This window comes from Anopheles marshallii, chromosome X (assembly GCF_943734725.1).
Source record: "Anopheles marshallii chromosome X, idAnoMarsDA_429_01, whole genome shotgun sequence".
NCBI classification, from domain to species: Eukaryota; Metazoa; Arthropoda; class Insecta; order Diptera; family Culicidae; genus Anopheles; species Anopheles marshallii.
In genome coordinates, this window is record NC_071325.1 from 18,627,140 (window position 1) to 18,699,228 (window position 72,089).

The 72,089-nt window shown below is 37.0% G+C and overlaps 1 protein-coding gene across 1 annotated transcript; it reads left to right on the top strand.

Moving 5' to 3' along the window:
* The first annotated feature begins 6,278 nt into the window (after positions 1 to 6,278).
* Positions 6,279 to 34,843, top strand: LOC128713658 (dopamine receptor 2). The gene is made up of 4 exons (XM_053808524.1): positions 6,279 to 7,594; positions 9,996 to 10,080; positions 34,134 to 34,169; positions 34,346 to 34,843. Exons 1-4 carry the CDS (start codon positions 6,279 to 6,281, stop codon positions 34,841 to 34,843), a joined length of 1,935 nt encoding a protein of 644 aa, XP_053664499.1.
* The last annotated feature ends 37,246 nt before the right edge of the window (positions 34,844 to 72,089 follow it).

A 72,089-nucleotide genomic window follows, 5' to 3' on the forward strand; every position in this document is an offset into this window, starting at 1 on the left:
TCTTACAATACAACTAAACAAACTAAAATCTCTTTGAAATCGCTTTGTGGTACTTGTTAGCGGCATCGGTCCCACACCACAGGATCGGTGAAAATCCCATATGGATCATTCCCTCGTATTGTCTGTTCAGATATGTGGTAAAATAAGTCTGTGCAACCTGGCCCGATCTCACGATTAAAACATTTTTAAATAATTTTATTTTTTACTCGCTGGGCATCTATTTAATGTGGGCTCAACAATACGACATTCTAGGTTCGATTCCAGAACATTGAATTTTCCAATATTAATTTATATTTGATATTCGAATCCCCAAAAACAATGGAAATAGTATTTTATTGACTTTTTAGTCGATATCTGGAGAAATTCCATACGAAACTTTTTTCACTTCCGTCAACTTCACCAGCTATTGCCACTCGTCATCTGATATTGTTTTGTCTCGCCGATTCAAAACTGTCCTGTCTCCATATTTCAGAACAGTAATGTAGTGGAATTCTGTGTTTGATATTTCTGATTTTCGTAATTTTCTAATTTTGTATAGTAATTGCAAGTTACCATGCCAGTAATAATTTTTTAACCAACACAATCTTTTGGTGTACTACGACATATCTAGCATTACCATTCATCATGAAAAGAATAATATTATAATCATTAAAACTCCCTCTCACGTTAAACAACTGGACCTCAGTGGTATTGCAATGCCATTGCAGACATTCCTTGATTTTTTGTTAATCGCAGTTGGATCTGGTATGACCAGCTTTAGGAAGAATGGCCAGAATAAAATTTGGCATTGATCCTGTCGTGAGAAAACAAGGAATAGGGAAGATTAAATTAATAGAAAATTCTTTGAAATATATTCTACCGAAATATCGTTTACTGAACAGACCGCAAATACGTTAAAATCCAGGAGAAACCGTTGATAAACTATAGTCTAACCGAATCGGGGTAGAAAACTGTGATTAAACTGACATTGTTCAAAAATACATACGATTGGATGAAATCTTCACATTGAATAAGTTTTTTTCAATGTGTCACATTTCGAAAAAATCAAGTATGCATTAATAGAAAAACGATGTGTTCGATGAAAAAGCCATCATAATAGTCTTGCAAAACTAATATTGGCGATAACGTATGTGCTGAAAAAGATCTCGTTTTTACATTGGAAACTCAGTTCATTTCAAAACAAAACTGCAAATAGTGGATGATTTGTGTTGTTATTTCTTCTAATTTGCTATTTACTATCAAATTGTGCCAGAACATACTGGCTGAGAGTGTTTCATATCGATGTAAATGTACGAGTGTAAATGTGACAAAATGATCACAAGTTTCTTCACAATGATCGAAGAGGTTTGTAATGTGCAGAAACTCGGCCATTTTTGCATATATAGACACTCGCACCACCAACCTAAAATTGGTTCTTTGAACTTGCTACGTGAAAATCAAGCGGACGATAGAAATTGCGATATTGGATCGAAGAATGTTATAAAACATGGTATATTGTAAAAAAAGTTCCGTATATAATAGCTCATATAATAGCTCAGTTTTTTGTTCATCACCTAAAACATAAACTTGAATGAAACAGGCTTATACAAATTTCACCGATTGTTACCGGTTATTCACTACATTACGTAACTGGAAGAACATGTTATCAAAGTAGTGGCGTTAAGGTTTTCTTAGTGCATACACGCGTTTGTATGTAGACTAGCTTAACGGCACGCTTACAGGGCTACGCAACAGAACTCCGAGGTGTACGCAAGAGAGCTGTCTTTCTGAGACTTTCACCGTATTGTTAAACCATGGAGGCAGTCTTCCAAAATAGAAAATTGCTAAAAGCTATGCACACTCAGACTGTAGTATGACCAGCAGGCAGTCAGCACCACAGCGCATATTTAAACATCAATGTTATTGTCGGTGCTGACTTTTGAGCCAAGACAGGTGAAGTTTTGGACACTCAAATCTGCTATCTGGTCGTCAAACCGATGTTGTGTATAGCGATTTCAGTGCTGCCTTCGACAATGTACCCCTCGACTTTCTGATTCTCAAGCACGAAAGACTTGGTTTTGGAGGTCGGTCCATCATTCATCGTGCCTGTCCGATTGCTTTGTATGCTCTTCTGGTGAACCTCAAGGAACTTATCTTAGTCCTTTTCTGTTTCTCTTATTTGTCAAAGACTGCACCTCTATCCTCTATCCTCTATTCCTCCCTAGGGATTCCTGCCCTATGCAGATGACCTCACAATTTTCCTTCCTGTAACCTCATCGGTTGATTGTTATACTCTCCAATTCTTCCTTAACTCCCTCTCTGTATGGTGTTTCAAGAATGGCCTATTCTTCTGTCCCGATAAGTGTGGTGTGATTTCATTTACCTAATCTGTTATAATCCGGTACAGGTATACTGTTTGTGACTATGTTATACGTCGTGTATCGTCGTTAAAGGATCTTGGTGTGTGGCTTGACGAGACCCTCACATTCAACTCCTTCAAACTTCAAACTCCAACTTCAAATTCATTCACAGTTATTAGCAAAGCTAACAATGCAATGGGTTTTATTATACGGCTTTCGTCTAATATTCTTGATCCCCTCTATCTGTAGTCCCTCTACTGTTGTTAGGTTCGATCTACCCTGAAATATGCAGTGGTAGTCTGACCTCCCCCGGGTTCTACTGCGATGGCCAGACTGGAGAGTGTGGAGAGCGGATAGCCCTCTCTAGCATTAGGTTGGAAAGTAGACAAGCTAGCTCATCTCCTTGGCGCATACCCTTGGTAGTAGCTAAGGGCCCCTAAGCGTTTTCCATCCACCATCACCTGGCATGTGACGTTGGTCATTGTCATTCGTACTAGTCGGGTATATTTGGCCAGGATTCCAAAAGAGCTCATTCCATTGTAAAGTTTTACCTTGGCAATGCAGTCGCATGCAGCCTTGAAGTCGATGAAAAGATGGAATGTAGCTGCTGCTCCGCCATCTTTTCCAAGATCTGCCGCATGGTGAAGATCTGATCAATTGTTGATTTTTTGTTTCCCCTACATTCTCCAGTAAAAAGAAAATCAAAATTAAATCTGCGAAATAAATTACATCTTTACAATGCATTCTTCAGACCTCTATGAATGTACGATGCTTCTGTATGGAAGAGTTGCGTCAAAACTAACTTAAAAAAATTACAAATTTGTCAAAACAAATTACTAAAAATTATCTTAAATAATCCACCATGGTCTATACCATACTATACTATTACTATTGATTGTCAATCTTCTTATTTTAAGTTATATTGACCTGATATTTGTATTGTACGATGCTTCTGTATGGAAGAGTTGCGTCAAAACTAACTTAAAAAAATTACAAATTTGTCAAAACAAATTACTAAAAATTATCTTAAATATTCCACCATGGTCTATACTATACTATAATATTACTATTGATTGTCAATCTTCTTATTTTAAGTTATATTGACCTGATATTTGTATTTTTTAAATCGTAGTGAATGGCCAAGAGACGGCCTTGTCACTTATAGAACTAACTTAAGAGGCTAAAAGAAACAGAACGGAGACAAGTATAACGCAGCACCAATTACCTAATTTAGCACTAGTCCTAGTTGAAGCAGTCAAATTTTTTATTAACGCTAAAAGCATAGGATCATTAATACAATCTACAATAATTTTGCTTATAAAAGTAAAATGCACAGTTTCACGACGAGTTGCAAGAGTATCGAGTCCAAAAATCAAAAGTCCAAACCATCATTATGAATTTTAATACCAGGTTGCACTAAAACAAAAATTGTATCATTGCGGAAAGATTATCGAGCGAACCCATTACGCTAAATTTCCAATGTGATGTCACATCAAGAAATTGTACAATAAAAATAATAAAGAAAGACTTCACCAACTAACATAAGTTTATTTTATTATTTTTTTCCTAACAAGTGGCGCTAATAAAAAACCTTGTAGTAAAATGCCATCAAAAGAGTTAACTGATCTCTCCACTAAAAACATGTGATTCAACACACCGTCAAAGCATGGACCCGAAATCATATTACAAGCATTGCAACATGAAATGGGAGGTGTTATCCCGTAACATGTTTCGATATTGGTATTGGCTTTTCCATACGCCTTTTTCGTAAATGGCAAATGTTATAGAAATAAGAAAAATACTGTGCGCTGTAGTTAAAAATACTGTTTTTTGTCACTTTACTTAACTCCGTTTTTTTAATGATTCAGCCGAATTATAGTTCAGGCTCTATTAGCTACAAATAGCAGCAAAAGTGCTTCAACTAGCTTTATTGGGCTACTAGTCATCCACAAAGAGCATACCGTAGTTCAATTTGGCTGTAAACATCATTCATCATTCGCTGTCGCATAGCTTATGTAAACAATTATTGGTGCTATTGCGTAGATTTAACAAGGAATTGTATGTGGATTACAAGCGATCAAATTATGTATGTACTATGAGAAAATCAGTAATATCTATCGGACACAAACATTACATTGATACATAGGATGAATGAAGCAAGCAGGTTGATAAATAGGAATAGAGCCAAAAAGCTCTTTTTTGAAATACTACTGTAAAAGTTACAGATCACACGATTTTCGAGTTCTGATGACAGAGTTTTATTATTATTATTATTGGATAATTATATGATTATTCTGGATCTGAACTATGTACTAGTTGAATTAGAATGTGTCGAGATAGATCTAGGATAGTTCTGGATCTTACAAAAAAACATAGCTAAAGTACAAACAAATTTCGTCTGAAATTCGAAAATTTTCACATTCCTCAACACATTCAAGCTTAACTTGATCAGGATCCAGAAATAACTATAGCGCTACCAGTTGATGGTATTAGTGTTTCAACAGCAAGAGTTTTTGTTAAAGAATAAGATCGCTTGAAACAAAACTTGTTTCGAGTTTTTCAGGCAAAATTTAATAGCAAAAGTTTATAGATTAGTAACGATTATCATTTTGATAGTTGCGTGTTTGAAGTTTCCTTTTTAATTATATGTATGTAAAGTTTCGGCTCTTAGTGATGGAATAACGACAACCGGACAACAAACGTCTTGCTGCCGCTACTTCCCTTTTTTTCCAAATTCCATTCCATTCCATTATAACCCATCGTCACATCGTCGCTTCTCTTTCTCCTACTCTCTCTCATTTTTGTACAGCGGTGCTAATGCAGCGGTACACCTGAAAAAAATTCCTTTTTACATGTATAGTATAAATCTATATTTTAATTGTGTTGTTTGGTAGTTGCCCGATAGTAAATACGAATATTTATGTGTGTTCGTTTTTAAATTGTGTTTGTCTTTTTCCTTATATTAGTTATATGTATGTAAGTAAAAAAAAATACATTTGGTACTTCAAGCGGCATCTGAGCTTACGATCTATAGTTTTCAATTATATTCCATTTACACCGTTTATCAAATTAGTTTCATTGTAAAAATGCTTGATTTTTAATATAACTTAAATGTTTGGTTTTCCTTTTGCAGAATTTTTATCGGTGATTCGCTAGATTGAACAAACAAAGGAAGCTAATTTTATCTGCTTAATTGACTACCGACCCTTGGTAATGTTCCGGAAGTCATCAATAACCCTTCTCATTATGGTTTTTATTTTTTGCGTGTCTCATAGCATCACCACAATGTACCCCAACGTGATATCTGGTGTGTGCACAAAGAATAATGCACAGCTAAAAATATAAACTATGTCATCATAATTGTTGTCATGAATCGCATCCCAGCCATCGAAAGGAAACGATGTAGACCGATTATTATCTCAAACACCCAGCGTATCTGTTCATCTTGTTCAATGGTGCTACTTTTGTTTTATTTGTCTTTAAATATTAGCGACCACTTCTAAATGAGTTTTGGAATTTTCCGTAATTTCAATCAAATATACGTGCGTGTGTGAGAGTGTTTGTACGAATGTGTGTAATTATAAATGAAAAAAATTAAACGCCTAATCATGATAAACACGAACCATAATGTGATTTATTTATGCCTGGTGTATTACGATACATCTACATGGCTGAATCAATCAGTTGATTCAAATATTGGCAGCAGAACTCCGTGAGACTTTCTCTAATGTTTGAAGTGTAGTAAAAAGAGATAGGGGAAACGACCACTCTTTTGGTTAGTAAATACTAAGAATTTTGTACAGCCCTTCAAATATCTTGTAATCCTCCTTTTTCTACTTTCATGTCTTTTTTCATTCTAACATCTTCATTTCATGATTGCGAAGAAAGATCATAACAGATCAGTATCACCTACCAGACTGGATAGAGCAGTTCTAAATAATGAATAATGCAAGCGAGGTGCTCTGGGAGTTTTCGCAATTGATAGCACTAACGAATCAAACCTACTACAATGAATCTGATGGAGTTGGTTCGGTGACGTTCGATGTAAACTGTTGCTCAATTGCTCCAGACTTCACAAACTACCTGGAGTCACTACCGAATGACAAAGCCGGTCTGCTGGCATTCTTGTTTCTGTTCTCGTTTGCTACCGTATTTGGCAACTCACTTGTGATACTAGCCGTAATTCGCGAACGGTATCTCCATACAGCAACCAACTATTTTGTAACCAGTCTTGCCGTAGCCGACTGTTTAGTCGGATTAGTAGTGATGCCTTTTTCTGCGCTGTACGAGGTATTAGAAAATACATGGTTCTTTGGAACAGATTGGTGTGATATTTGGCGGTCGCTTGATGTTTTGTTCAGCACTGCCTCCATTCTTAACTTATGCGTCATTTCACTCGACCGATACTGGGCAATAACAGATCCATTTTCCTACCCGATGAAAATGACGCGTCGAAAAGCAGTTGCCCTAATAGCAGCAGTTTGGATCTGCTCAAGTGCTATCAGCTTCCCTGCTATTCTATGGTGGAGGGCAGTTCGTGAAGCTGATATGCCACCGTTCAAATGTACGTTCACAGAACACCTCGGGTACCTTGTATTTTCATCCACCATCTCATTTTACCTGCCGTTGCTGGTGATGGTATTCACTTATTGTCGAATATACCGAGCGGCCGCAATTCAAACGCGCTCACTCAAGCTCGGCACTAAACAAGTGCTAATGGCATCGGGGGAGCTGCAGCTTACCTTACGAATACATCGTGGCGGCACCACGCGTGAACGCCTTAATCATCCCCGACTGACTACCTCCGATCATCTGCAACAACAGCAACAGCAGGATCAATTACAGCCTCCTGCACACCAACCTTTATCTACTCAGCCACAATCTCCCCTCAACAGCCAGCATCAGCAACATACCGCAAACTCTACACCAGAAGATCCAGACGATGAGCCATTATCAGCATTACAGAATAACGGATTGGGAGGACGGCATCGAACGCATATGGGGAAAAACTTTTCTCTATCACGCAAACTGGCCAAATTTGCCAAAGAAAAAAAGGCAGCCAAAACACTAGGCATCGTTATGGGAGTATTTATTGTTTGCTGGTTGCCATTTTTCGTCGTCAATTTGCTATCCGGCTTATGTATGCATTGTATTGCGCACGAAGAAATTGTGTCAGCTGTGGTGACCTGGTTAGGGTGGATAAATTCCAGCATGAACCCAGTCATTTACGCTTGTTGGAGTCGGGATTTCCGAAGGTAAGTACCATTGCACTTATTTATATTATTATTTTCTTACGCTGGATATTGTATCGTTGCAATAGAATAAATAGAAATAGATGGCAAGTGTCATATTAATAATATTATCTAAATACTGATTTGATTTGATTTGAATTTAAACATGAATGAATAATAATAATTGTATCATTGCAATAGAATAAATAGAAATAGATGGCAAGTGTCATATTAATAATATTATCTAAATACTGATTTGATTTGATTTGAATTTAAACATGAATGAATAATAATAATTTTTCATAAAATAATATTTCACTCTGATTACACATTTTTGGGCCCGGTCGCATGATGGTAGCGACGCCGGTCTTCACACGAACGGACTGGAACAAAATCCCATCTGGATCAAACCCCCGTACGCAGGACTGATTATCCTGCGACGGGTAAATAATGTAAAAAAAAGGAAAAAAATGGCAGGCCTGGACCTCTTGAGGTTGTTGTGCCGATGAAGAAGAAGAAGATTTCACATTGTTGAAATTAAACCATTGTTTATCGTTGTTGTTGTTCAATCGTTGAATCGTTGGTTTTCTAATATAATATTAGTGAAGATTGGAAAGTAAAAAGAAATCATCACAAAAAAAGTTCAATTTAAGATTAATTTAGAAAATAAAGAGAACTTATACTAACGAGATGTAAAACATACAAAAGATAATAAAAAAAAAAACATTCAAAATGATATAACTAGAGCGTGGACACGTTCACAAGAACTGTAAATCAATAACAGAAAACACAGAAACTAATTTGCGAACCCCTTGCGTGAACAAAAGAAAGAATTAAAAAGACCTCAGCCCACATGATTAGTAAAAATTTAACGCCAAAAGCCAACATAAATGTAACGTATCAAAATCTGCCACTCACATATTGTCGCAATGTTTAAAGTACATTTAGCCATATCTACCCACACTTTATTGCATTTGTTGAAAAAATTGAGAAAATCACTAAATAAAGCAGCAGCTTATTAAGTATCATACCATAGGTATTGAATACCGATGTGCGAAGAGCTCTAAATTTGGACGCAGCTTGAAGTCTTTCCGAATTTTTCCGGTGTAATCGGCCACTTAAACTCATGTATGGTTTCATTTTTATTCAGTTAGTAATCGCATTTGATAGCTGCGATAATTTGATATTTTGATTTGATTACTTAAACTAGTTAAAGTTATTAAATTTGATCTCAGTGCCGCCTTTGCTATGATTCATTGCAAGCTAAAATTAAACCTCGTTAACATCACTGCTTATTCAAATTAGATTTATGTTGAAAATTTGGTTTCCAACTACGTACCATCGAACCAGACACATTTACGAACCGGTAATTCAAAATGGTCCTTTTAGCTTTAGAGGCAAAATAGAAAGAAAATTATTGCATCAGTTTGTGACAATATCCCATGAACCATGGAATACGCATTACACGCATGAATGACTCGACGCTGATTTATGTCTTGGATGCCCACCACCTGGAGCAATGCATTTTATTCGGGATAGCATCAGTCATCTAACGATGGCTTAAAAACTTCCGGGTATCTATCTGATCCGGACTAAAAAGTGTAAAAAAAACCTCCCAACACTCAGTACCGAAAAAATGAGATTCTATAAATAGAGACTGAAACCTTACAGAGGCCGGCAGTTTAAATTACTCATTAAATTGGTATAGAAGACAGTAAAAAAATCCAAAGTTGTAAATTATCTTAATTTACATCTATTCGCGAGCAATAGGAGTAGTTTTGAGCATTATGATTCCTGGAGTTAGTGCAGACCAAACGATACAAGAAATCGTATCATCTGAAACTGTTGTAGGTAGAGCAATAGCATTGTTAACAAAACACTTTTTAATAACGAATTGCGATCATTCTTTAAAATCAAATACAACCGTTCGGTACATAAAAAATGCTCATTTTTATTTAACTATTTTGTTTATTTACGCTGGTTACTGGCTGGTTACAATAACAAGGATTGTATGAATCTTAAACCTAATGAAATATTCGATGCATTTGAAACTACAACATTGCGATGTGTATTTCAGAATCATGCTAACAAAATCTATTATTGTTTATAAACTCGTGTTTGCTCAAAATATATCCTATACAATCTACTTAAGGGAAGCAATCCTTGATGTTTTGCATTCATAAAGGATCAAGGGCAATGAAAAATGTATTCAAAACTTTACTAACACGCTAATGGAACAATAGCAAGCAATAGCTAACACTTTGTACCCGGCGCACAACATAAATAACATTTCACAGATGAATCGAATCTCGTCTATTTCGATTCTAACTTTCACCATCCACAGTAGCTTCTGTCATATAACAACAACTGTGGGCTACGATTGATAAAAATATGGAGTATTTTTCCATCTGGCTTTTCTTTTCAGAGCTTTCGTGCGGATCCTATGCGTGTGCTGCCCAAGGAAGATAAGACGCAAGTACCAGCCTACGATGCGCTCTAAAGCATCACAGGTAAAAAATAACGAACATTTTTCACCGCTCACACATACAGTACATAAAGCATCTACTTGTGTGTATGTTAACGTCCATTTATCGATTAGTATACATATGTTGCTTAGGAAGTATTTTGTCAATTTGAATGTATTCTATCGACCTTCTTTTTACAACTTCTCTTTTCAATCATTCAATCATCTTACATGTCTACTTTTCATTCCACTAACCCTCGTACGATCCCGAAAATGATGTATATGCGTGTGTATGCGTCGAATAACAATAATCAATACTGAGAATTCTATTATACTAGTAGTGTGGAATACTTATTTGTTCCCATAATTGATTTTTTTTTTCATATTATCGCCGTATGTATGATACTTTTATTTCTTTTCTTTTATTTTCTTTTATTATAATTATGCGGAGATTCGCAATCCTGAATGAAACGTCAATGTCAGTTCATAGTTAAATCAGTTTTCTGCGTAGACAATAACGATATTTACTCTAATTTTTATTTTATTTGTCCTAAGATGTTTTGAATAACTTTGTTTTCATATGCTTATCTAATCAATGCTAACGTCAAAGTTTCGTCACATATCTGCCCAAGCCAGTCTACATTACAAATCAATTGAAAATTGTTTCAGTATACGGCAAACAAAACTAAAAATTTGGCGCCAATATTTGTAGTAAAAAAATAATTTCTATTTTTCCAATAATACAACATTCATAGTTAAACTACATAGATACTTCACGTACATTATGGCTTCGCGTTGTAAACAATGAAAAATGTACTGAATATTTTACAATCTTCCAAAAACATGCTCAGTCTATGTAAGTTCTATAAATCACAATAAACAACATAAATTTTTATCCTCCACGTGTATATATACTTTTATGTTTTCTTCGTAAGAACTTCAAGTTGACTTATTTTACCTAGCAGTCGGATAGGCAATCCTTGCTACGGGGGATTGGTCCGAATGAGATGTTGGTCCGATCCGGGCCGGGCCGCCCCGATATATACTTTTAATTTATCGGAGAATATTTTCACACACCCAGAATTCTATAGAGGAGATTTTCAACCAAATAAGATGCTGTTTGGCCACTGATAATGGCGCTAAATAGTTTGTACGGAATGTTTCCAACCAACTTATACTACGAAGTGAAGGTCCGAGGATATTGCTAAAATTTCTATATTTATTGATAAAACTTCGGACTTTTTTTTAAATTAAGTACAGTATCAAAAAATTGTTTCTTTTCACAAAAAAGCGGGTGGATGTTCCCGAAAAGGTAAAATTTAAATTTCATATCAAATTTGTTAGAAGTGTTTTGATGATCGGCTAACTGGCGTCCAACGCCAGCTTCTTAACTTCTAGCTTCTTAAACCGACAAAAACTATAAAACATTAAAATTTCTATAACATTCTGATTCGAAGTACGGTCAGCTTAAAATTCCGGACATTCTTCACGTTATAGCAGAATTTTTTCATGCTCAAGTTATATTCGCACCGCTTATTAATTTCACATGATTGCAGAGGCGGATGTAACGGTAGGCGAAGTAGGCGGCGGCCTAGGGACCCACCATGTGGGGGCCCCAAAAAACTGTGCAATAGGGAAAACTGTATGAATTGTGAAAATGGACCCGAAAAGTGTCGCTTTAACCCGCTATGCTAATGCTAGAGGGCCCCGAAGTGTATTACCAGAGGCACCCCGGAGAAAAGGAAAGGAAGAAAGTAGAACCCCCCCCCCCCCCCCCCCCCTCCCTGCACTGATTTGAGGGGCCTCGAAGTGGGAACGGAAAACTAAAACGGTGGGAAATTAAAAACTAAATAATTGTACTTTTGGTATAGATAATATTTGATTTTTTTTACCATATTGACGAAGCATAGATTATGTCCGAAATTTTAACCAGAACGTCTGTAATGTGAAATATAACGACAAAAGGACAAAGGTTTGCTCTATTAAACTGGGTTGGGCTGAGGTGTGATCAATTTAATTTGTACTTATTTCACAATAATATGTGTTAGTACGATACGGTGGTGTATTAGATGCGAAACCAGACTTCACTCGGCAGGATCGAAGTAAATCTCATCCGGACCCTTCCCCCCTAGATTGGGCTGTCTATCCGGTCGGAGTGACTATGCCGGATCCCGAGTACCTGGTAAAATAAGTCGATACGAACTGGACTTCTAATGAAAAAAGTAATAATAATAATAATATGTGCAAAAGATGCCTTAAATGACTGTAATTCGTTCGAAAACAGTACCTTGGTGCATTTCTTTACTTCGTACCTATGTGTAACAAAGATAATAAATATATCTTCCAGACATTTTAAGGTTTACAAAGAAAGCGCCGACATAATAGCTCTAAAATAAAAAAAGGTTAAATTATTAAGCTGCTAATAAACAGAAACGAGAAAAAAAATCATTTATCTGCTAACGGGCAGAGTAAAACAAAACGTTTAGTAACAACAAAATAATCGACGTGTTATGTAATAATAATCGATATATGCGTACGTTTAATTTAGAAGCTGTTGTATTTATCTTTCAAATGATTATTTTTTGGCATAATCGTTTTTAGGCATAAACAGAACCATAAACACATACAGCAAATTCACAAAGATTTTCGTTCGATTACTGGATGATAGAAAACAGTGATTGAAATATCTCTCATGTTTTATTAAAAAAAATGACTTGACCCATGGGTGTTTGGTGAAAAAACATTTCAAAAAGTTATCCCTACTGCGCTGTTTTGAAGATTCGTTCGCGGAACAATTGAAGTATAATTAATTTCGTACTAATATTACGCCTGTTGCTGGAAGCGATTGAATAGAAATGATTTTCAATGAATGTCCGATGAAAAATGAAAAAAATAAATCAAAAGCAATTTAAAGGCATCCGCTTCCATCATCCATTAACGAAATACGCCTGAGCTTCTGATGTGAAAAAAACGATCCGGAAATGAATCTAGCTGTGCTTCTTTTTCGGTTTGCATAAGTTAATGAACTTAACTTCTTCGCTTTTTACAATAAGAATGGCTTGACCGTATTATTTAACTACGTGGAAATTATACTATAAAAATGTGTACAGTTTTACAGTACAACAAGCATTTAAAATATACATTTAATATTTTGTTGGTGAAAATAAATGGGTAAAAGTTTCAGTAACTTTTACGAATTGTAAAAACAACCAAGCGAAAAAAATACAGGAACAACAGCCCGGGTTGGTAAAGAGAAAATTGTCTTACGCTTTAAAACATAGTCGCGTTTAAACCTACAAAGATGAGTTACACACTCCTGAAATATATGTTTATCAATTACGTTTAAATAAGAGTAGAATCCGTTGAAAAAAAAAGTAATTCTTTTTTTTAACATTATTGCTAACGATGAAATTGACTTAGAAATTATTAATGTTCTTTAGCCTTATTTCGGGTCATGTTTGTTTGTAGGTGAATGATTTTAGCTTCACAGTCAATACTTTAGCACAATTTTCAATCGCAAGCAGTGCACATTTAAGTATTAACGTTCATCAATTCCATCCTTGGACAGCATAATATTGAGACACAGACAAAATTAATGAAAGAACCACCAGTTTTTTGTTTCAACAAGACCGGTCAGGCCGTATTGCTTACCATTACAAATTTTTAACAACCCCTAAATTACATAAAAATGCTGTACTCTTCAAGTCGTTAAAACATCACTTTTACAGAGTCAAACGCAAACGTAGAAAATAACAAAAAGAAACAACAAAATAGAAAACTAACGATAAGTTGATCAATGAACAGCTTATTGGAAGATTTTGCACTGAGTAAACTTGATGGTAAATAATAATATTTTAGTTTTTTGAGCTCTGAGTTAGGATGTAATTCCACTGAACTGAGAGTTTTCATGGGAATTGGAAGATTTTTCTTATTGCTTATTGGAAGATTTTGCACTGAATAAACTTGATGGTAAATAATAGTATTTTAGTTTTTTGAGCTCTGAGTTAGGATATAATTCCACTAAACTGAGAGTTTTCATGGGAAATTAGTATCATAAATTTCAAAGGTTTTTTCGAAAACATTTATGATATGACTAGGATCAATTCAATGAACATGACCTACAGGTACCAAAAAGTTGGGACGTAGCTTTACATGACCTTAATGTGGCACTTCAGTCTGCAGACATCAGCTATAAACATAACGACAAAACCATGGTGGTTAATGAAGCGATGTATTTTTTCAATTCATTAGGAAATTCAAATTTTAATGCAAAAACATCAAACGGTATACCGTTTCCGGTAATGGAAACATAAAGATCCACAACAATCCTTAGTTGCAGTGGCGGATGTAACGGTGGACGGAGTAGGCGGCCGCCTTCTTCTGTGAGATTGTCTGCTGGTCAGGTGTGACTGATCTTGACAAACACTTTCACAGATCAAAGTCTATTTTGTACAGAAACTGCTTCACTGTTTGGCTGGTCAGATCATTTTGCTTTACCAACATCTCTATCGTTTCTGCTGCACTGTACGGTGATGTTTTCAATCGCATCGTTCTATGCTGTGGCGGCCAGGATAAGGCTACTACTTGGCACTCTGATCTTTCTTAAAATAGGAAAAGACATAAAATAATCCAGATCGACAAAATTGGGCGAATACGAAGAGATATTAGTTTGTAAAGCTTCTTCGGATTCGGATCGGATCGGATCGTTGTGACACATGCAGTTTGAACAAATTCTTGATAACAATTGCTTTACTGTTTTGGTTGTAGTAGTCATTATAAGTTAAGCAATAACGCTGTCAAATTTTCGCTGTGCATATAGCATAGTTACCCAAACGAAACAGTGCTGGGTTCTCCTCTAGGGAGTAAGGAACTCGCATGCAAAATCGGTGAAGCTTGTCCATTTTTTTAATGTTTAATGTTTAGTGTTTATTGAGTAATTCGATCACCGAGAACGGTTTAACAAGGATGGACTTGAAGTAAATGCAAAGAACTTTTAAATTGGGACATAGACATCGATTGAATCGCCTAATCATGGCTTTAACTGGGGCGTTAGTACCGTACATTGTGTTAGCGCGAGGTTCGTGCAACATTTGTCGGTGTCTAGATACCGATCGTGGGACAGCAAACGAAATGCTATTTACTAGCGACGGATCATCTATGGTTCCTAGTAGTAATCCTGCAATAAAGATAACCTGAGCTCTATTGCGCCTGACTTCTAAAGTTTCTATGCCCAGAAGAAGGCAACGTTGTTTGTAGGGTGGTAGCAAGGATCCGTCTGCCCAACCTAACTTTCTAATGGCGTTTCGTGTGAACCTTTTTTGTATTGTCTTAAGTCTTTTTATAGATATAATAGTATACGGACAAGTCACAATTGAACAATATTCTAACAACGGGCGAACCAACGAACAATACAGTGATTTTAGACAATGTAGGTCATTGAATGCAAACAATTCAATTTTTTAATGCATATATTAGTATATTTGGTTATGCAAAAACACTTATACTGATATTCAGTATCATGTCAAACAGACCATGACTCCTACACACATAACCGACAATTTAGCTGGGGATAATTCAATAGACATGCAGCAATCTGTTAGAAGCAAATAAAGAGTTGCCAGTAGTAGTTGCAAGTAGGTGTTGCCAAATAAAAATTATTGAGCAAAATAAGAAGAACCATGTTACAATACCATCACCATTGTTAAACCATATTGAAAATCTAATAATCTTTGGTCCAAACAGCAATCATTGATAATTTTCGTGATATTTATTTTATTACTGTAGATAGAAGCTCAGATAAACCAATGAAAGCTTGCAGTGTCTAATCTACGATGTACGCTAATCTCGTATGTTCTTCAGCGTTGTTTCTAATTAGTTTCAAAAATGTGTTACCCCTCCGAGTAGCAAACCCTTTACCGACCACATGAACAATGACATTCTCTTCAAAACAGCTAGTTCATGGAGCAGTAATATAGTAAGGGCAGTGCGCAGCTGCAACGTCTGACAAATCGTGGTTTACCATACTTACCATGTTGCCAGATTTAATTTTACTTCATTTACAGCTGCAAAAAAAAACACAAACACGTTCCATCAACGCTAGTATGAACTTCGCTACCTCTTTACAGATGGCGCTATAATTCTCGTATGCTGTCTCACTATATACAAAAATGAATTTCACACACACCGAACCCCAATAAAGCTATACAGTCGAGCTAGGCATTGAAGAAATATAGAAAAAGTGATACATCTCGAGAATCGCTTAAGAAATCATCTTGTTCTACCATTAAGTGCTATCTTTTCATTATTTCTAACAATGCCAACATGTTTAAGGCATGCTTTCAATTTTCCATTAGTTATTTACTTATTTTCACACACTGATGATGAATCATTTTTCAACAAATACTACCAAAACTAATGAACCCACTCTGTTTGTTTTTTACGCGAAACTCATATTTTACACAATCAACTTTCGTCTATGTTTGTGATGCGATGATGAATGGGTACGTGAAAGAGTGAGTAATATTTTGAACGAAAAGGTAGCAGGGAAAAAAATCTACGAAGAAACGTTTCGGAGTGTGATTGAAGTTTTCGAAATGGAAAAAGTTTTCATCCTACCCCATACCTTGGTAAATGCCAAAACAAAAGTGACTGACGACTCTGTGGTTTTACGAAACCTTATGTGGGTTGCAGGATGCCATCATTTCGAATAGCAACGTAACCACGATCAGCCATGGTAAATGGCAATGATGAATGACACGGTAAGACTAAACTTCTCGTGAAGTAACTAGGTTAGCTTTGACTCGATTAGAATACGATGGGAACAAGGGGTATTTAGTTTTGATTACACGTCTAACCATAGTCTAAATCCTGGGCTGTAAATCTGATGATAGATCTAAGATATATACAGAGCTTATATTTTGACAATGAGGTGTTGAATGTGATTAGCTTAAATCTTACATAGCAGATCTAACATATGAGATAGATTTTGTTACTCAAAGCTACACTTTTTTTAACGGGGAGGTATTCTTCAAAAGACGTAAGTGGAAGGTGCCAGATGGTTTACGGTTGCCTTCAGCGTTTGTAAACCACCGTCCGGGAACAGTGCAGGATTGACCAGTTCCGCTAGTTCCGGGGAAAGGAATTAGCGTCCTGACGCGGTTTTGCTAAACCATTCCTCGACCTTATATAACCCTGCCGATGCGCTGAGATGCGTAGTACTCCTTGCAGGGGCGTGTGTGCTGTGCACCCTTGTCGTCGATCCTCTGCTGCTGTCGTCACAGTTCCGATGTACCCTTTCGTTGCTTCTGCTGCTATTTCGCTACCCTCATGTCTGTAGTGCTTCATCTAAAAGAAATAATAACAGGAAGAAAATAGACATTAACATTATTTGGATGCTGCATCGCCAAACAGCATCTCCAATGTTTTGCGAGTTTTTCGGCATCGTTGTCGTCTTTGTCGTCGTCCTCGCCGTGCCGTCGTTGGGCACCTCAATCCACAACTGTTGCAGTGTCTTGAAGATGGCGGCCGTGTGACCTACGTCCAAGCTGTCCTTGTCGACTTACATCTCTGCCACAAGGTTCTACAAAGTGAACCGGGGTAGATAAACTTCAATACTGCCAGTTGATTAGTTACATCAGGTGCTACAGGAATACAAGGTATTTCCATCAGTGTATAGCATTTTTCTAGTAGACCTCCTGCGACTTCTCGGCATCTATTACTCGTAAGTTGTTAAAGAGCAATTGATTGTCAATCAAGAGTGAGTTCTTTAAATGCATTTTCTTTGCGTTTGAGCAATGTTGTAGGTGTTTCGGTTGAATTTGATTATTGTAGTTCGCCAATAAGCTGATTTTGCATTATTTGTAGTACACGATTTTGCCTATATATATGAGTTTATTTCATCCTTGGAAATAATAACCCTAAAATACCCAGAAAAAAATCCGATAATCAGTCAGTTCAACAGTTCGTAGACTTCTATTTAATGGCACAACGCCCTAAAAGGACATTGGATGGTCATTTCTGGCTTTCCTCGATTCTAGCTGCAGCAAGATAATTAACCATCCAGGGTTAACCTATGGTACCGGTCATCTAGTGCAGGGATCCCCAAACTACGAGAGCTTCCAGTGCGACCCACGACGCTATCGCTGTTGTTACCATTTTAAGAAATTGTCTAATAAAAAAATTGTGTAATATTTTTTAACTGTTAAAATATTATTTACTGTAATAATCAGTTACATCAAATACTAATTATGGCGTTAGTAATTATGAAAAAAATCAACTTGAGCGCAACATCTGTGCAAATTGTAAGATATTAACCCGTAAGATAATGCGTTAGTGGCCCCTAGTGGATATGTATGTTTTTGACAGATCTGCCACATTTCAAATCACAACATCAACCCGACTACGAGTGACAATTTGTTTTCGGAACTGCGCCAAGTGTTTTTGTCCATATTGACCATGTCCACGTTTGTGGAGCAGCGCGCATGTATCAAATTTTGTTTGCGCAATGAAATAAACGCTGTGGAAGCAATGCGGATGTTACAAAAAGCCTTCGGGGATGTCAAAATGTGTACGAATGGTACAGTGATTTCAAGAATGGCCGAGAGAAGGTCGAAGATGGGAGGGGAGACCAAGGATTTGGTGGTCAACAATCGTTCGTTGACGATACGAGACCATTCGGAAAGTGTTGTAATTTTCTCTTGGATAAAACGATAATCGACACCCGGGAATTGTAGCAATGAAGTTTTAACAGATCTTCATTCGATCAGAGTTTTGGCGCGACAAACTTGACGTTGTCATTGCTTATACAAAAGAGAAGTAAAAAAAAAAGAACTGGCAGTGATGCCAGAAACACAGAAATGGTGTTGGACGTTTTGGTTTTTCTAAATAGCAACAGAAAGTGTTGGGATTTTCAAAGCCTCGGTCAACACCATCCTGAAAGATGTTTTGGGGTTGAAGCGGGTAAAGTCTCGCCTGGTGCCGAAATGCCTGAACCGTCGAAGTCTGCAAAACGATGCTTGCAGACTACGCTGGAGAGCTGAAATCGATTATAACTGGCGACGAAACGTGGATTTACGCATACGATCCGGAAACAACGGACCAGTCCAGCGAGAACCGTTTCCCGAACGAGCCGAGACCCTAGAAGTCGCGCCAAAGCCGGCCGAAAATCAAGGTGATGCTGACGGTATTCTTTGATTACCGTGGGGTGGTTCACAAGGAATTTCTTTTGAAGGGAAAACGATGACCAAAAAGTACTATCTAAGCGTAATGCGGCGGTTGCGGACCTCCATCCGACGAAAGCGGCCGGATTGAAAACAACAGCTGGGTTTTGAACCACGGTAATGCGCCCTCCCATACGGCCATCATTTTGAGGAAGATTTTCACAACAGCAGTTTTTTTTTTGCACCAGTCGGCTTCTGGCTGTTGAACAAGCTAAAGCGGCCGCTTCGGGGACACCGTTTTGACACTATCAAGGAGATAGAAGCCGCAGCGACGACGGAATTAAAGGACATCGTTTCGTATAGCATCCGCGTTTTCCACCTGCTTCGGGGAGTGGGAAAAGAGGTGGAAGAGGTGCATTGCATCGGAAGAGGATTACTTCGAAGGTGATGACCTTCATTTGGCCAAATAAAAAAAACGTAAAGTCACTTAACGAGTAGCCTTAATAGCATTTAATATAATAGCCACTTTATTTAGAGCGACACTGTACGGGCCCACAATTCATACAGTTTTAGTTCCTAATACATAGTTTCTTTGGGCCCCCCACACGGCGGGGCCCTAGACCGCCGCCTACTCCGCCTACCGTTAGATCCGCCACTGGTTGGCACATATGAACGGCAATAGTATAATAACCCGATGCACTGTCAAGTGCATCCGTTCTACGTGCAACAGCAACAGCAGCGGATTTCTTTGTCATCCAATAGCAGAAGCAGCCATTTAGCTTAGTCTTATTCCACGTCAAAACGAGTTGTTTGTCGACCCAACGCATGATTACTTTCCACACATACAGTGTTCACATGTGCCACATAAATTGTTAAAATTGTTAAAAAAACATAAATTAAAAATAGTAACATTTTTTTTACAAAACAAATATTTGCAAGCACGATAAGCGATTACACATCGCTTCAATACGAAAAAATATCACGTGTTGACATCAACAATCGATTCGACATTTGTGCTGTCAAAAGTTTCCTTACTACGAGTTTTTGTCTGTTGCGAGAACCGAGTAGCTCAGTTTCCCTAGCGAGAGTTCGCTAGGTCGAAAACAGTAGCGCAAACACGTAATACACGGACGTAAACAGTAAGCTTTTAAACATAAAGTTCTTAAATGTTTGTCTCAAGTCACCGAAGCCAAAACATGTTTGTATAATCTCTGCAATCTGTTTTTTTTTTTTGTTTATCTTATAAAGCTTTTTATATCTTGTTTGTAATAGATAATTAGCCCTTAAGTCTGTGTATATAGAATTTTCTTTAGGAGTCGTATCTAATTGGGATGAATTACAAGTCGTGTAGCACATGAGATTAGGGATATTAAAATGCTTATTATAGAAACCATGTTGCTACGGTACCATATTGCTGCGGGAGTTGTTAAGGAGACATTAATGAACCAGGGATTCAAACACCTTTGTTAGTTGCGACCTATAGTGCGAAGGTACTTCGGTCGCGTATGTTTATCGCGAAAACGGATCCCTTTCTCGAGACTCAAAAGATTGTAACTTTCGAGGGTTACTTCAGAGAAAACCAAAACAGAGTGCGTCTCGGGCAAACATCCGTTCTCGAACCCTTGTTGGTTACAACCAATTTTCAACCAAGACTAAACACTTTAGACAGGCGGAGGTTTCTTTCAACGGATTATTTCGGAGAAGACCAAGTGCAACTTGCATCGGGCAAATATCCGTTCTCGAATCCTGTCAAGATCTCTACCAAATCAAAGATGAAGTCGATCGTTCTGTGCCTGGTGTGAAAAGGATGATTTATTCTAAAATTTCGTTTCTTATATACTAGTTTAATAACAATGTATTGGTGAATGTAGTATTGTAATTTTTAAACGTGTTGGTGAAGTCGATCGCGACCTTTCTTCCCTACGATATTCTCTTGATGATCCCAAACAAATAATTAGCCTGAAGTCAAGTGCTCTTTCGTTGATAAACGATCAAGGATTCAATGTTTTACTTAAACATGTGTTAGGCATACATATCCTGGCAGCTTAACAATTTGTTTTGACTGAACGAGCCTCTTTTTATGGCCGATCCTGAAAACGTTCGTTACCTAGCTATGGCTAGGCTTTGACCGTTATGGCTTGACCGATTGTAGCTATTGCATTCGTGTGGTTCGGTTTATTGCGTTGCTCTTGCCTTTGCGCTAGTTTTCCCATTACCTTATGCCCGTACGCTTATTTCCGTTCTCATGAATCGCGCCTTTTGATGTTCATATGTTTATTTAGGTAAACGATAACGATCCCTTCACAGATTACAAGTTAAACGCATCGTTTTCAAATCAAAATGAGTTTCGTAACATAAATTTCGTCTCGTTCTCAACAACCTTAGAGGGATCACATAAAATTGAAATTAATTCGACTCCAAAGAGGGGTCGCCCTTTTTGAGCATTGGGATAACCAAGACTTGTTTCCATGGCGTGGGGAAGGTTGAACATAAGAATAGACGGAATAGTAGGAGGGGGACAAACACAGAACTACATTTTTATATATTGTTGTACAGTACAAGGGAGAATATTTTGCTCTACCTAACTGTTATGTCTTTGCTTTATGATGTCTTTGCTTTGGGGTGTCCGAGTAGCACAATAATGAACGCTTGCAAATATTTTAAGACATAAACGTTACTTAATTGCTGTTTAGGATAGATAGAACGCCTAGAGGGTAGGCAAAAAAACCGAGACAGCTAGCGCCATCTAGGCATGAAAATAAGTACTACGCGTTAGGAGAAAAAGGAAATGGAGGTTTTGGAATCTAAGTAACACAGGAGATTCCACCATGTAAAATCTAACCATCGCTAATGCAGCAACACCATGGATGATGACTATCCATAGTGTTCAATAAACCAGTCAGTCAACAGCAAGATATCGGAGTTCATCCTTTAACCACTCAGCTGTCAGATCTATTGCGAGTCCTGGAAACGGGTAGCAAACAATAGACACCTGGCAGCGCTCTCCAGTGTGTTAAAATCAAGGCTGTTATTTTTGGCCCCTAGAGAATTCATCAGGAATTCTATAAACAAATCAGTGTCCTGCACAATTGCTAAAAACAATTACACATCTTCTAACCGAATCAACTGCTCGCTTGCGCGCTGACCCTATCCTGCGGTCAGCGCCCCAGGACACTCACGCACACATCGCACACAGGACAATCGCGAGCCATGGCTGAGTGGCTGTCAGTGCGTGGCTCTGATTAATCAGGTTGCATCATAACACTAACTATTTAGCTATCTATTTTGCTTCTCACTCTAGCTTATCCCATCTTGTACATGTGGTACATGATACCAAGATTCCAATCACATGGCATCGATTCACTCCCATACCTCAATAATGATTCGATTAATTTCATTTCTAGTGCTACACCTCTATTTTTCATCGGCAGTTTTTCGCCGGCACCTCCCACTATTTCGTCATTGCCTGGAGTCTTGTTATTCCTGATCCGACGACCTTGACGATGACTTTGCGGGTTTCAACAATGCTGCTATCATCAGCTAGTGAAGCCTCTAGCTTCTCGTTGAACTGGTCATTTAGTGAGTCATAACAAAACCCTGAGCCCATCGCGAGAGACCCTCTGGTAACTGACCAGATCTCAATCCTTATATCGCACTATGATTTCTTGAAGTTCTCGCACTAGTTGTTCATCCCAGATTTGTTTCTTGGTGCGTTGAATTTTTTATCCTCTCGTCTGAGCCATGTGTATTCCTCTGCGCTTGCCCGAGTTCTATACTGCTACTGCACTGATTAGTATGCGCTGTTTTTACGTTCGGTCGCTTGTCTGCACGCTTCGTCGAACCGATTGTTGTTTCTGATTTTCCCCAGCGATGCACCTTTCGCTCGTAGTTGTGTATGCATTTTCTCACCTATGGTGGTTGCGAAAGCCTGTTGGACATTGTTGTCCTTCGGGGATTCTGTGTTGAGTCGAACTTGCGTGTTTACTGCACCCCCATTGGGCGGGGACGAGTGATTCTGCAACGCATCACTAGGCCAACCAAATAGTGACGGAATACCAGTTGAGTATACGTATACCTATGCAACCTTCGAATACCTATGCAACCTTCGAGAGGCTTCGGATCCTACCTCATTACAGAGCAAATTCCATTGATTCCATTGGGGCAAATCATACAATAAGTTAGAAAGCTTAAGCTTTTAGTCTGTATCTGTTACATAACCTAGGTACCGGGTTGCATCATTATGTACATATTTGTAAATGACATAGTATTTTGACACAAAGAACGACACAAGGGATCATTTTCGCACAAATACAATTTGAATAAAACAGGTTAAAGTTTAGAAATTTAACTTCAAATTCAATTTTATTTGAAACATTATTTAAGTCTGATTACTAAAATAATCTTTTTTCAGTTGTTTTGACATTAGTCGAGCTTCGGTCAACTGTTTTCAATATGAAACCAATCTAATCCTTTTTTCCTAGGTTTAACTTGGCTTATCATTTAATGATTCCGAGCGAATTTAGGGATTCGAATATAAGCCATGCAATATTGGAATATTCAATGTTCTGGGATCGAACCTAGAATGTTGTATAGTTGAGCCAACATTAAATAGATGCCCAGCTAGTAAAAAATGAAATTACTCAAAACGTTTTAATCGTACGAACGGGCCAGGTTGCTTAGACTTATTTTATCACATATCTGGACTGTCAATCCTTACTACGAGGGAATGATCCATGTGGGATTTCCACCGATCCTGTGGTGTGGGACCGACGCCGCTAACAAGTACCCCAAAAAGATTTCCCTAGATGCCTTGCTTTTATTCCAGCGTCTAGCGGTAGGATGAATTTCGACATGATGAAAAAAGAATAAAAATCTTGAGGTCAAAAAGTCCGTTGGATGCTCCTAAAAGTCTGAGTACATTGCATAATACTCTTGCGTAGTCGTATAACCGATACAGCTAGTTATTTTTTCAATTGACGAAGGCGTTGTGATTAAAACTGTATTAATACAGCTCGTTTAACTTTATGTTCAATAATCCACTATTTGATCATTGTTCATCAACAACAAAATTGTTTCATGTATTCGTACAAAAAAAGTTTATACAATTTTCCGCCTTGTGGTCTATGCACACAGCAAAACCATACGTGCAGTTCTTTAGTAAATAAAAATGAGACAATGCTCAAACCCCCACGGCGTTTTGTTTTTTGAAATAGTAGCAAGAAGAAATACCAGGACTAAATATTATTAACAGAGGCAAGTAAAAGCAGAAATGGTTAGAAACAACCACATCGGCTCAGCGGTGGGTCGATGCATCCTCTCAAATCCTGTATATGTATATGAACAGATCCTTTAGTGTACATTCATCTTATCTACAAATATACTTTCTTCTGACCGCAGACCGCACTCGTTTCGTCTCTAAATTTTCATTCTCCTTCTACATCTTAGTTCATCTCCTCTTTTTTGTTGGATTCTGTTTGTGCCTCAAGGGCATAAAGTATTTGACTGCACCATAGCGGAAGTAAACGAACCAAGAGACGATGAGAGAAGCATAAAACTGGGGACGAGCTTCATTGATGCAAATGCTGAAAGGGTTCAGTTTGTTGTGGAGTTAATATTCCCTATGTACATTACCTTAAGCTCAAGAGCATTAGCATTGCCATGACAGGATGTGAATGAAGCTTCATAGTGGCAAAGGAAGCAATTTCACGATCTCATGATGCTTCCGTCGGTTAGGTACCACATTACTAAGCTTCTTTCGCCTGATGAGCGGGGTTTTGAAAGATTTAATGGGTGAGATTATTTTTCCGCGACCACTATCGCACCACTTCATGCTGTCACCTCATTTCGAATATTCACGAATGTGAATGCATTTATACTTGACCTGCACGTATCCCTTTCTATCGTTCAAATCCAGTTAAAGTTTACATTTATCATCCGACGAATAATGGAGCGGATTAGCTTGTTGGAAAAAAGAGAAGAGAGAAGACGTCAGAATGCTAGTTATATTTTTTTTATCTTCAGTAGAAATGCGTGGTTTAGCTTACAGGTCGCAATTTAAGAGGCTACTTTAAGGTTATTGAAACCTTTGATACATAGCATAAATAAAAATATGTTTAATACATTATTGACTTTGTCTTGTATTCTTATTCAAATTGAGCGTTTATTAATTTAAGCTTAGTCGCGAGTAGAGTTTTTATTGTTGCTTATAACTGTTGCTATTAATGCTATAATGCTAATGCTATTAATGCTGCTATTAACATGAAACAAAGCTTTGTGACTATGGAAACGTTTGAGATTGCTTTTGACAGTAATAAAGCGCCCAAATAATCTACTAATTTACAAAAATAAAAAGAATTTTAACGAGAATCACAATACTTTTCCAATACTTGAAACAATCTTCTCCTTCTTCCTTAGCGAAACAATATCCTCATGAGAGTAGGGCCTGTCATTTCTGGCTTTATTTACCCTCAGCTAAATAGCTAACCCTGTGTGCAAAGCACTAGTTCGAATGGGATTTTACACCGATCTTGTCGTAGGAAAACCCTGCGGCGAATCCCCCAAGCTTTGATTTTAAACATTTGAAAGCTTTGTGATTTATTTCTTATTTCGTATCTAATTATTCATCATGAACAAAAGTATGGTGAAATATCTGGAAAAAGAAGTGTTTATACCAAGAAGAATCCTACATATCATATTTTTAAAACCTCTTTTCAATTTTGTTTATCAATTTCAAAAAAACATTCATGAGCTTTTAGTAAGCTGTATTCTACAAACCAACACTAAAATCTCTTTGTACTTCTTGTAGGCATCAATAACCTTGTTCATGATTGCTTGCCGCGATGGCTCATTCAGGCATTTGCTGAAATTAAGCAAAAAATTCTAATCTATTTGTTGCAGTAATTTGAAACGGTCATCAAACACTTTTTGGCCTGGTTCGAATGTACCATTCAGGGAACTTTGATCAGCTGGTATTACGCGTAAAAACGCGCATATTTGATTAATGCTTAATGATTAGTTATTTAATCCTAATGATGACTGATTTAATTACTTCACGACTAATAACGATATCAAGTCAATTTTTACAACATTTGGTTAAATAGCAGATCAAATAGAAATAAGTTTCTAATTAAATAAAGCTTCATGAACATAAAGAACAACAAAAAACTTACTTTAGGATAAATTAAAATTATTTAATCTATGTATTCATGTAGTTGTAAAATTATATAAAATGATAATTAAAATCAATTAACGATTTATGTTTTGCATACTGGGTAGAGGCTAAAATATTATTTTTTCCCCTTTTACTCTTGATGTTCCATAACTGTTGATACTGTTTTAAGTTGTGTCAAGAGAGATTCTTATGTGTGAGTCGTTTTGCTATATTTATGTCGTTCTCAACTTCACACTATTCTACATGTTTACTTGTTGGTACCTGTGTGCGAGATTGTCCTACTCTTTCAGATCACCATTGCATCCTGCCTGAATCTTCCCTAATGAAAAGTTTGCCCTTTACCTGAATCTACCTCTTCCTAATCTAACTTGTTCCGAATACTATTGAACTGATAATACACATGGATGTTTAGCCAAACGATATCGACCGTCACTTTTTTTTTCAGAGATTTGCCTCGAGACGATGCTACTCAACCTGCTCGCTGCACGGGATACAGCAAGTGCGGCAAAACTCATGCGAACAGACGTACATTTAGTTTCCGTCAAATCGGTTGCGTGGCCGTATGGGCCCTCGCTTTATATAGTCTACCACCAGTTGCATAAATTTTTGTGTATCACTTAACGTCACCACCGGTGGAGTCGTAAGCGACGATAAATGGTTAAATTAAAGTCATCTGCAAAATGAAAACTTCCTTTCAAAACAAGAATTTTACCGTAGCCTAAGCAAACTGTTTGCCCCGGAATTAGTGAGCTGAATTTCTGGAAAACAACTACCCCACACTGAGTACAATTCAACCAATGACGGAAATTATTAGTAGTGAAACAAGATGTAGAGGTAGTCACTCCAGGAATGTCGTTTAACAAATGTGTTTCCAAAATTCACTTTAGAAATGAAAAAAAAAAAAACAGTCCTGCAGCATTCACCCACTGGAAAAAAGCTAATGGCTTTTGGTATCTTCTTCACCATAACGTATTGGTTGTGAAAAAAAGTTATCTCTATACTAAAACAGCATCAGTTTGCACCCAGTTACTTAGCACACAATGGTTAACCAACATGAAAAGAATTATTATTGCCGCACGATCTAACGAACTCTAGTCCATATGGCTATAAGGGTTGTTGTTATATGTATGTCTGATGATGGTGTAATTAGAATAATGAGGAGCTGCTTAAAGCAAGCGGACTGGATGCAGCCAATTGCCGGTAGCAATGTATTAGTTTTAAAACCTAGAAGGTACGTAAACATTAATTTCACTAGTATGAATGTTTTCTACATTTCATCGCAAGTGCTACAGATCTGCTCGCATAATGCTCTGTGTCACTACTTCCTCCCCGTATGCCTATTTCTTGTCCACTTGCCAATGTAACTTGTAACGTAGCCAATGTTTCGTCTTCCTCCATCCTAACCGATGAATAACTGAGCACAACTACAGCAACCGCAAAACGCAAAGTGTTTTCATTTCACTGAGCAAAACATCAAGCATCCTTCGCACCATACAGTACAGCAACATGCACCTTCATTCGTTAAAATTTTATGAGAAGCATCCCATTTCGAGCTGTTTACTGAACTATCGCATTGCTACCCAGCTGCTACTCGTGTGCACCATTTAAAAATAAAAAAGGTGTCATAGCAGATGCAATAACGGCAGCTGTACGTTTCCTTGTCAGACTCAAGCACTGTCAACTAAGGAGATTATTCACCACAACGCAGAATCTTGTGTGGTTAATATGAAAATTTCAAATATGTTCTATCGGTTTCAGTTTTCGTTGCGTTTTGGTTTATATTTAAATTTTAAACAATCATATGCTGGATTTATTTGCGTTGAAATTCGAACGTTAACGCTTTTTGCATACAGCTGTTAAACATAAATATATATTTTTTTAAATTATTTATTACGTCCGCAAATAAATAACGGCCGTTTTGAAATCGATGGGGCCACTGTGGACTGTGGCGCGATTTTGACGTTTACAAACCTCATAAATCAAGTTCGAGAATGACATAATCAAACTGTGTAAACAGATTAGTGATTATTTCGTGCAAGTAAAAGTTCCTAGTTCTTGAAAATGTCTGATTTTGAGCCGGATAAGCGCCATATACGGGAGGTGTTGGTGTTTTTGTTTCGAGCGAAGAAAACGGCAGCTGAAGCGCATCGAGAACTTTCGAGTGTTTACGGCGATGCTGCTCTAAGCGAAACAAGGTGTCGGGATTGGTTTCGACGCTTTCTAAGCGGTAATTTCATCGTGGAAGAAGCCGAGCCGTGGCTCAACGCGAAGGAAGGCCCCAAACGTTCGCCGACGAAGAATTGACGGCTTTACTGGAGGAAAATCACTACCAAACGCAAGAAGAGCTTGCAACCGTTCTTGGTGTAACTCGTCAGGCCATATCATCACGGCTGAACGCGTTAGGCATGATACAGGAAGAGGGCAAATGGATACCACACGAGTTGAAGCCGCGGGACATTGAACGCAGACTCTTCATGTGTGAATTGCTGGTCCAGCGGCACAACAGAAAAGAGTTCCTGCGCAGAATCGTGACGGGAGACGAGAAGTGGATATTGTTCAGCAATCCTAAGCGCAAAAAACCATGGGGATCCCCCGGTCATACCCCAACATCATCAGCTCGGCATCCATAGCTCGAAAGTTATGCTGAGTATTTGGTGGGACCAGCTCGGCGTCATCTACTACGAACTTCTGAAACCGGGAGAAACAATCACTGGTAAACGCTACCGGAAACGATTGATGAGTTTTAGCCGCACTGCGTGAAAAACGGCCACAATACTCATCACGCCACGACAAAGTTATTCTGCTGCATGACAATGCTGGGCCACATGCTAACCAGCAGTTCTCCTCCTATGAACAGATTCAGAATTGGTTGGATACCTGGATTGCGTCGAAAAACGTTTCATTTTTCCAAAAAGGAAACCGCGATTTACCCGAAAGGTGGAAGAAAGTAATAAATAATAATGGCCAATACTTTGATTGACCCAATTTCTACAAATGAAAATGCCACGAGTAAAAATAAACTTATGAAAAAATGGCCGTTATTTATTTGCGCACCTGATACAATTGCAATCATTAAGGAAATGTAACTCATCCACACTTTATTATTTTTTTTTTAACACACAACTCGCTGCATATAAACATTTGAAGATTTATTTTGAGGAAATGTAACACTGCATTTTTAAAAGAAAGTGTTAGTTACAATAAACTCTACTATCAATTCCTATTCTAGTGAACTATCACAACTACTACACTAGATCAAAACTAGAACTAAGAACTGAAGAACAATCCACATTCTCTCGTCGGTGCTATAATTAAGTATAGCACGTGTGGAAATAGCTTTGTCAAAAGTATTTTCTGAATGGACAATAAATCTACCTTTATTTTATTTCGCGTGGTGATGCCAGAATTTGGACGGCAGCATCATGTTCGAAGGTCGATTGATATCTAATGGGCATTTTAATGGAAAGAAATGAATGTACCATTGGATGTGGATTTCATTTACAACCTTGATGACGGTAAACTGATGGACACGCTTTACCGGTTTGCCTCTTGTGTTGGTTACCCATCAATTTGCTGCAAACCGGATCAGCGTAGCGATTGACGGATGTTGGACTTGGCAACTGACTAGAATTTTTCGTTTGCGGCTCCAGGAATTGCCGTGGTTAGCATGACTGCGCTTAAGGATGTTTCAACGCAATCAATGCGTTTGATTTCATTGCTCAGATCGAACCCTGATGTGGACGGAGTTCGAAAGGAAGCAATGAAGGACAAATCCAATCAAAGAACATTACAGCAAAATCATATTATGAAAAAAGTATTAAAGGAAGCATGGCTAAAAACCCCTTGCAAACAACGTCGGTTTCGTATCGTGGAACTGTTAATCTGGCTAGCGAACGGAACCTGAAATGACAAACAATATTAATGTGGTTGCAAGAGTGAGTGAGAAAAAATTTATTTATAAATCGAATTAACTGGTGCAGACATAAAACTTATGACCGGTCATTTCTTCTAGAACTGGCAGAGGAACGGACCCAATGTCTCGGACTTGAAGTTATCAAGCCTATGTTTGTTTGGTTTTCATGTATCTTAGCTATACTTTCCACTCACAATTAATTCTATTAGATTCAGCATTTCGTATTTTTCTTTCAGTCCTTCGCCTTATTCCCTTTAAGTAGTTTTTCACTACTACACTCTACCATCAGATAAAACCACAACTTTATTTTCGGTTATGCTTTAGGAAGGATTGTAATCTTTGTGTGCTTCGCTTTGTGCTTGTAGGAACTTTTTTCCCCTTCTGCAGCACAAAAGTACACTTCCGCATCGTCACAATTGTGTGCATAAATAGAGAGTGAAACATAAAGATCGGAGATAAAGCTGCAAAAATAAAAGTATGCTTCACAAGGCAGAAAACGCCAGAGATCTCGGCAGTGACTGACAAATTACAGCAAGACCAAAGATACCATACGGTTTTGCCGATGATTGTTTCCTAAAGATAAATTCCATAACAAACGAATTAACTACTTCATCATGTTCTTCAGCATGCCAAACAGAGTGGTGCTCATTTGCCGGACCATTGAGGACCATAATTCGGTCGATTTGTTTTTTTTTTTTTGGGTTAGGTGTATAAACCTTTTCGGTTGCACAGTTATTTACTACTGCTAGGCTACTCGATATATTTTCGCCAGTATCTACCCAATCAAATCGGCCAGCCCTGCTCTTTCAAAGAACCTTTCATTAAATTGCTCAATTGTGTGCGGTTTTTATAGTGCCTACATTCTACTACATAGCTGAGCCCGCGGAGCTATCAATGATACACAGTTTTTATTTTTGAAAATATTTTCATTCAATTGCTGTTATTCAATACTGCAAATGGTTTCACATCTGCATGATGCTTCTTCGTGCGAAATTATTGCTTTTTTACCGCTTTTTTTTTAGAATGCTTTTGTGTCTGCTTTTTCAAATTTTGTCTAATTCATGTTTTAGGGGGCTTCGCCCTAAAAATAAAATTACCTTTGGCTGATTGTTATTGGTGACTTTATGGGAAGATTTGCGGCCTCGTCATTTAGTACATTGTTAAAAAAGGAAGCCCATGTTAATGTTGTGTTAGACAGATTCTCGAACGTCATTTCGATGATTCATCATACTTTTACATGGACCACTGACGAAAGCCGTGAAATAGCACAACGTATTCATAAAAAAGAAAATAGAAAATAGGAAAATAGAAATGTTTTCAAGTAAAGGCTGTGTGTCCAAAGCGTGGTCCCTCTAAGTCATGCGACGTTGTGCAAATAATATCAGTGCTGTTTCTATACATATTTCTATATAATTATGTACACATGTTAATTGTCATTCGCCTGGCCTGGCACCTAGCAACCACAAGCGAACGAAGTGAGCATCGCAAATAGCAAAAACTTGTAAAGCGTTTGCCTTAGAGATTTTTTATTTATCAGGATGAGAATAAGAGTGATAAAATGTAGAAATGCAAATTCAATCCTTGTGACTAAGGTTACTTAAATGTAGAGAAATTGCAGACGATTTCTGGTTAGACCTCCACCAGTGGTTATAATCCACATTTTTTAAGATGAGTCTCTGCAAATGTTGTGCTTAAATCGGTGTTTTTTCATTGATTGCTGCAGTACCAGTCTTTTTTATTTTTTACCTCGGCTCCTTCGGCGTACTTTAACGTAAAATCGCATAGCATACTACACACATACAGTAACTACATACAGTAACTGGAGTTCCTACGTAGATATGTGCTTGGTACATAAGCCGGAAACTTCCATAAATATGCATACAGACAGTGAGGAATAGAAAAAAATGGATGAATCAAGGGAGTAGGCATAAATGTACACCCAATTTTGTTATGAAAATTTCGCCCCTACCAAATTTTATTTACTCTCCGCTGGCTCTGACTACATATCGAACGTAGTCACAAATCTGTCAGACGACAGTCTACAAATGTTTACGAATGTTTATATACTTCGACCAGAGAACTTTTTTCTACCCTCTTTTCTATGCATCCCTTTCCGAAGGACAATTGGTTTTCGTTAACTCTTCTATGTTGCTTAGCCAAAAAGCATACCTCAACAGCGTTCTCGTTACGTGTGCATTTATGATTGCAACACATTTCGTCATTAATTTAATTTATTCTTTAACTATCAAATTTTGCATTTGCTACAGTTTTTACTTGGTTCATTATGTTGGTTAGCTAGAATCAGCTAATATTAGATATTGTAGGTAGCCATGCCAGCTTATCGAACATTTTACATAAAACCCTATGTCGCTAACAGACTAGTCGTTATGCTTATTTTGAATAGGACGGATAGCATCAGTAGTAGTTATTTTAGAAAAGTCAAGCTTTTTGTACTAACATATTAAGACCTTATGTACGCCAATGTGTATGTTATGTACCTTATGACCTTGTTAGTACGAATAAGTATGTCGACCTTTTATGTTAACTGAAGAATTAGCGTCCTGATACATCGATACAATGATGATTGGGATAGCAAAAACACAAAAATCTTGACGGGTTTTGCTTTTTTTGCTTTTACATTGTAGGTGATAGGTGATTGTATCTTTACATTTTATATTGTCGCAATCTTGAAGCTTTAATAATATCCAAGACCTACTTGACACTGGATGGTTAGAACCGGTGCAAAGACCGATTGCTTTACATCTTCCACCGAGATGATGAGCGCTGATGAATACCCCATCACGTTCCCCAAGCAGGTCCTTCTGTGATAAATGAACAATGAAAAAAAAATATTCATTGCAATATGGCTAACCCTAGATAGGGGTTGAGGGATACGAAGTGTCCCCCGGAAGTTTTATTCCTTCACGGGTTTTAAACCCACGGAAGAAGTCTAACACGAATAAAAATGTGATTTTTTTATCTCGGTCTCAAACCACTGTCATAGGCGAGCATAGATTGTATTAAGATAAACGAAGATAGCCAACCCTTACAATGTCCACCATGAGATTAATAGAGAATGCTTGAACTAACCTTCAAAGTATCTACAACATTAATTTTAAGGCATTCAAGTAAGGTAACCATTTTTTTAATCTTCACATAGATTTTTGTAAAGGTTGCAACGCTCGATAGAGCGTCACTTTTAATTTTGAAGGCTAAAAAATGCAGAATCTGCGCATTATGCAAACTATTTGTTTTATTACAGCGGTTATCTGTTTTTTTTTTTCTATACTTCCATCACCAGCCGAAACTTGTTCATTTGTAATGCAAACATTACAGTAATCCTCTTTCTAACGAAAATATAGAAACATGTTGATAATAAAATTCATACAATGTATTAAAAACTCATCCTTTTAGATTCACATTTGCTCATGTTATCATGATTTCTGTATTAACATGATAAGGTAATCGAAATTGGGGTAACTTTTTAAAACGAATAGAAATATTATTTTGGAATAATGGCGGCCTGCTGATATGGTAGTGACAGAAAACCAGACATCTATGCAGCCGAACTGGTACCTAATCCCATCCTTACCGTACCGTGCAGTAATTACACTATAGGATTGGTAAAAAAAAAAACATTTCAAAAATAATTACATAATAAGGCCATTCTGACTCGCAAAGTAAATAATGCATAACTATCAGTTAGGCTTCATGTTCCATCTCACATATTTGTAAATTAAAATTAAAATAAAATCTTATATTTAAACCAGCACTTCGCGAGCAACGCTTTTTCACGGAACACTTTATTTATTTATTGCCAATCTCACGCTTCTATATTACTTGTTTTCCTTCCACAGTGCCAAAAGGCTGCAATCATAGCCTCGTCATCGTCTGTAAGTAGCAACATTTAATGCTTACATTTTGTGACCATCCTTTTCCTTTTACACGCCCCTAACAATTACCCTTGCGACACGCGCATTCTTATTAATTGTTTGTTTATGCTTCATAGCGTCCCATCAATTTGCATGCAGAACATTCATGCCCTTTTCTCTTTCATCCTTTTTTACAGAACTGTAGTATATATGATAATAGCTATCAGCGTCGTAACAATCGTCAGGTGCTTGGGCAGCAAAATCGATCCGGGCATCACCATCATCACCACTATCGTCAACATCGCCATTACTGCAACAATCACTACAACCGGCATCGGTCGCGTCGAAACTGCGATGGTTTAACGGACGCTGGAGGTACTCTGCATCAGCGAACCAATCAACAATGCGCTCCCACCACTGTCACATCTCCTATTGTTACTGTTACCAACTCGGCTCCCATGCCAATAAGTGGTAATATCAGTCCCTGCGTAATGTCTATGCCAAGGCCAGTGTCAATTACCTCGATCGGACAACATCTAGGTTGCGATACCTCCCAGCCACGCTGCAGCTTCTCCATCAACTCTGGACTACGAACAGCAAATCGCAGAGTACAACGGCAAGTGTCGTCCATGGAACGAGAACGGAACCGAATTTTCGATGACCCAAGGCCTGATATGAACCGGGTGCCTCCTTAAATATTAGACAAATTTTCACAAAATCAAATTACAATTCATCTATTTATGATTCTTAATATTCGCTAATTTATTTACATTTTATTTATGTATATGTTGTTTTTTTTTATTTGTTACATAAAAGGCAAACGTCATAATTCTGCCTCTAAATAACCATGTAACGCACAAATATGACCATCTAACGCCCTTAGTATATGTTACAAATATCAGCTGAGGATTTATTATAAATATTACTGTACAAATGTACAAAAATACACTGATACCTAAGCAACAAAATCGTACCTAAGCACTAAATGATTATGTTTGTTTATTTTACATACTCTTAACGGCGTGTGGATTAAATGCAGCCAGAAAACCATTCCAATTTATTTAAAATGTGAGTGATAAGACTCTTCATTAATTTGCGTGCATTTGAATCAATGATATATTAAATGTTTGGCCGAATGTTTACAAACATAAACCGATATACAACCCGGCAGGAATTGCGGCAATTCAAGTCATGAAAAGTCACAATTTTTTTAAGTTAAGTTAAGTGTAATTAGATGGCATATTTTGTTATTATCATATAGTAGAGGAAATCTACAACAAGCAATAAAACCATACAGGAAATGAACTATGGTCAATGTTTTTCGTGAAAATGATGAACCTACAATATAACATGCACAATGGGCATGAGAAATCTGTTTATGCAATTTGGAACATGAATTTTATATTTGTTCATAGAAAAGGTTAAAAGCGGAATTTTAAGGCAAAGTCAACAATAAATTGCATGCCATACCAAACACAATCATAATAGCCACCCAAGCAAGCATTACCATAGAAGCACGATACAGGAAACAATGTTCTTGAGTACTGCCGAAAGTCCTTACAGCTAAGGTGCAGAACAAATGTGAAGTACCTTTACATGGAGATTCTTTTATTCATGAGACAACGCTTGCTCTTTTGTCTGTGGAACAACTATACACTGGTGACAAGCTAATTGTACCCTACTACGGCACAGAATAAGAATAAAAGATCTTCTTGATGGCTCAATCCTAGGCTTTTCATGTATGAAGCAGGGCGGTCTAACAGAACAACAAGGTCATACAAGACAGTCCTCCTACGTAAATATTCAGCAGCAAGCTGTGTAAAGATTTAACACTCTTCAATAAATGTAGTTTAGACTTAAAGTTTTCAATTTGCTACATAAATAGCAAACAAATATTGCATGACATATTATTGTACAATACAGCAGATTGTATTATTACGGAAGGAAAATCAGTTTCGTCTGAAAGTACGTTCCTACCACAAATCGTATATCCTTTACAACAATGAATGAGGTGATAAAAATTTCGTATCGCTATTAAGTTCGTATCGCTCAAAGTTTACCCAACATTCAAATGTTATGTTCACAAATTTGAATAATCTGTTTCAATCAATCAACTCTACCTTTTTTTTCTCCAATTTTCAAATTTATTCGTGAATAGCGTGAATTTTTCTAATCCTTCTCTGAATAACTAAACCATACTTTTAGTCCTGATACGTGCTGCTGCTCTATAAAACAAATATTTTAACCAAGATTACGTATACAGGGTGAGATGAAAAAACTGCAACAAAAACTTCATATATTTTGTGTTTTTTTTTATTTGAATGAATGAAAGCAAAAAAATATCTGAAATAACATCAAATTTCATAATCAATTCAGATTTGTTCGAATTATCCACCTTTGGCACGAATAATGGCCTTTAGTCGGCCGATGAAGCTATCGCATGCAGCCCAAAAGTGGCTCTGCCGTAATTTGGCCCATTATCGGCGAAGCGCTTGCTTGAGGTGATCGACACTTTGGTAATTTTTAGTACAAACCTTATTTTCCCAGGCACAATAATCCAACGGATTGGTATCTGGTGATTTTAGTGGCCATTGTGCGGTGGAAATAAAGCGAGAAATCTCATTTCGTAACCATTCTTGGGCAGCGAGTGATGAGTCCTGTTGGAATGTCCATGATCTGCGGCCAAAATGTTTGCGTGCTCAGGAGCTCAGAGCTCCCTCCAAAATATTTTCGCGAAAGATTTGCGTACAGTCTTTTCTCGAGTTACGCGACACTCGAGTTACGTGTATTCCAGATACGCGAATCCCAAAAGTTTGACAGCTCGTGTAACTTTTTATGTGGAATTGAAGTTTGTATTTGTCAAATTTAAAATTTTCCCGAAAATTCCTTACATGTTGCTATTAAAAACTTTAATTTTGCAAATAATTTACTATAATTGTCGAAATTAACGTAAAAATATCAATTATGAATGTGCTTCGTTACGTGAAAAGAAGAAATCGATCGCTGAATACTAATTACAAACGATATTATAAAGGGAATCCGAGTTACGCGAATTTCTCTGGCACGCATTATTCGCGTAACTCGGGAAAAGATTGTATTTATTTTCAACCCACGGTCGATGAATAAGAGCGGTGGGCGACCATCGGCGGTTATGGCGGCCACCATCACCATGACCGGCTTTTGAGTTCTGGAGGCCAACCCAAGTTGCAAATTTTCTGCTGACCTCTCAGGCAAGTAAACACGATCATTTTGTTTATTCAGAAACTGCTAGATAACGAATGGTTTCTTGTCAGAGAAAACCAAATTCGGTAGTTCACCACTTTCGGCCAAGCGAAGCAACTCTTTGTCTCTTGTGAGTCTTTTTTTTTGTGCATCGGTCAGATCTTGCACTTTTTGGAACTTCAAAGGCTTTAGTCCATGTTCATTTTTATTACTTTCCAAATGGCATATTGCGATATGTTCAGCTCACGAGCCATTTGTGGGCCACTGCGACGCAGATTACGTTCAAGCCGCTTCTTCACTTTCCGATCTCCGATCCGATTCTGGTGATGTTGCTGTTTTTTTTTGTCCACTTCCTTGACGTCGGGCTTCGCTATTAGTATCACGGTAACAAGCGATGGTACGATACACAAAAGATTAGTTAACTTGGGGTTTTCCGCCAAAATATAAAGCAATTACGCAATCTCGCTTGAAGTCCATCACGTTTTTTTCTGATTGAATCTTCAATAAAATACTTTGATGCGCTTGTAAACAACATAATGAGGTATCACTGGAAGAGATTCGACAGCTTGCAGACGATAGGTTTAGAAATCAGCCTAAGCTGATAACTAACAGCAGTCTGAATTTAGTTGCAGTTCATCTCACCCTGTATATGTGTACATCTTCACATCTGTACAGGTAGTCCCCGAGATACACGCTTCCTCTTATACGCATTTTTTTGGAAATTTGACAGCTGAGTTAGTTTATAGCACAAAATCTAGGCAATAGGTGAAAAATTGGTCTAAAAGCTACCTTTGTCACATAAAATATTAGTATTAAGTTTATTTTTATATATTCTATGAAAATGTAGCCTGTTTTGTTGGATAAATTAAGTGCAGAGAAGGAAGTCAGCTATCTAACTTTGAAGTATGAACGATTTTACTCCCGGACTCCACTTACGCGGAAATTCGAGATGCGCTGATTTTTCCCAGGTTATAGCGGTCCGCTATAATGGCGTATCTTGGGAGCTCCCTGTATATACTATTCTTTGCAATAAATAAGTTGACATTCGATCTCAAACGACACGCGTTAAAGAAATGAATACTGAAGTTGACGGTTTATTATTTTTTTGCTTTCATCATTAGTGTGATTGCGCGTCAAAGCTCGACTGGTACCGAAAACATTGAATTTCTTCGAAAAAAGTCGTCGCGTGGAAGTATGCCAAACAATGTTAGTGGACTACAAAGAAAAGATTAAATGCATCATAACAGGTGATGCATCATGGATTTACGCATTCGCTTCGGTATTCGTAGTGCACCGATTCCGACCGAGGATATTCGAGATCGGGACCGGCTCTACAAAATGAGACATCACAAAAAACGATAACTGTACGGATATCAGCTCACTAAACAAATGATATCTCCTGCCCTTAAGGTAGCCGGACACGCTAGCTACAAGTAGCCAACTACATTTGACAGCCAGCGATTTTCCTTTGTTCTACAATGGACGTAGTTCATGGTTCATGGACGTAGGTGCAGCTACAAGTAGCTAACGTTTTCGGGCCTTCTGCGGTCGCTGCCGCTGTGGCTGTCAATCGTCGGTCAAGCGACATGTCGGTGTGTTTATGTTGATTGTTGATTTATGTTGAAAGTTGATGGATCCGATGACGTCTTCAATAATAATGAATTCTTCTTTTTAACAAACTATTAACACTTAGTTATACAAGTTGTAATTACTACTTACTCTCGAATCTATTAAATTTTGAAGAAAACATTCTTGTATAGACGAACACAGTTATGTGATGTGTATACAAGTTTCCGCAGTATGCGATTATTTTAATATGTTATTTTGTTTCATCTAGCGACTTTACCTGGTTAGAAATACAATTAACGGGGAATTCTTTACAAGTTCTTTCAATGTTCAAAGGTAAACAGTGCTCTGCGCTAACCAAGTGTATTATTTACGAAATTACTTCCACGCAATAATTTCCCATATAAAACATGCAAAAATTGGTTGGTAAACTGTAGTGTGGCCTTGAAATGCATCGGCAGCGTTTGTGTGTATACTGTGTTTAACAAATAACATACATTCAATAATACTCGCCGTAATGCTCCTGTTAAATCATAACAATTGGAAAAATCATAACAATGCTCGGTTTCAAAATGCCGGTTTCAACGGCGGAAATTCAAATCCGCGAATTATCTTCTCACCGAACATGCATCAAGTCGTTAACCCGACTAGCATAACCTCGTGGTCGCTGAGCTATCAGCTGCATCGCTGGCTCGTATCCCGCATATCTGGGATACAAGCCGGCGACGAGAGAACAATGGAAATCTGCAGACGTCAAATGTAGCTGGATACTTGTAGCTAGCGTGTCCGGCTATCTTTAGAAGAGAGCTTACATACAGGGTTTAACAGTCCAGAACACAACTGTCCACATGATCATAACAACCGACTCTTGGACTTGCCACCACTGTCTACCACTTGTACACACGGCAGACGGCGTAAGCTACTCTGTCCAAATGATTAACACAATAGTCAACTTCTTTTGAACAACTGTCATCACTCTTTTATCATAGCTGATATGCATATTTGATGAAGTATACATTTTATTTATTTATTTATTTATTTATTTATTAATTATATTATAACGGCCATTAGGCAATAATGATGAAATAAACATATTACTCGACAAATTTCGTGACATCACAATTACACGCTGTTAGATACACATTATCATCGTCAAGTAGGTATGCGCTATGTAGTTATTCTGTATTAAAATTGGTATCAATATTAACTGGTCATATACACTTAAGAAAATGAATCAATTTGACATTTTATCAGTTGTTCTTTTGGAGTTAAAGAGATTGGATCGAGCACAATACGATTTTCTCTTGGTACGCTGATAATAAAAACTAAGGAGTTCGTGTGGTAAAAATCACACGATATGTAAAATAATCGGGTGTAGCCTAAAATGTGAAACATCATTCCTAGAACCAATATGAATTGCTTTCGGTTGCAATCGGGATGGTTTTTTAGAGTAGTTTCTGTATTTGTTAAAATCGTTAATTTTTGTTGAAGAATACAACGTGCCGTGTACTATAAAACTAAGATTCTAGAGAAGATTGTTGGCTCCAGTCTCTGAATCGTCTTAGGAGGAGAAATAGAATTGGACAAAAAATGCCTTCTGGTCAAAAATTTCTTAGACTCCACAATAAAACACAAACTAAAAAAAAATTACCAGATTTTGTACCATGTTTAGAACGTGTATTTGAACTTTTCGATCGTCGTATACATCTCTTTTGTAAAGGCAAAATAATCCAACTGAGTAAGGCGTGAAAGTTATGCAATTTTCAAGCTTACGCTTTTTTCTCTTCAGTATGATATATTTATTACAAATCCTCTTATGCATATATGCCATATGTTTAACTACATATTCCGTAATAATCAACTTTAAAGCCAGCAACATGTACGTGTTATACATACACAATATACAACAAACAACATACAAATACAACATTATTTAAAAAAGGTAAGCGCAGGTCGAACAATAAACGAATGTATGTGATTTGTTATTCAAAAAATAACAAACAATAATAGGCTCATATTCAGGTCTGTAGCTAATAGCGAGGATAATCAAATGATTGGGATAAACACAAATACAATTTTCATTAATTGGTTGGTAACAGATGGTAGCTCAGAATGAACAAAAACAAATAAACAATAATCTGCAGAATCAATTTGATACTGTAAATACATCATTATTACTTGATGTAAACATCAACATGCGTTCAAATTAACAAACTTCTCATTAAATCATTAAATATGTCTAAGCGAAGAAGTTTTTAAGAACATTCCCTTGTATAACTGCGTAAATCTGCTTCAAATAGATTATGAATCGAATGTTTACTATGCTTACTGGCAAAAAAAACATGTCTAGGTATACCGTTTATATGTATAGATCATGTTTATTTGATAACCAGATAAGAAAGTTATCAGTTTAAGCATGATATGAACTAGATGTAAGCTAACTTGTACTAATAATAAACTATTGAAACGATGTAATTGTCTCAGTGTCTCAGTTATTTCGTTAGTTAAATGTTTTACACAGATATTTTATAATTGACATTATAAATATAAAGAAATTTATTTGCACAAACTGGGAACTCCCTCCAATGAAAGAAAAAAAACGCAAAAATAGCGTAGAGCGCAATGAAAAGGGTACATTTTTCAATCCGGTTAACATATAAAACAATTTTAAAACTACTACACAGTTTGATATAAGATTTTATAAATCATGTCTAAACTAATGAAATAGAGAGTTTTGCAATTACCACCATTGTGTTTTATATTGAATTAGTATATCTTATTGTAATAATATAATCAACCGATGTCTCCGATTTTTATTGCTTTTGAATAGAATGCCACGATTATGTACTATTCAAGATTCCTTTTAGGTAAATGAGGAGTTGGACAATCAATCACGAATTAAGGAGCAAACATAGGTTCTGTTAAGAGTGCAAAACATAAAGTTTGATAAAATTAAGTTAAGCAAAATTAAACAGTAGTGTGATAACTTACATGGAAATGGTTCTAAGATTTCATTAGTGTGTTTTCTGTTGTATCAATCTGTTTTTCCGTTTTAAATATATATAACTACAATAAATATTTGACTGCTTCACACTTAAGTAAACTAATGTAAACTTAAAGCACCCGTAGCCGGATAGTAAAGTCCTGCGAACGGGGGATTGGTCCGAATGTGATTTTGGACTTGTCCTGTTGTGTGAAGACCGGCGCTGCTACCAATACTCTACCGGGTCCATAAATACCATAAGTAATTAATACAACATGTTTTCTTTGCTTTTGTCGGTATTTTCGACTTTTTTACAAGCATACATTTATGCAAAAAACGTTTGTTTACGTCTTCATCGTACATGTTCTGTACATGTTCTGTAAAGTTGTGGCAAACAATCGTTAAGCAATCATCAAAGATATTAACGCCTTGCGATATTTATTTTTACTTTTTTTTTAGTTTTAACCTTTTCACGTCGAGCGTAACGTTTCACATAAAAAGGAAAGCGGAGCATGTTAGGAATTGCAGAATAGATGATAGAAAAGAGGAAGTTGGTGAAAACGGGAGAATTGCTTTAGATTGCTTATTTGTTGGCAGATGTAGGAGTAGGAATTCTGTTTCTTTGCTGCTGTAATATACAAAAGGGGTGAAAGCTGGAACTTTAAGTAACGGTTTAAATTTGATTTTACCATGCGTTGACATAGGCAGATTTCAAAATATTCAATTTTACAAAACATCACAAAAAAATTAAATAAAGTTGGGGTTTTAACGAAGGAGCTTTCCTTCCTTATTTTCTTTAATCTCATATTTTTGTTGCTGTTTGCTAGATTCAATATTAAAAAATTTAACTGTCAACCAGTCCAGCTGGGATTCAAATCTCACCTAATACACATCTAACACGGAATCCAGCAACGGCTAGATGAAGTTTTGAATATTCAATCAAAAAATGTAAACGTCGATTTAAACGTCGTAAAAATAAATGAATATTTAAAAAATACATTTAAGTCCAACTGCTTTCCAAACCGTGAACATAAATACCTCTGGACAAAGTATACAGTTTTTGGAAGAATTAATAGCGAAACTTTAGCATTTTTCAATTGAGGCATAGAGTTTCCGTATTACGACACGGCTGTGGCAACGCGTACTGTGTTCAGAATTGAAGTGCCTGATGTGAAGTGATTAAAATTGGTTCTATTTTAGAAGGTTTTGGAATAATTATTGCAGAAATACGACCGCAGTAACATTTCACTCAATATAACTACTGGCCCCGGGGTTATCGTTCTTCTTATCGGCTTTCGACTTCAAAAAATAAACAGATCTTTCAAGAAAAAATCCAAAGACAAAAGATCAATAAAGCAAGAAAAACATTCAATTTACAGATGATTTGCTGTCGTTACAATATCAAAGATCTTGTAAATCGACCAAGGGTTCTTAGCTTCCTTTTAAAACCGCACGTTGGATAGTTGCAAGCTCTAAGCACATAGAATAGTTGAGATATAGGTCAATATTAAAGCATGATTTTTGCACACCCTCTAAAAAACAGTTTAACACTTTCAGTTCTTCACCAGTTGTTAAGCCGTTATTAAACCACCCATTTCAGTTTAAAATACACCCATCACTTTGTTAAAGTAGTATTTCCAACATAATTGACTCATCAAATTTCATATGGTCATCATCTTTAACATGCTTCAGCTCGAGAATTTGAAGTAAAAGTTGCCTACACAAAATACATCTCAAATATCCGCGTATCTCTAGTTTCCTTTAAAACGTTAATCGTTTATATGTCATATTAAGGGATCGAATACATATTTCCACGTTACAAATTACATTCAAATTTACGTTTATTTCAACAATTGCAATAAAGTGTTATGGAAATTCATTTTTGTAACAATGAAATGTTACTTTTTTTTAATTTCGAATTTAAAATTGTATATACCATACAAAACTCCGCGAAATGTCTAATTGTTTAAATCCGCGTAAATCGAGAACCGCGTAACTCGGGTTTTGACTGTAATCATTCAACCACTACGAATATGCGTAAATCCATGTATAAAATATATTAGTCAAACAAAGCGATCGTTTTATTAGAATTGCTTTCGTAAAAAAACAACTCGAAAATAACACTTCGCTGTAATTCATTCTACAGAATTCATGTATTCTGAAGTATATTGGAATGAACGGTTTGGTGCTACCGTAATGCGCCTGCTCAGTTTCAACAAAACTTCGGCTACGAATGTCAAATACTGTTACACCAAAACATCGTCATTAGCACTATCCAACATTCGTTTCTATAACAATAAAGAACGCCAGGAAAAAATTGCATGAATTTTCACGTTTTCTTCCGAACAAATGTGTAATATACCAATAGTCGAGGAAATACGAAGTTTGATTCGTGTTTTCTGAATAGTTCATGATTATTCTTTTTCGTTATCTAGTTCTTGGCACAATGACCTACTCGGTCAGTGGACGTCAAAGTGCGGTTCGCGAATCACGCGCAGCTTTTTTGGCACTTTTATTGTGGCTCTTCGTGTAAAATGATCATCCCGTGCCATGCTTGTTAAACTTTAAGCACAAATTATAATTTAAATCAAACCTTATTACTGATTCATGAACATATTATGACAAATTCTAAGCATTGTCCAAATTTTCCATAAGAACAGTGAGAACTTGGGATCGTTGTATAGTCGTTGCGCTCATTTGTGTCGATTACTGTATTTTCTTGAGTTATGCGAATTCGAGTTATGCTAATTATTAAATATTGACAATTCGTGAAATTTTGTCTGGCTTAAAATTTTAAACACTTCCAATATCACGATACACTGTATTATGAAATAAATTAATTTAAGCAAACTTGTATTTTCATTGTTGAACACATTGAAATATCTATTTTTAATGTGCTTTGTTACGTTCAAATAAGTATTCAAACGTTTAATACAAAATATATACGAGAATATAAATGAAAATTACAAAAAAGTTGTACGCATTATTCTCGCAACTCGGGAAATGACTATAATTCAAACTTATTACACACAACTACATCTCGATCCAAAATGTTAGCTTCATACAAAATTTTTATCTGAATCATCGGATGGTTGACAATACTAAAACAGACACTTTTGTGCATTGAGTACATAGATTAATAATAAGCACGGAAAACTAACCGTGTCTTCACGCGACGAAACCACTTCCAATCGTTAATATACCGTAAGCAAAACTCACAATCCAGCTAAAGTGAAAATAAAGTCAAACAAAGCCAGCAATGGCAGACCTCTTGAAGTTTTTATGCCGATAAAGAAGAATAATATAGCAAAAATAACTGGTTAGTACGTTTAATGGTCCTGAATTATTTCGATTTTTGTACAGCAAAATTTCAGAAATCCTATGATAGAAAGCTTGTGACATAAAAATTGGATAGGGGAAACCCTTATAATAATTGGCAGTGTTATGTAATTCGATTTTGATTGACATTTGCATCGGTTTAAATTATAATGTCAATTTTTATGAACACATACAGACCATACTGCTATCATACTAATGCACTGTGCAGTTGAAGCAAAAACGCAGCGCTGCAGAAGCATGTCGTGTTGATTATCGGTTACACTCATACATAGTGATTTATATCATTGACCTCTCAGAAAACCACTTAACGGAATCAAATCTTTCACGTCCAGCAACAGCTTATTTTCTATCAATTCTTCCTTTATTTTTTCCTTTCCGACGATTCTTCCTTTATCGTCCTCTATCCTTCTCTTTAAAACTCATTCCATGTGTATTTGTATTTGACTCTTTGCTCTAAGAAGTTTTCCGACCACTGAATTAAGTCATACCGTTTCTGGTTTATGAATGACTTATATTTACCAAATAGGCGAATCATTATAGATTGTGAGTATTTTAGCATCTAACACAAAACACAAAAATTTTATTTATTTATTTCTGCTTTTTTATAGATACAATAACCTAAAGGGGTGTAGGCCCTCCATTTCTGGCTTTTTTTGGCTTTACAGGGTTTTGAATCATATAAGGGAAGATTTCAACCTTATTGCACTTCATTGAGGAATATTTTCAGTCGATGAAAAGAGATTTGCAATCATACAGGGTTTAACAAGCCACTTTGCCATGTGAATGGCATACTTCGCCGGTCTTGAAATGCATTTCGTATTTCATATCAATGCTTATGATATGCGTTTCATATAGTTGCAAGTTCATATCAAACGTTTATTTCATATCAATTGGTCACAGGAAAGCCACATTCACACAACTCCGACCCGTTACCCATCTAATATTTTATCACTTGTTGGACATGGACAATAACGAAATGTCATTTCTGCTGTCAATCTAACAACTACTTCCGCTTAAGACGAAAAGCGTCATTTAATACATGTGTGAGAGAAATAAAACCGAGTCGTGTGACAAGTCGAGTAGGAAAGTGCTGCGTACTTATTATAGCTTAATTCTAACTTCACTAACACTACCTAAATACATTCACCATGATAAACCTTCACTACGACAGAAAGGAGCTACTTTCCGCTAAGTTTTCACCGACATTAAGTAAACGCGCATTGTTTCGATACAACCTAAAAAAACTAATATGACACAATAATTCCCACACATTATACATTGCTTCTATAATAAAGATACTTACTCATGTATCACGATCCGAAACTATTTTCCTTGTTCTTTGAAATTTTATTTTTTAATTTTTAAGCAGGTAATTCTAGCAACTTTTTGGAGTTGTACCAATGAAGATAGTCGATAGCTTTTGATTTCAACAATAAAAAATGGGAGATGGGAAACATCGCGTATTTCGAGTTTGGCGTACTGCGGGGATCTGCTGTATATGTATAACATCTCCTACACAATATAATTGCTAAGCCAGTAGGCTAACGTAATCTTCGTGTGAGGATTGTTTCTGTCTCTCTGATAACTTATAGAGAACAAGAAAAAAAGAGTTCAAATAGGATCATGGTTATTTTATATCGATCTTATTTCAACCGTTTTTAACCAAGTCCTTGAAAATTGCTATTCTGTATGTGCTATGTTTTTCAAAGCAGTTCATCAACAATTTGCATGGTTGTAAAGTGATGTCGTTTAACTAATTAACAATTTTATCACAGATTGGTAGACAAAATGATGTAGTCCTATGAAATATTTCCTCCCGCTCAAAATGTAAATCCGCCGGCTCGATATGATTTTTGCGACGATTGCTTTAGTTTTTTCACTGGGGTTTCGAAAATAAGTTTTTATGCAACTTGTTCTTTGATTTTTGGTTTGGTTTTTTTACACGCTGGAAATATTATAATTATTAACGGTCATAGTGTATAGAAATGATCAGGCAATCAATAGTGGGGTGTGTACATTTATCATACATAGCAGGAATTGCCCCCCTCCCCCCTTCCTTTGATGGAACATTACCAATGGTAAAAAAAATATAAAAGGCCAGAAAGGAAACCAATCTAATCATTTTTTCCTAGGCGTAACTTGACTTGTCATTTGTATAGCGAGCTGTAAGCGGATAAGCATGTAAACGTCAAAACGTATATAAAAAAAGCTGGCTTGGAGTATGATTCCGGCCACTCATATGAAACTCCCAACGTACTTGCTAGCGTATCTAGTCCGAGGATAAATGAAAGATACGTTGGTAATCGTACCTGGGATTACGCTAGGTGTAGAAGTACGGTCAGAGATCTGATGGATATAATAACAATTCGGCACAGGGCATTAATATGACAACATGGTTGATATTTATTAACTGGGCCTAACATAACTGCAGCCTTGTTTAAAGACGATCAGTCTGCGTTTCGAAAAAAAGCTTGAGAAAACCCTTAACGCTTGTCTGTATGCACTGTTTTCAAATTTGCGTACAGTTTTGCTTTTGACATATTGATAGATCAAAACAACCAATATTCGAAACTATCATCGACGCTAGCGGGTGACATGTGACTTTCCGGTGACGCGGGGGATTTTCCGTTTGGTAAGAGTGTCTCCGTTGGGCTGTTTCCCGACGGATGAGCACGATCGCCTGATATTTGAATCATCAACAGCACAAGAGAGACTTGTGGCGAGCGCTCTGGTTAACTAAGACACGAAAACGCGCTACCTAGGAAGATTAGGGTGTACTAAGATTAGGGTGTATCAATCGAGAAAGCTAGAACAAAAGGACAGGGATTCACGAAACGATTATTTCGCGGAAAACTTGACACACATACCGAGAAATGCGAGGTGACGGATGGTAAAAAATCGATATAAAGACGGTGGGGACGGACCATGTCCGTATCAAGATAATTTATCGTTCAGCACTCCGATGGGGAGTTTCTATCCAATCGTTGATCATTAACACCGAAATGGTAAAGTAGTGGTTAAGTTGTGCACGGTATCCAGCAACCAGGTAGGGTAAATTAAAGTAGGATCCAACCCCGGTTGGACACCCTAAAGGCTATACATACCAGTAGAATCAAGACAGCAAGTTTTTAACTTCGTACATAACATATCTCTCAGAAACTAATCGCTACCCAATTCTTTTGGCCCTCGATGACCACAGACGTAGGAAAATGGGAACGTTCAAGCGTGACATGCTAAACTTCGAAAGTACATCGTCATACAAAATCTCCCTTTGAGGAATTTCCTATGCATTGCGGTAGATTTGACCATGTGCATTTGGATATTGTTGGCCCACTTCCACCATCAGAAGCATATTTGTTAACATATTTGTTAACAATTGTGGATCGGTTCACGAGGTGGCCAATATGCTACCCCCCAGAAACAGTAGCAAAGACGATAGTTGAAGAATACATATAGAGATTTGGTTGCCCAGGGAAAATAACAACGAATAGAGGCAGACAATTTGATTCACGGCTATTCGAAAATCTGAAGAAAGTGTTAGGAATCTATCATATCCACAACGAATAGAGGCAGACAATTTGATTCACGGCTATTCGAAAATCTGAAGAAAGTGTTAGGAATCTATCATATCCACACAACTGCATACCAATACCTCAATCGAACGGCCTTATAGAAAGATTCCACCGCCAACTCAAGAATTCCCTGAAAGCAAGAAGAACCTCATCCTCATGGACGAAAAGATTGCCGATGATCCTGCTATCGATACGCGTATAGTGCGAAAAAGACCTGAAAGCCACTCTCCCAGAAGAAAGTGCGTACGTAAGGACGTGCATAAGTGTGGAATAAAACAACGTCACTTATCAAATGAACCTCCGAGGAGTAAAGATCCCTGCCGATACCGAAATAGCACGGAAAGAAGAGAAAGGATTGCCTACAAGGTAATTTTGAATTTATTAGAATGCCTTTTAGTCTAAAAAACGCACTAGCAACTTCACAATGAGTAATGAACAATATTTTGCAAAACTCCATTGGTCGGATTTCTAACGTTTATCTAGATGACATAAACATGATTGGTGACAATTTAAAAAGCCATTTAAAAAATTTTTCCACAATGTTGAAAACACTGTCTGTTTACGCAAAATAACAGCGCTTGCAGGAAGTTGTAGTGTTGGGCGGATCGAATCGGATCGGATTCTGGGATTCGATCCTTCATCCGATCAATCCGGATCCAATCCTTAATCCAGTATCCCCTGGATTGGAATCTCAAACAATCATTTTAGATTCGGATCTATCATGACAAGAATTCGAGATCGAATAGTCCGGATTAGGAGGATTTGTTATGATGGGAATCCGAAGAATCCAAAACAATTTTTTATGCAAATCTTTCTGAATTTGTGACGATAAGGACGTGTTAATGGGATCCATATTATTCATTACAAAAATGGATTTATTTCGTATAACTTCGAGTGTATCAAAATTTTGTTATTTTAATATATTTCCTCTTTTGCTTTTGTTGGTTTATAGAGACATAGCGTCTTTCAACAGCATACGTCTGTAGTGCTTTAAATATCTACATGAAAAATATAAATTTCGCCATCATTTACAGTGCATTTTCAGCAAATGGTGAAATTATAAGCATGTTCAGCATACATCTTCTCTGACATGTACATTAATTATATTCCGTATAATCACAAAGAAAAAGACACTCCATTTTGTCCAAAGAAGGATTCGGATTGGATTCGGAGGATCGATCCCAAGGTGAATCCGGATCGGTCGGATCGAATCCCTGATGGGAGCGATTTTTCTCATCACTAGGAAGTTAACAGTTGACGATCGGTTTCGTTGAATTTTGTCAAATGCCCGAAGGTGAGTACCAGGGGCACTCAAAACTAATATTATAAATTCGGGTACAGAGAAATATAACATCTTCTTTTTTACGCTACATCAACTGCAAGTGTGATAAACATTCCGAAGAAACAATCAACATCCGAAATCCGCAAATTCATACTCTGTCAAATTTCAATCGAAACGTCCAGAAACTGAATTTCTTGGACACGTAATTACATCAAATGGAATTAAACCAGATCCAATCAAAATGGATAAAACATTAAACTGGCAACTTTAAAAAAAAAAACAATTTCTTGGATTAGGACAACGGTTTTATCCTATGAATCCCATCCTTATATCTCCCGTGTATCCTTTCGTGCCCCATCCTCTGTTGTCTGTTTTGTTGCAGTGAAATGACGATCAACAAGCTAAGTCCGATGCGCGTGCGACAAGAACGCAGTCGGAACCATACCATACCACCGGGAAGCAATAGGACGATCGATGAAAACACATCACAATAAACACAACAATAGAACCAAACATAAGAAGGCAGGAGGACGAAACAACACGGACGATCCAAAACAAACAATAGAACAACTACAACCTACACCTACCACACCTTCACCAATAAGAGCACCAACAATATCACAACCGGGGTAAGGCAATAGACAAGAAGGAAATGCCTTGAGGAATTTGTACTATACGCTGACTAATTGTTGGAGATGTTCTAGTGTGTGGCTACTACGCTTAAGCCACTCACAGGTGACAGGACATGGCCACCTGATGACGTGTGCAACAGCCACACACACACACTCGGGAGCTCTCTTTTCCACGTGCCTTGGTGAAGGACAGTCGGCTTCTCTGCGTGCAATATATTTTTATTAATTGTACTGTAACTTTTAATTGTAGAAATAAATGTTGTATTAGCAACACAACACTAATACAATTCATTCAGCAGAAATTTCAGATATCTACTTCATTCATTGTACTTAGCAGCCCAATTAGCTATTTTAAAAATCAAATAATAATTAAAACTGATGATGTATCAACTTATTTAATTGATAATACCTTTCAACATTTACAAGGAATAACAATTTATTAACTATTATTTAACAATAACAATTTATTAACAATTATTTCAATGAATTGGTCATTAAAGATTGCCCATTAAATTTTCTTAATGGAAAACAAACAGCTGTTATGGCTCCAGAACAAATGATTCCAGCTATTCAAAAAGTTTATCACTTTTTCAATCAAAGAGGACACTTCGTTCTAACTCAGAAAATAGTAGAAGATGTAATCGATGAGCACAAACAGGACGTAATGGTTTCTAAAGAGCACGAATGAGCTCAATTAGAAATAACTGAAGTCGAAAATCAGATCATCAATCAAAATCAGAACGATCTTATTTTTTCTGAAAAACTACTTTCAAAATTGAACAAGTTTGCTATATGTGTAAAATCTGTAATATGCAAAAACCATAAAATATCAAAATCTCTCCAATACCAGTAACCGAAAAACCATTACAACGCGTACTCATGGATATTTTTCAAATAGATAACAACATATTTTTGTCGTTATTTCATTCGTTTTCATAACACGCTCAATTAATTACAATAAAAACAAAAAAATAACAGATGCGAAAAACGCATTTGCTATACAATAGTTCAGTTCATTCTTCAACAACTCCAAATGAAATATTTTTAATCTAACCAATAATGAGGAAAATGATTGTCATGAACTGTTCAGAAAAGTTAAAGAAAATCTAGAAAAGGCTAAAATAATTCAAACAAAAAGAAATGCTAGCAAAAAAAATAACCAGAACTAAACGAAAATAGCGAAGTATTTGTCATGCCTAATATTCGTAAGAAATTAAACCCCAAAGCAAAACCAACTATTAAGGAATAATCAAACTAAACTGACTAAAAATAGAACAAAACATATAAAAAAGACTAAAATAACATTGAACGTCTTAAAAATAAATCGTTCCAGATAAGGACCACAAAAATTGGAGGAATAATTCTAACACTAGCATCATGTTCGAATGGAGGAACTCTACACATACGGAACTTAAATCAATATCCCATATTAATTTTCGAAAATCAATAATGTAGAATTCAAAACGGAATAACGAAAATTGTTCATGCTATTCTTCTTCTGCGCCGCTACCATCCTGCCACCGGGCCGCTCCTACTATTATGACAAATGTAAAAATGTAATCAAGTTCGAAACCACAACTATCAAAATCAGTAAAAAAAATCTCCCAATAACAAATCTTCTAATAGAACGTTAATAGGGAAATTAAAAACAGACTACGATTGCTATCTATAACTAAAGACAAGCGCTTTAAACGATGATATGCTCTTGGCACAGCATGATAATGGTTAGCAGGATTACCAGACGCCATAGATCTTCAAATCATCAACAAACGACAAGCAAAGACAACGAAAATAAACAAAGACGTTAAACGAGCTAATCAATTAATAAAACGCATAAATCAATATCAACAACGTTATTAAGTACAAAATTGGAGAACTAACTGCAACTAACAGGTCGGCTAATAATTGTAGGTCTGGCTTATAGATGGCGCTTCTAGATTTAAATCCATATCCTTTTTAGTTTGCAACGATTCCTGTCATTGAGGCAGATCATACTCTAAGTTAGAAAGCTTAAGCTTTAAGCCTGGATTATTTGGCAGATAAATAATCCAGGTACCGGGTTGTATCATTCTGTACAGACTCGTAAAGGACATAGCATTTTGACATAAAGAATGACACAAGGGATCATTTTTGTAAACTACAAATTGAGAAAAATCGATTAAAGTTTAGAAATTCAATTTTAATTTCAATTCATTTGACGTAATATACAAGTCTGATTATTAAAATAATCCTTTTCAGTTTTCTTCGTTAAAAAAAATTTGTTTACCTTTTTCGCACACGGGAAACATGGCCTAATCTGGCTCAGACCAGCTAGCAAAATTCTTTGTTATGACATTTGTCGAGCTTGGGTTTTGGGTACTTGGGTACTTTCATTGAGAAATCAATCTAATCCTTCTTCCTAGGCTTAGCTTGGCTTGCCATTTGTATGGCGAGCTGTAAGCGGATAAGCCTGGAAACGTCAAAAATCATACAAAAAACTGGCTTAGAGTATGATTCCGGCCAATATTTGACAGATAACATTGTGAGCTAGAGCATTTTGTGTGACGCAACTTTTGTGTTTTGAGTAATCACGGAAAAGAAGTAATTTCATGTGATGATAAAGTCTTTCTTTTTTTAAATAAAGATAAAGATGATAAAGTGATGATAAAGTGATCATAGTGAACGCCAAAAAGAAGTGGTTACAGACAAAAACATTTAAAAAATCCACAAAATTAGTAAAAGCAACCGTAACATGAAGTTGATCGAAATAGCTGACGCCTTAACAATATCTAAGAATCGTGTTGGACATATCGTTCACGAGTATTTTGATTTGAGAAAGCTCTGTGCAAAATGGGAGCCGCGCGAACTCATATTTGACCAAAAATAACTGTTGGAATCAAAGCGAACAATGCGCCTAAATGTATGTAACGTTGAGTTTTACATCTTGTAAAGTGTACACTACTTGAGTGGAAAATGCGATTACTGTTTGTATTCGAGGTATAGAAAATTATAGAATTTGCTATGTATCGCTAAATCAGCATTATACGTTTTAGTCATAAGAGAGTAGAAATAAATTGTTTGAATTACTACGGCAAACGTCAGTATGTTACCATGGATGAGACTTGGCCTCACCACTTCACTCCAAAGTCCAATAGACAGTCTTCCTAGTGGACTGGACGCGATGGACCTGCTCCAAATCGAGGGGAAAACGCAATAATCAGCTGGCAAGGTTATGGCGTCAGTTTTTTGGGATTCGCAAGGAATAATCTTCATCGATTATCTTGAGAAAGGAAAGACCATTAACAGCGACTATTAAATCAAGCCATATTTAAAGAAAAAAAAGTTTTGTTTCGAAAAATATCGCACCGTGCCACAAATCAGTGATAATAATGGAAAAATTTCATTAATTAGGCTATGAATTGCTTCCCGACCCAGCGTATATCCCAGATCTGGCTCCCAGCGACTATTTCCTTTTCTCAGATCTCTAAAGGATGCTCGCTAGGAAGAAATTTTAGTCGGATGAAGAGGCAAGCGTCGAAACTGTGGCATTTTTTGAGACAAGGACAAATGTTACTACAAAAATTGTATTCGAAAATTTAAAGACCGCTATAATCATTGTATCACCCTGGAAGGCATGTATGTTGAATATAAAAATAATAATTTTTCAAAAAAAATATGTTTTCTATCATAGACCAAACAATTATCAGCCCACTTGTTATCAACATGCTTCTTGACAAACATGCAGCAAAGGACTAATTATTATTGCAAGAAACAATGGGCGCAACTACATGCAAGATTTTCGTCAAAAGTTTACACTGTATCTTGCACAAATACGCTTGTTCTATTCAAACAATAAACCAAACAGCAGTGGTAAGTTTCTCCACGCTAGAAGCACAATTTTTCTTTTCATTACGTTATCGTTATACTTTTGACTGTCTTCCACGCATTAGAGCGCTGCATCGCTGAATAATGGTTTTCAGACATGAATAACGCGCTTGCAGGAAGTTGTAGTGTTGGGCGGATCGAATCGGATCGGATTCTGGGATTCGATCCTTCATCCGATCAATCCGGATCCAATCCTTAATCCAGTATCCCCTGGATTGGAATCTCAAACAATCATTTTAGATTCGGATCTATCATGACAAGAATTCGAGATCGAATAGTCCGGATTAGGAGGATTTGTTATGATGGGAATCCGAAGAATCCAAAACAATTTTTTATGCAAATCTTTCTGAATTTGTGACGATAAGGACGTGTTAATGGGATCCATATTATTCATTACAAAAATGGATTTATTTCGTATAACTTCGAGTGTATCAAAATTTTGTTATTTTAATATATTTCCTCTTTTGCTTTTGTTGGTTTATAGAGACATAGCGTCTTTCAACAGCATACGTCTGTAGTGCTTTAAATATCTACATGAAAAATATAAATTTCGCCATCATTTACAGTGCATTTTCAGCAAATGGTGAAATTATAAGCATGTTCAGCATACATCTTCTCTGACATGTACATTAATTATATTCCGTATAATCACAAAGAAAAAGACACTCCATTTTGTCCAAAGAAGGATTCGGATTGGATTCGGAGGATCGATCCCAAGGTGAATCCGGATCGGTCGGATCGAATCCCTGATGGGAGCGATTTTTCTCATCACTAGGAAGTTAACAGTTGACGATCGGTTTCGTTGAATTTTGTCAAATGCCCGAAGGTGAGTACCAGGGGCACTCAAAACTAATATTATAAATTCGGGTACAGAGAAATATAACATCTTCTTTTTTACGCTACATCAACTGCAAGTGTGATAAACATTCCGAAGAAACAATCAACATCCGAAATCCGCAAATTCATACTCTGTCAAATTTCAATCGAAACGTCCAGAAACTGAATTTCTTGGACACGTAATTACATCAAATGGAATTAAACCAGATCCAATCAAAATGGATAAAACATTAAACTGGCAACTTTAAAAAAAAAAACAATTTCTTGGATTAGGACAACGGTTTTATCCTATGAATCCCATCCTTATATCTCCCGTGTATCCTTTCGTGCCCCATCCTTTGTTGTCTGTTTTGTTGCAGTGAAATGACGATCAACAAGCTAAGTCCGATGCGCGTGCGACAAGAACGCAGTCGGAACCATACCATACCACCGGGAAGCAATAGGACGATCGATGAAAACACATCACAATAAACACAACAATAGAACCAAACATAAGAAGGCAGGAGGACGAAACAACACGGACGATCCAAAACAAACAATAGAACAACTACAACCTACACCTACCACACCTTCACCAATAAGAGCACCAACAATATCACAACCGGGGTAAGGCAATAGACAAGAAGGAAATGCCTTGAGGAATTTGTACTATACGCTGACTAATTGTTGGAGATGTTCTAGTGTGTGGCTACTACGCTTAAGCCACTCACAGGTGACAGGACATGGCCACCTGATGACGTGTGCAACAGCCACACACACACACTCGGGAGCTCTCTTTTCCACGTGCCTTGGTGAAGGACAGTCGGCTTCTCTGCGTGCAATATATTTTTATTAATTGTACTGTAACTTTTAATTGTAGAAATAAATGTTGTATTAGCAACACAACACTAATACAATTCATTCAGCAGAAATTTCAGATATCTACTTCATTCATTGTACTTAGCAGCCCAATTAGCTATTTTAAAAATCAAATAATAATTAAAACTGATGATGTATCAACTTATTTAATTGATAATACCTTTCAACATTTACAAGGAATAACAATTTATTAACTATTATTTAACAATAACAATTTATTAACAATTATTTCAATGAATTGGTCATTAAAGATTGCCCATTAAATTTTCTTAATGGAAAACAAACAGCTGTTATGGCTCCAGAACAAATGATTCCAGCTATTCAAAAAGTTTATCACTTTTTCAATCAAAGAGGACACTTCGTTCTAACTCAGAAAATAGTAGAAGATGTAATCGATGAGCACAAACAGGACGTAATGGTTTCTAAAGAGCACGAATGAGCTCAATTAGAAATAACTGAAGTCGAAAATCAGATCATCAATCAAAATCAGAACGATCTTATTTTTTCTGAAAAACTACTTTCAAAATTGAACAAGTTTGCTATATGTGTAAAATCTGTAATATGCAAAAACCATAAAATATCAAAATCTCTCCAATACCAGTAACCGAAAAACCATTACAACGCGTACTCATGGATATTTTTCAAATAGATAACAACATATTTTTGTCGTTATTTCATTCGTTTTCATAACACGCTCAATTAATTACAATAAAAACAAAAAAATAACAGATGCGAAAAACGCATTTGCTATACAATAGTTCAGTTCATTCTTCAACAACTCCAAATGAAATATTTTTAATCTAACCAATAATGAGGAAAATGATTGTCATGAACTGTTCAGAAAAGTTAAAGAAAATCTAGAAAAGGCTAAAATAATTCAAACAAAAAGAAATGCTAGCAAAAAAAATAACCAGAACTAAACGAAAATAGCGAAGTATTTGTCATGCCTAATATTCGTAAGAAATTAAACCCCAAAGCAAAACCAACTATTAAGGAATAATCAAACTAAACTGACTAAAAATAGAACAAAACATATAAAAAAGACTAAAATAACATTGAACGTCTTAAAAATAAATCGTTCCAGATAAGGACCACAAAAATTGGAGGAATAATTCTAACACTAGCATCATGTTCGAATGGAGGAACTCTACACATACGGAACTTAAATCAATATCCCATATTAATTTTCGAAAATCAATAATGTAGAATTCAAAACGGAATAACGAAAATTGTTCATGCTATTCTTCTTCTGCGCCGCTACCATCCTGCCACCGGGCCGCTCCTACTATTATGACAAATGTAAAAATGTAATCAAGTTCGAAACCACAACTATCAAAATCAGTAAAAAAAATCTCCCAATAACAAATCTTCTAATAGAACGTTAATAGGGAAATTAAAAACAGACTACGATTGCTATCGATAACTAAAGACAAGCGCTTTAAACGATGATATGCTCTTGGCACAGCATGATAATGGTTAGCAGGATTACCAGACGCCATAGATCTTCAAATCATCAACAAACGACAAGCAAAGACAACGAAAATAAACAAAGACGTTAAACGAGCTAATCAATTAATAAAACGCATAAATCAATATCAACAACGTTATTAAGTACAAAATTGGAGAACTAACTGCAACTAACAGGTCGGCTAATAATTGTAGGTCTGGCTTATAGATGGCGCTTCTAGATTTAAATCCATATCCTTTTTAGTTTGCAACGATTCCTGTCATTGAGGCAGATCATACTCTAAGTTAGAAAGCTTAAGCTTTAAGCCTGGATTATTTGGCAGATAAATAATCCAGGTACCGGGTTGTATCATTCTGTACAGACTCGTAAAGGACATAGCATTTTGACATAAAGAATGACACAAGGGATCATTTTTGTAAACTACAAATTGAGAAAAATCGATTAAAGTTTAGAAATTCAATTTTAATTTCAATTCATTTGACGTAATATACAAGTCTGATTATTAAAATAATCCTTTTCAGTTTTCTTCGTTAAAAAAAATTTGTTTACCTTTTTCGCACACGGGAAACATGGCCTAATCTGGCTCAGACCAGCTAGCAAAATTCTTTGTTATGACATTTGTCGAGCTTGGGTTTTGGGTACTTGGGTACTTTCATTGAGAAATCAATCTAATCCTTCTTCCTAGGCTTAGCTTGGCTTGCCATTTGTATGGCGAGCTGTAAGCGGATAAGCCTGGAAACGTCAAAAATCATACAAAAAACTGGCTTAGAGTATGATTCCGGCCAATATTTGACAGATAACATTGTGAGCTAGAGCATTTTGTGTGACGCAACTTTTGTGTTTTGAGTAATCACGGAAAAGAAGTAATTTCATGTGATGATAAAGTCTTTCTTTTTTTAAATAAAGATAAAGATGATAAAGTGATGATAAAGTGATCATAGTGAACGCCAAAAAGAAGTGGTTACAGACAAAAACATTTAAAAAATCCACAAAATTAGTAAAAGCAACCGTAACATGAAGTTGATCGAAATAGCTGACGCCTTAACAATATCTAAGAATCGTGTTGGACATATCGTTCACGAGTATTTTGATTTGAGAAAGCTCTGTGCAAAATGGGAGCCGCGCGAACTCATATTTGACCAAAAATAACTGTTGGAATCAAAGCGAACAATGCGCCTAAATGTATGTAACGTTGAGTTTTACATCTTGTAAAGTGTACACTACTTGAGTGGAAAATGCGATTACTGTTTGTATTCGAGGTATAGAAAATTATAGAATTTGCTATGTATCGCTAAATCAGCATTATACGTTTTAGTCATAAGAGAGTAGAAATAAATTGTTTGAATTACTACGGCAAACGTCAGTATGTTACCATGGATGAGACTTGGCCTCACCACTTCACTCCAAAGTCCAATAGACAGTCTTCCTAGTGGACTGGACGCGATGGACCTGCTCCAAATCGAGGGGAAAACGCAATAATCAGCTGGCAAGGTTATGGCGTCAGTTTTTTGGGATTCGCAAGGAATAATCTTCATCGATTATCTTGAGAAAGGAAAGACCATTAACAGCGACTATTAAATCAAGCCATATTTAAAGAAAAAAAAGTTTTGTTTCGAAAAATATCGCACCGTGCCACAAATCAGTGATAATAATGGAAAAATTTCATTAATTAGGCTATGAATTGCTTCCCGACCCAGCGTATATCCCAGATCTGGCTCCCAGCGACTATTTCCTTTTCTCAGATCTCTAAAGGATGCTCGCTAGGAAGAAATTTTAGTCGGATGAAGAGGCAAGCGTCGAAACTGTGGCATTTTTTGAGACAAGGACAAATGTTACTACAAAAATTGTATTCGAAAATTTAAAGACCGCTATAATCATTGTATCACCCTGGAAGGCATGTATGTTGAATATAAAAATAATAATTTTTCAAAAAAAATATGTTTTCTATCATAGACCAAACAATTATCAGCCCACTTGTTATCAACATGCTTCTTGACAAACATGCAGCAAAGGACTAATTATTATTGCAAGAAACAATGGGCGCAACTACATGCAAGATTTTCGTCAAAAGTTTACACTGTATCTTGCACAAATACGCTTGTTCTATTCAAACAATAAACCAAACAGCAGTGGTAAGTTTCTCCACGCTAGAAGCACAATTTTTCTTTTCATTACGTTATCGTTATACTTTTGACTGTCTTCCACGCATTAGAGCGCTGCATCGCTGAATAATGGTTTTCAGACATGAATAACGCGCTTGCAGGAAGTTGTAGTGTTGGGCGGATCGAATCGGATCGGATTCTGGGATTCGATCCTTCATCCGATCAATCCGGATCCAATCCTTAATCCAGTATCCCCTGGATTGGAATCTCAAACAATCATTTTAGATTCGGATCTATCATGACAAGAATTCGAGATCGAATAGTCCGGATTAGGAGGATTTGTTATGATGGGAATCCGAAGAATCCAAAACAATTTTTTATGCAAATTGGTGGTATAATTAAAGGTCCGTGATAAGAGAACACTATGCGCTGTAAGTGAGTGATCGTCACTCACGTTGAAGGTGAGAGGCGTCGTACAAAAAAAGATAGGAAACGATAAAAAGTGCGTCAGTCGCTCTTTAGATCCCACGGTACGAACATTGTAAAAATTGTAACGGCTTGTTAAAATAAAGTAAAACATTTTTTGGTGACCCCGACGTGATTCTGTTAAGTGCGATACGTTGTAATTCGAGTGAACAATGAAGAAAGCTGCTAAAACAGACTCCGTTTCTGTAGAAGAAGATCAAGTTGCCTCGTGGTGCCGTCAGCTGCAAGGTATAGAAAAGGCGATGGCGTACATCGTGAAATATGCAAATGGTGTTCAGGAAGAAGCACCACCGGCCATTGCGGAATTGGAGGCCAGACACGAGGCATTAGAAAACTTCTATAAGCAAGCAAACGATATTCTACTTCTAATCGAAGGAGCGTCCACTGGTGAAAGTCGACGCATGATTATAGTGGACAACTACGTTGTAACAAAAGGCCGGTTGAAGCTTCTAATCCAGATCGGCACGGAGCGGCGTCAAGAACGGGAACGTGACACTGGATCAATAGCTAACAGTTCAGTGCACCCGAATAATAGCAGCGCCGATATACTGCCTAAGCTCGAATTGCCTAAATTCAACGGCGCGCCAACACAATGGATTGCGTTCAAAACAAGGTTCGAGAAACGGATCGGGCATCTGAGCGAGGATGCAGACAAATACGCATACCTGTCGAACGCAATGGGAGCATTCGAACCCGGAAGAAATGCTTGTGAAGCATTCGAAAACGCAGGTATGTCATTTGAATCAGCGTGGGTTAAGCTAGAAGAGCGATTCTACAAAAAACGAACGGCCTTTGAAGGACATTTTGATAACCTGATCAAAATTAAACGCATGAAGGCACCTAGTACCAAGGCCATAATGGCGTTAATCGATGCTGTTGACACCACGATAGCGGCAGCTAAGCAAATTGTGGATGACACTAGTGAAAAAATTGATTGGATAGCCAACGGTTTGATAGTGTGCATTGTAAAGGATCGATTAGATGAGAGAACACTCGATGAAGTGGAAACTGATATGAGCTGCAAAAAGGTGTACACGTGGAGCGAGCTGAAGGAAATGCTAGAGAATATTAGCCAACAACGTGTGATGGGAAGTACATCGGAAGCCAGCAAACCAACCACCTCCTCAAGGTCAACAATGAGCGTCACGGCGAAGCACATCGTTCAGGGATATCCTAAATGCATCAAGTGCAAAAATGGTGATCATCGATTGTGGGGATGTGCGGAATTCATCGCGATGGACATTAAGGATCGGCGCGACTTCATCCGCAACAACGAAAGGTGTTTCAACTGTTTAGGAGGAAGACACGTGGCGACAAAATGCAAATCAGCGCATCGATGCAATTCGTGCAATGGTGTTCATCACTCTTTACTACACATGGCACAGGAGACAACAGGAGCATCGAGATCACATGGGCAGGTCCGGACGGATGGACCATCATCATGACTAGAGAAAGAATACGTGCTACTTGCAACGGCGCTCGTCAAGGTGCAAGGTTCATCATCCTGGCATGAATTAAGATGCCTTCTTGATTCAGGGAGCCAGGTGGAGGCAATCACTACAAAAGCAGCTGCGGTGCTGGGCATCAAGCCACGTACAATCGATGCAAAACTACACGGAATAGGGGGAGCAACGACGGTAAGCTTAGCATTGTCTACAACAATTTGCTCACGTGTGTCAAATTTTAGATTGGATGTTGACCTGATGGTGGTCCCACACATACTAAACGACCAACCATACCTGAATCTCGAAAAAGACGACATTGCAAGGCCCGACAATCTGATGCTAGCAGATCCTCACTTCTACAAGAAGGGTCCTATAGAGGTGCTACTTGGAGCAAGAATTATGGCGCAAATTATCGGACCGCGAATCGTAAGTCTAATGCCACACCTTCATATGCAAGAATCCAAAATGGGTTGGATTATACTAGGGGCATTTAAGATTCGCGAAACACCAGTAACCTCTCTTAACATAAGTACAGCACTAAACGAACAAAATGATCTATCGAATCTAATAGAACGTTTCTGGCTAGTAGAAGAAGGTACACACGGGTCAAGGGATACAAACACAAACACTGAGATAGAGCACCACTTTCGCGAAACAATTAAAATTGATTCAGCTGGGAGATTTATAGTGCGTATCCCCTTATTGAAGGATACCAACTCGTTAGGAGAATCCTATCACCAGGCAGTGAAAAGGTTTAAAACACTAGAAAATCGGCTAGCATACTCACCAGCGACTTACTTAGAGTACAAACGATTTATGGATGAGTACCTAAATTTGCGACATATGGTTTTGATTGAACCAGGGGAAATGCACAAGGCAAAGTATTTCATTCCACACTCATATGTAACTAAACTATCGTCCTCGTCCACAAAGCTGAGAGTGGTTTTTGATGCCAGTGCGAAAACTACAAACAACATCTCACTGAATGATATCCAACAAACTGGTCCTAACGTCCAACGAGAGCTGTTCGATCTTCTCATAGACTTTCGCACACACACAAAGGTGCTCACTGCTGATATTGTTAAAATGTATAGGCAAGTGTTAGTGGCCGAGGAAGATACCTGGCTGCAATGTATATTATGGAGAGCCAACCCAAGAGAACCATTAAGAGCGTACAGACTGCTAACGGTAACCTATGGAGAGGCTGCATCGTCCTACCTAGCATGTAGATCTCTCAATGAAGTAGGTGAACAGATACGAACCTCTAACCCGAAAATAGCTGATGCTATAACGCGCAATTTTTACGTCGACAACCTCATGGTCGGCGCGGCGAACAGCACAGAACTTATGGTCCTAAAGAAAGGAATTGAATCAGCATTATCAGACCACGGATTTCCCCTAAGGAAATGGGCAACAAATGATATGGAATTGTTGCAAACTATACCTGAACAAGATCTAGAATCCATCACTCGATTTGGCGATTTTGACACCATACAAACATTAGGTGTAATTTGGTCTCCCTCAGAAGACATCTTTAAACTCAAGGTTCATGAAATCAAACATGATAAAGGATATCTTACAAAAAGACAATTATTCGCTGAAGTCCTACAATTGTTTGATCCGATAGGCTTAATGCAGCCTATCATAGTAACAGGAAAGATCATCATGCAAGATCTATGGCGAGAAAAGATCGGTTGGGATGATAAGGTCCCTAACACAGCATATCAGAGGTGGATAACCCTCAGCGAGGAGTTGTCAATGCTACAAAAGATTAGCATCCCACGAATGGCTATATCTAGCAACCCAAGTAAATTGGCGATTCATGGATTCGCAGATGCTTCGAAGAAAGCATATGGATGCGCGATTTACGTACTGTTTCAAAATGATGATGGTGTAAAAACAACTAGACTTTTATGCTCGAAATCCAGAGTGGCCCCCGTAAAGGAAATAACCCTACCAAGGTTGGAACTTCTTGCAGCTGTCCTATTGGCAGAACTGATCGCAAGAGTAAGGATTCAGTTACGTAACGTGGCAAGTGAACATTATTATAGTGACTCACAAGTGGCGTTATCTTGGATCAAATCTAGTAACGATAGGTGGCAGGAATTTGTAGCGAGACGAATTGATCGTATTCACAGAGCTACTAACAAGGACGATTGGGGATACGTCTCGACCAAAGAAAACCCGGCAGATTTAGTTTCCCGAGGAATAGTTCCTAGCAAACTGGTTGGAAATACGTTGAAGTTTTGGTTATCGGGTCCGGAATTCCTGTTAATTGATCAAGGGAATGCTAACATGTCAAAATATCAATACGACTCTACTGCAGAAATCGAACAAAAAAGGTCGTCAGCATCTATCCTTGTAGCCACAATCGGGCCCACTTGCAACGATATAATTAGTAACTATCCGCACCATTCATCTTACACCAAGACCGTCAAACATTTTGCATTAGTGAATCGTGCGATTCACAATATGAAGGTAAATAGTGAGACTATGAAGAAACTTGATCCTGACTCTGCAAGAACTACAGGCCCGCTTTCAGTAGCTGAACGTCAGAAAGGTTTAACATCCATCATCAAAATCATGCAATCCAGCGTCTACCCTAATGAAATGCAAGATTTCAAGGATGATGGGCACATCAATGCAAAGGGAGAGTTTCAGCATCTAAATGCAACAATCATCAATGGATTGATACATGTAACAGGCAGACTCGAAAATGTAATTGATTCTGCATTCAGAAACCCAATCTTAATACCGAAAGCCCACCCATTTGCGAGAGTGATCATTCGACATTTACACGAACATCATTACCACGCAGGTCTTAACATAGTCATGAACGCATTTCGGGAAAGGTACTGGATGAGAGATCTAAGAAGGACTGTACAAGGGGTATTAAGAAAATGCATCATATGCGTAAGAGCCAGGCCAAGTCTATTAGCTCAAAAAATGGGACAACTTCCGGCAGAAAGAGTCAATGAATCCTACACGTTCTACAATACTGGCATAGATTTATGTGGCCCATTCGAAGTACAACCCAGTATAAGATCAAAAGCAAAGCTATCAGTTTATGCATGCATATATGTTTGTATGTCAACAAAAGCGGTTCATATTGAGGTTGTTGAAAACCAATCGACAGATGCATTCATAGCAGCACTGCTGAGGTTCGTGTCGCTACGCGGAAAACCGAACACAATACATGCAGATAATGGTAGAAACTTTGTAGGAGCTAATACCGAGCTGAAAAGATTGCTACAAATGTACAAGAGCGAGAACATTCAAGGTGAAATGATTGACAGAGCAGCTGAAAATGGAATAACGTTCAAGTTTATTCCACCAAGAAGCCCAAACTTTGGAGGACTATGGGAGTCCAATATAAAGGTGGCCAAGCGATTATTTACCGCAGCAGTCAGAGGCGTCCAATTTAAAATACTGGAACTGCAAACAGTCTTCTATCAAATAGCAGCGATAATGAATTCTCGGCCACTAACCATTATACATTCAGACCCAGACAACCCAGAAGCACTAACACCGGCTCACTTCCTGATTGGGAGATCTTTCTCGGCCATCCCAATGGACAAGAACGATATGACGGGGACTGCACAGATTCGGTGGAAACGAGTGCAATCGCAAACGGAACAGTTTTGGACCAGGTGGCGAAATGAATATCTCCACCTGTTAAGAAGAATGGCAAAATGGACTAAACTCCACAATAATCTCCAACCGGGCCAAATAGTATTGATTGGGGATGATAATACGCCTACTTCTAAATGGCCCATGGGAATCGTTAAGGAAACTTTCCCAAGCGCTGATGGGTTAGTAAGAGTCGCATTGGTGAAGGTGAACAATAACCTCTATAAAAGAAACATAAGAGTACTAGCACCCCTACCCATTGAAGCCTAAAAAATATTATATTAAATATTATCTGCAAATAACATTAGTTATATTTGGAAACATTGTTCCAAAAGGGGGAGAAAATGGTGGTATAATTAAAGGTCCGTGATAAGAGAACACTATGCGCTGTAAGTGAGTGATCGTCACTCACGTTGAAGGTGAGAGGCGTCGTACAAAAAAAGATAGGAAACGATAAAAAGTGCGTCAGTCGCTCTTTAGATCCCACGGTACGAACATTGTAAAAATTGTAACGGCTTGTTAAAATAAAGTAAAACACAAATCTTTCTGAATTTGTGACGATAAGGACGTGTTAATGGGATCCATATTATTCATTACAAAAATGGATTTATTTCGTATAACTTCGAGTGTATCAAAATTTTGTTATTTTAATATATTTCCTCTTTTGCTTTTGTTGGTTTATAGAGACATAGCGTCTTTCAACAGCATACGTCTGTAGTGCTTTAAATATCTACATGAAAAATATAAATTTCGCCATCATTTACAGTGCATTTTCAGCAAATGGTGAAATTATAAGCATGTTCAGCATACATCTTCTCTGACATGTACATTAATTATATTCCGTATAATCACAAAGAAAAAGACACTCCATTTTGTCCAAAGAAGGATTCGGATTGGATTCGGAGGATCGATCCCAAGGTGAATCCGGATCGGTCGGATCGAATCCCTGATGGGAGCGATTTTTCTCATCACTAGGAAGTTAACAGTTGACGATCGGTTTCGTTGAATTTTGTCAAATGCCCGAAGGTGAGTACCAGGGGCACTCAAAACTAATATTATAAATTCGGGTACAGAGAAATATAACATCTTCTTTTTTACGCTACATCAACTGCAAGTGTGATAAACATTCCGAAGAAACAATCAACATCCGAAATCCGCAAATTCATACTCTGTCAAATTTCAATCGAAACGTCCAGAAACTGAATTTCTTGGACACGTAATTACATCAAATGGAATTAAACCAGATCCAATCAAAATGGATAAAACATTAAACTGGCAACTTTAAAAAAAAAAAACAATTTCTTGGATTAGGACAACGGTTTTATCCTATGAATCCCATCCTTATATCTCCCGTGTATCCTTTCGTGCCCCATCCTTTGTTGTCTGTTTTGTTGCAGTGAAATGACGATCAACAAGCTAAGTCCGATGCGCGTGCGACAAGAACGCAGTCGGAACCATACCATACCACCGGGAAGCAATAGGACGATCGATGAAAACACATCACAATAAACACAACAATAGAACCAAACATAAGAAGGCAGGAGGACGAAACAACACGGACGATCCAAAACAAACAATAGAACAACTACAACCTACACCTACCACACCTTCACCAATAAGAGCACCAACAATATCACAACCGGGGTAAGGCAATAGACAAGAAGGAAATGCCTTGAGGAATTTGTACTATACGCTGACTAATTGTTGGAGATGTTCTAGTGTGTGGCTACTACGCTTAAGCCACTCACAGGTGACAGGACATGGCCACCTGATGACGTGTGCAACAGCCACACACACACACTCGGGAGCTCTCTTTTCCACGTGCCTTGGTGAAGGACAGTCGGCTTCTCTGCGTGCAATATATTTTTATTAATTGTACTGTAACTTTTAATTGTAGAAATAAATGTTGTATTAGCAACACAACACTAATACAATTCATTCAGCAGAAATTTCAGATATCTACTTCATTCATTGTACTTAGCAGCCCAATTAGCTATTTTAAAAATCAAATAATAATTAAAACTGATGATGTATCAACTTATTTAATTGATAATACCTTTCAACATTTACAAGGAATAACAATTTATTAACTATTATTTAACAATAACAATTTATTAACAATTATTTCAATGAATTGGTCATTAAAGATTGCCCATTAAATTTTCTTAATGGAAAACAAACAGCTGTTATGGCTCCAGAACAAATGATTCCAGCTATTCAAAAAGTTTATCACTTTTTCAATCAAAGAGGACACTTCGTTCTAACTCAGAAAATAGTAGAAGATGTAATCGATGAGCACAAACAGGACGTAATGGTTTCTAAAGAGCACGAATGAGCTCAATTAGAAATAACTGAAGTCGAAAATCAGATCATCAATCAAAATCAGAACGATCTTATTTTTTCTGAAAAACTACTTTCAAAATTGAACAAGTTTGCTATATGTGTAAAATCTGTAATATGCAAAAACCATAAAATATCAAAATCTCTCCAATACCAGTAACCGAAAAACCATTACAACGCGTACTCATGGATATTTTTCAAATAGATAACAACATATTTTTGTCGTTATTTCATTCGTTTTCATAACACGCTCAATTAATTACAATAAAAACAAAAAAATAACAGATGCGAAAAACGCATTTGCTATACAATAGTTCAGTTCATTCTTCAACAACTCCAAATGAAATATTTTTAATCTAACCAATAATGAGGAAAATGATTGTCATGAACTGTTCAGAAAAGTTAAAGAAAATCTAGAAAAGGCTAAAATAATTCAAACAAAAAGAAATGCTAGCAAAAAAAATAACCAGAACTAAACGAAAATAGCGAAGTATTTGTCATGCCTAATATTCGTAAGAAATTAAACCCCAAAGCAAAACCAACTATTAAGGAATAATCAAACTAAACTGACTAAAAATAGAACAAAACATATAAAAAAGACTAAAATAACATTGAACGTCTTAAAAATAAATCGTTCCAGATAAGGACCACAAAAATTGGAGGAATAATTCTAACACTAGCATCATGTTCGAATGGAGGAACTCTACACATACGGAACTTAAATCAATATCCCATATTAATTTTCGAAAATCAATAATGTAGAATTCAAAACGGAATAACGAAAATTGTTCATGCTATTCTTCTTCTGCGCCGCTACCATCCTGCCACCGGGCCGCTCCTACTATTATGACAAATGTAAAAATGTAATCAAGTTCGAAACCACAACTATCAAAATCAGTAAAAAAAATCTCCCAATAACAAATCTTCTAATAGAACGTTAATAGGGAAATTAAAAACAGACTACGATTGCTATCGATAACTAAAGACAAGCGCTTTAAACGATGATATGCTCTTGGCACAGCATGATAATGGTTAGCAGGATTACCAGACGCCATAGATCTTCAAATCATCAACAAACGACAAGCAAAGACAACGAAAATAAACAAAGACGTTAAACGAGCTAATCAATTAATAAAACGCATAAATCAATATCAACAACGTTATTAAGTACAAAATTGGAGAACTAACTGCAACTAACAGGTCGGCTAATAATTGTAGGTCTGGCTTATAGATGGCGCTTCTAGATTTAAATCCATATCCTTTTTAGTTTGCAACGATTCCTGTCATTGAGGCAGATCATACTCTAAGTTAGAAAGCTTAAGCTTTAAGCCTGGATTATTTGGCAGATAAATAATCCAGGTACCGGGTTGTATCATTCTGTACAGACTCGTAAAGGACATAGCATTTTGACATAAAGAATGACACAAGGGATCATTTTTGTAAACTACAAATTGAGAAAAATCGATTAAAGTTTAGAAATTCAATTTTAATTTCAATTCATTTGACGTAATATACAAGTCTGATTATTAAAATAATCCTTTTCAGTTTTCTTCGTTAAAAAAAATTTGTTTACCTTTTTCGCACACGGGAAACATGGCCTAATCTGGCTCAGACCAGCTAGCAAAATTCTTTGTTATGACATTTGTCGAGCTTGGGTTTTGGGTACTTGGGTACTTTCATTGAGAAATCAATCTAATCCTTCTTCCTAGGCTTAGCTTGGCTTGCCATTTGTATGGCGAGCTGTAAGCGGATAAGCCTGGAAACGTCAAAAATCATACAAAAAACTGGCTTAGAGTATGATTCCGGCCAATATTTGACAGATAACATTGTGAGCTAGAGCATTTTGTGTGACGCAACTTTTGTGTTTTGAGTAATCACGGAAAAGAAGTAATTTCATGTGATGATAAAGTCTTTCTTTTTTTAAATAAAGATAAAGATGATAAAGTGATGATAAAGTGATCATAGTGAACGCCAAAAAGAAGTGGTTACAGACAAAAACATTTAAAAAATCCACAAAATTAGTAAAAGCAACCGTAACATGAAGTTGATCGAAATAGCTGACGCCTTAACAATATCTAAGAATCGTGTTGGACATATCGTTCACGAGTATTTTGATTTGAGAAAGCTCTGTGCAAAATGGGAGCCGCGCGAACTCATATTTGACCAAAAATAACTGTTGGAATCAAAGCGAACAATGCGCCTAAATGTATGTAACGTTGAGTTTTACATCTTGTAAAGTGTACACTACTTGAGTGGAAAATGCGATTACTGTTTGTATTCGAGGTATAGAAAATTATAGAATTTGCTATGTATCGCTAAATCAGCATTATACGTTTTAGTCATAAGAGAGTAGAAATAAATTGTTTGAATTACTACGGCAAACGTCAGTATGTTACCATGGATGAGACTTGGCCTCACCACTTCACTCCAAAGTCCAATAGACAGTCTTCCTAGTGGACTGGACGCGATGGACCTGCTCCAAATCGAGGGGAAAACGCAATAATCAGCTGGCAAGGTTATGGCGTCAGTTTTTTGGGATTCGCAAGGAATAATCTTCATCGATTATCTTGAGAAAGGAAAGACCATTAACAGCGACTATTAAATCAAGCCATATTTAAAGAAAAAAAAGTTTTGTTTCGAAAAATATCGCACCGTGCCACAAATCAGTGATAATAATGGAAAAATTTCATTAATTAGGCTATGAATTGCTTCCCGACCCAGCGTATATCCCAGATCTGGCTCCCAGCGACTATTTCCTTTTCTCAGATCTCTAAAGGATGCTCGCTAGGAAGAAATTTTAGTCGGATGAAGAGGCAAGCGTCGAAACTGTGGCATTTTTTGAGACAAGGACAAATGTTACTACAAAAATTGTATTCGAAAATTTAAAGACCGCTATAATCATTGTATCACCCTGGAAGGCATGTATGTTGAATATAAAAATAATAATTTTTCAAAAAAAATATGTTTTCTATCATAGACCAAACAATTATCAGCCCACTTGTTATCAACATGCTTCTTGACAAACATGCAGCAAAGGACTAATTATTATTGCAAGAAACAATGGGCGCAACTACATGCAAGATTTTCGTCAAAAGTTTACACTGTATCTTGCACAAATACGCTTGTTCTATTCAAACAATAAACCAAACAGCAGTGGTAAGTTTCTCCACGCTAGAAGCACAATTTTTCTTTTCATTACGTTATCGTTATACTTTTGACTGTCTTCCACGCATTAGAGCGCTGCATCGCTGAATAATGGTTTTCAGACATGAATAACGTTCCTTTTGTACCTATGTAAAGAACCCGCTGGCAGGGCAAAAGGCGCCAGCAACAAATACGAGAAAAAAAACCTGTTGGAAGGTTTGATCTGCAATTACACCAGTACAATGACATCAACAGAACGAATACAATAAAACACTAGACACAATAAAACCATGAAACTACGAGACCATACCAGTTGAATGCATTGAAGTTGACGGTTGGGCTAGTCCCATGTTTCACTTGTGCGAAACAATACTCCAGTCTGATGCTTCCTTAAGCTCTTCCTGTTTTGTTTACTCTCCTATTCATACGTCTACGTCTAAATGTTGAACTATTACTGTTAAAAGGTTATTGTTTTAAAGGTTTTTTCTATGTCATAGTGTATTGAATCGATGTGTCTCTTTGTATCATTCGATCAGTATTATCGACTTGTTTCTATGCATATACAACAATTGATGCTAAATTTGATCATGTCAGTGTTAATGTTGTATGTTATTATGTTACTACGATAAATTGTACTGATGCCCATCCGGGACACACCCCCGTATTATTATTATAATTATTATTTGTTAACACAGTGCCTTAACAAAAACACAAAAAGTGCTCATAAATAAGTACACAGCTATGGGAAGGTATAGGGTATAGATGAGCGCTCCGGGCCGGAATCATGATTCCGATCCGTTCCATTAATATGATTCCGATTGAGTCCGAGTGCTAGGTATACATATGCGTGTACATGATAAACATGTAGCCGAAATGGCGAAGATGACAGTTGTTCAAAAGAAGTTGACTATTGTGTTAATCATTTGGACAGAGTAGCTTACGCCGTCTGCCGTGAGTACAAGTGGTAGACAGTGGTGTCAAGTCCAAGAGTCGGTTGTTATGATCATGTGGACAGTTGTTTTCTGGACTGTTACCGTACGTTTAGACACGATTAATTTTGAGATTAATATTATTCTTGCGATTAATGCGAGATTGCGATTAATCTTTTTGACAGCTGTGCAGACGATTCTAACCCGAGTTTATAAACGCAATTTGTGTCAATTTTTTTTTA

Excerpts from the sequence above, each read along its gene's own strand:
- LOC128713658 (XM_053808524.1), top strand. The coding sequence starts at position 6,279 with ATGAATAATGCAAGCGAGGTGCTCTGGGAGTTTTCGCAATTGATAGCA. Across the intron at positions 10,081-34,133 it reads TGCGCTCTAAAGCATCACAG|TGCCAAAAGGCTGCAATCAT; the intron begins GTAAAAAATAAC and ends TTCCTTCCACAG. Across the intron at positions 34,170-34,345 it reads TCATAGCCTCGTCATCGTCT|AACTGTAGTATATATGATAA; the intron begins GTAAGTAGCAAC and ends CCTTTTTTACAG.